Source organism: Hevea brasiliensis, chromosome 13 (genome assembly GCF_030052815.1).
Source record: "Hevea brasiliensis isolate MT/VB/25A 57/8 chromosome 13, ASM3005281v1, whole genome shotgun sequence".
NCBI lineage: Eukaryota > Viridiplantae > Streptophyta > Magnoliopsida > Malpighiales > Euphorbiaceae > Hevea > Hevea brasiliensis.
In genome coordinates, this window is record NC_079505.1 from 5,672,742 (window position 1) to 5,744,830 (window position 72,089).

General features: G+C 31.6%; 5 protein-coding genes across 5 annotated transcripts; 3 read left to right on the forward strand and 2 right to left on the reverse strand.

The window, feature by feature from the left end:
- Positions 1–5,679: 5,679 nt before the first annotated feature.
- LOC110646239 (60S ribosomal protein L44) lies at positions 5,680–7,337 on the forward strand. The gene is made up of 4 exons (XM_021799629.2): positions 5,680–5,830; positions 6,594–6,773; positions 6,935–7,009; positions 7,118–7,337. The coding sequence occupies exons 1-4, from the start codon at positions 5,828–5,830 to the stop codon at positions 7,175–7,177; spliced, it is 318 nt and encodes a 105-aa protein (XP_021655321.1). The 5' UTR covers positions 5,680–5,827; the 3' UTR covers positions 7,178–7,337.
- Positions 7,338–26,080: 18,743 nt separating this feature from the next.
- Positions 26,081–27,651, forward strand: LOC110646240 (60S ribosomal protein L44). The gene is made up of 4 exons (XM_021799630.2): positions 26,081–26,213; positions 26,913–27,092; positions 27,253–27,327; positions 27,441–27,651. The coding sequence occupies exons 1-4, from the start codon at positions 26,211–26,213 to the stop codon at positions 27,498–27,500; spliced, it is 318 nt and encodes a 105-aa protein (XP_021655322.2). The 5' UTR covers positions 26,081–26,210; the 3' UTR covers positions 27,501–27,651.
- A 1,708-nt stretch (positions 27,652–29,359) lies between these two features.
- On the reverse strand, positions 29,360–34,007 carry LOC110646241 (sulfate transporter 1.2-like). Its single transcript, XM_058132996.1, has 14 exons — positions 33,825–34,007; positions 33,361–33,691; positions 33,214–33,262; positions 32,743–32,950; positions 32,464–32,638; positions 32,317–32,382; positions 32,117–32,227; positions 31,907–32,023; positions 31,684–31,810; positions 31,137–31,423; positions 30,866–31,056; positions 30,675–30,760; positions 30,507–30,583; positions 29,360–29,629 (listed from the first exon to the last, which is right to left on the reverse strand). The coding sequence occupies exons 2-14, from the start codon at positions 33,664–33,666 to the stop codon at positions 29,480–29,482; spliced, it is 1,950 nt and encodes a 649-aa protein (XP_057988979.1). The 5' UTR covers positions 33,667–33,691; positions 33,825–34,007; the 3' UTR covers positions 29,360–29,479.
- A 24,929-nt stretch (positions 34,008–58,936) lies between these two features.
- LOC131172053 (protein SODIUM POTASSIUM ROOT DEFECTIVE 1-like) lies at positions 58,937–63,602 on the forward strand. The gene is made up of 3 exons (XM_058132997.1): positions 58,937–59,490; positions 62,122–62,197; positions 63,309–63,602. Exons 1-3 carry the CDS (start codon positions 59,095–59,097, stop codon positions 63,431–63,433), a joined length of 597 nt encoding a protein of 198 aa, XP_057988980.1. The 5' UTR covers positions 58,937–59,094; the 3' UTR covers positions 63,434–63,602.
- A 4,198-nt stretch (positions 63,603–67,800) lies between these two features.
- Positions 67,801–68,655, reverse strand: LOC131172023 (uncharacterized). Its single transcript, XM_058132968.1, has 2 exons — positions 68,485–68,655; positions 67,801–68,091 (listed from the first exon to the last, which is right to left on the reverse strand). Exons 1-2 carry the CDS (start codon positions 68,578–68,580, stop codon positions 67,801–67,803), a joined length of 387 nt encoding a protein of 128 aa, XP_057988951.1. The 5' UTR covers positions 68,581–68,655.
- Between the last annotated feature and the right edge of the window lie 3,434 nt (positions 68,656–72,089).

Consider the following 72,089-nt stretch of genomic DNA (forward strand, 5'->3'; position numbering starts at 1 on the left):
AAGAATGTTCCATTCATTTGGACAGATCATTATGAGGAGAGTTTCAGCTTAAGGAGTGTCTAACCACTGTGTTGACACTACCTATGAGTGGTGAAGGATACACGTGTCGTGACGCCTCGAGTTGGCCTAGGGTGTGTTTTGATGCATGGAAAAGTAGTGGCTTATGCTTCAAGGCAGAAGAGGCATGAGCACTACCCCACCCATGATTTGGAAATGGCGGTGTAGTCTTTGCACTAAAAACTGGAGACATTACTGTATGGTGAAGTGTAGATATACACGACCATAAGAGTTTGAAGTGCATCTTCCAACAGAGGGATTTAAACTTGAGACAGAGGAGATGGATGGAGCTTCTAAAGGACTATGATTGCACCATCGGTACACAGGAAGGCCAATGTAGTATGCTTTGAGCGTAAAATCTTATTTGAAAAGACCGTTGATTCGAAGTACATGAGTTGATGGATCAAGGTTTAATCCTAGATCTTTCGGATGAGGGGTATTATTGGCTCATTTTTCGGTGAGGCCGGACTTGCGATAGGGTCGAGTTTCCAGACCAACAATTGATGAAGATCATAGAAAGAGTGTGAAGGTGGTGAGTTTGGATTTGCCAATGATGGGATATGTGTGCCCGATGTGGATAATCTAATGAAATCATGCGAGAGGCACACTATACAATGTCCACCTGTGCTCCACCAAGATGTACCATGATGTGAAAGATAGCTATTGGTGGAATGGCATGAAGAGAGACATAGTGTCCAAGTGCTTGACTTGTCGAAGGTGAAGTTTGAACACCGAGATCGTCGGAAAGTTACAAGAGCTCCTATCCCGGAATGGAAGTGGGAAATGATTACCATGAATTTTGTGGTTGCCTCGTAGTATGATTCGATATGGGTAATTGTAGATCGCCTAACCAAATCACTCACTTTTTGCTGTGAAGACTACATATTCTATGGCACAAGACTCTACATTCGAGAAATAGTTAGATTGCATGGAGTTCTGCTTCCATAATATCTTATCGGTTTTGGAGAAAATTACAGAGGCACTTGGCACACGTTGAACTTTAGGCTTTCCACCCTCGAAAGGACAATCCAAACACTGGAAGACATGCTTCGCATGAGTGTTTTGGATTTTGGAGGTCAATGGGATGATCAACTAGCTTTGGTGGAGTTTGCCTACAACAACAGTTACCACTCCAGCATAGGGATGGCACCCTATGAGGCACTATATGGAAGAAAGTGTAGGTCTCCTCTGTGTTGGACGGAAATGGGAGAAGCGAAGGTGCATGATGTAGACCTAGTGCGATAGTTTCTTTAATTAGGAACTATTGAAAATAGCTTGGCGTAAGAGTTATGGATGTGGAGTTTGCAGTAGGCGACTATGTATTCCTGAAGGTTTCTCCGATGAAGGGAGTGATGAGATTTGGAAAGAAGGGCAAGTTAGCACCTCGGTATATTGGACCTTTTGAGGTTACTGATAGAGTAGGAGCAGTTGCCTACCGGTAGGAGCAGTTGCCTACCGGTTGGAGCTACCACCCAACCTTTCTCACGTTCATCCCGTATTTTACATCTCCATGCTCAGGAAATACATTCCAGATCCTTCTCATGTACTATAGCAGGATGTAATAGAGCTAAGAGAAAACTTGACATTTAAGGAGCAACCTGTAGCCATAGTGGACTACCAAGTGAGACAGCTAAGATCAAAACAGATCCCTATGGTTAAGGTTTTGTGGAGGAGCCACTGCTGGAAGAGTGCACTGGGAGTCGAACGGGACATGCGTAGCAAGTACCCTTATCTTTCAATGTGTAATCATGTACTTTATTACGTTGTGTAAAATTAATTTTGGAAGAATGTAACACCCCAAAATTTTAAATTTTATTATTTTATGAGTATTATTGATATTTTAATTTTATTTAAATTTTAAGAAATTATTTGAGATTTTTCGGATTTTAAAAATCGGGTTCGATTTTCCGAAATTATAAACTTTGATGATTTTTAAAAATTTATTTAAAGACCACGTGGCAAAACTAAAAATATATTTGGAGTCTACGAATTTTTCTGAGTTTTCTGAAATTTTTGAATTTTGGACCTCGTTTTGGTCAGGAGCGAGAAAATTCAAAATTTTGTATCCCAAATCGAATCAAACATCGGACCGGTCTTCTTCTTTTTCTTTCTTCTCCCCCGCGTCAGGCCTCCTCCCCTTCTCTCCTTTTTATCTCTCCTCCTCCTCCCTTGCGCGCCCCCCCTCCTCCCACCCCACACCGCCCCGCCCGCCCCCCCCCCCCCCCCCGCATGGCCCCGGCGCCGGGCGGAAAAATGCGCGCGAACTCTTTTCCTTCAGTCAAATCACCCCCAACCATCCCAATCACCGGGGGGATCTTATGTCTAAATCCATATACTCGTTGAGAGCTTTCCATAGACACCAAGAACACCGAAATCCATTGAGCGGTTTGTCCAATTTTTGCTTGGGAAGTTTTAGCCCATTTTGACTTTTGGGCTAGATTTCTCACAAACCGTGAACCCCACGAGAAAACCGAGAGTACCAGAGCGCTCCACTCATCGAGAGCTTCGCGGCGATATAAATTTTAAATTTTTTTTCGTGGGTCCCACTAATTTCTTTTCCGAGCATTAAATGAGCGTAGAAAATTCCGTAAAATTTTATACTAACCCCGTGTTGTGGGCTTCGTGTAGGTATCCTCAATTAAATTCGATTGTCAGTGAATTTAGGCCGCTCTCGGAAAAGTCTCCGAATTGGATCGAGGTTTTGGCTACCCCACCATTGTCGACATCCCGAGCTCTCAAGTCGGAATCGGCAAAGGTAAACCCGAACCTTGTTTTTTCGTAATTTTCTAGTGCTTAAATAGGATTAAAAATCCATAAAATATTCGTGGTAGCTCGTAAAATTATGATTCTTTTGCAATAGCCTAGTAATATTGCTAAGGAGCAAAGTTTTAGAATTTTTAGAGCTTGTTTTTTGCAAAAAAGATCAATTATAAGGACTAAATTGAAATTTTACATATTGCGATGGATGATTGATTTGATGGGCCCAGCAGGGGCTGTGTGATGTGATTGAGTTGCGGATATATGGATTGTGAATATAGAAGTGTGTTTTGAGCCATTTTTTAGGTTGGGTAGGTCCTAGGTATAGGGGGAGACTAACTTAGGACGTATTTGGTCTTTTCTTGATTTGTATTGAGTCATTTGTATTAAATAATTGTAATGTAATTGTCGGTGAGCCGACAACCTTCTTCCTCCGCCTGAGTAAAATATTAATTTTAATTGTAATTTCGATATTATTATATGTTCAAGCATGCCCATGCATCACTTATATGTATATATCTATGTAGTTAAACTTTAGGCACGATTTATGTTGCATTCATAACTGTTAAAGTGCCATGGATGTTGTTGTGATAATTTGGAGCCGTGTGTTAGCGTGCATGTGATGTGGTGTGGACTATGGATAGGACGACACGGCTTGAGATCTTCTGGGACCGTAGACATGGCTTGAGTTCTTCACGAGACCCCGATTTGGTTATTAAGTGGAAGTCAGTTCTTGCACATGTTGGATTTAAGAGAGTCAGATAGGGATCGGCCATATATTATGATTGATATTTGCGTAAGTGCTCCAAATTACTTTTTGTTATGATGTGAATTTATATGTTGCATTTCACTTTACAGATGCATTAGCTTTAGATAGTTATAGAGATTATGGTTAAAATTGATATTTTACTCTAACGCTCCTCTGTTCAATATTTTTCCATATTTTTGAGATTAACCTGCTTTTCTCCCTCGCAGGTCGTCTATTCATGTTTGTGTAATTCTATAAACTTTTAGAATTTCCGCATGTGTTAGAAGTATTTAATTGATTTGGGTCTGTAATATAAATTGTTATTTTGGACCTGTAAAATTATTATCACATGCATGTTTGATGGACTGGACGAGGGAGCTGAGCTCCCATTTATTTTTATGATGATATGAGTATGTGGAGGGTGAGCTGAGCTCCCCAATTGATTAATTATTGTGTTTACAGGTCGGGTGAGTCAAAAACTCCCCGTTGAAAGGTCCATTTTATGGCCGGACTCTATCCGGTTGATTTCTTGCAATTGGGCCCAAATGGGCCTTAGAGTTGGGTTAATGAATAGTTAGACTTACTACGGGCCTTGGAGGCTTTAGGCTGGCCCAAGTCCTAATGCCGGTCCGGCCCATGGGTTGGGTTGTGACACCAGCATTGGTATTGGTCTCTCCGATTTTAATAGGATCAAATTACCATTCATGGGCAAGAGCCATGAAAATAGCACTTTAAATCAGTTTTATATTATTATCTAAATATTCAAATATATTTAAAATTATATTAAAAAATAAAATTAATATAATATATATAATCGCAACAATATATTTTTAAATTATATAATTTAAAGTTTCGTAAGCATATTTATGATTATATATATATATATATATATATATATATATATATAAAATTTCAGTTCAATTTGGTTTGATTTTATTTTTTATTTTTTTATGAAAATAATCGAACCGAACTGATTAATTGAAATTATCAAAATTTATAAACTGAACTGAATCGATTAAATTTAAAATCGAATAAATTGAACCAAATTGACTCGGTTCGGTTTGATTTTAATATATTCAAAATTATATTAAAAAATAAAATTAATATAATATATATAATTGCAACATTACATTTTTAAATTATATAATTTAAATTTTCATCAGCATATTTATGATGTATACTTTTTAGTTATATATATTTCAATTTATTAAATTTTTAATAATAATAATAATAATAATAATAATAATAATAATAATAATAATAATAATATGAACGAGAGAATTTATGAATTAATCAAATTATTTTTATAATTTTTTAATTTACAATAATTAATAGTTAATATTCTAAAATCTTAAGCTTATTATAAAACTATATATCTTAACTCACAAGTAGTTTTATTAATAGTCAATAATATTATGTATTTCAAACGCTTAGTGGTAAAATTTAAATTTTTATAATCATAACTAAATTTTTTTTTTTACAGTTTTAGCTTGGTATAATTTTTTTTTTAACTTAGAGTCAAAATTGATTTAAATAAGTTAATGTATTGTATTTTTTACTTTTGTTTCTCTTTTAATCATTGAAATATCATGATTTTGACGATTGATCTATTTTAATTATTTTTATTATTAATTAAAAATAATAAATATGTAAGATCAATATAAAATTTATAAAAATTAAAAAATTAATTAAAATAGCAAAAAGTTTACAATTTCATTTTTTTTAACTATCAGGATTAATTTAATTTTTTTTTAAATTATAAATAATAAAAAAATTGAGAACAAAAAATATTATACGATGGATAATACCCTTCATTATTTATGTTATTTATATTTTTTTTACATATATATATTTTTATTTTTAATGTACTTTCCTTTTATCTATATCTTTTCATTTCATCATTTATCATTTATTATGCTATAATTTATTTATCTATAATTAACCTATATATCTATAATTTATTAGGAAGATAATATAATAATATAATAAAATTATTATTATTATTATTAAATGATAAATTATAATATAAATAGATATAAATTATAGATAAGATAAAATTTAATTTACAATACATTTTAGGAAAAAAACCGGCCCAAAAAAGAACAGACCCGGCCCCAGCTGAACTGAAGAGTGGAACCCTAATCCAGCCACCCAGGTACAGCACTATAAAATCTTAGCATTGGAGGCCTGAGGGACTTTAGACGCATCCTTCTCTTCTCGACTCAGGAATAAGCGCTCTCCTAGGGTTTTCTGAACACTGCCATAATGGTGCGTCAATCTCACTTTTCTCACTGCTTCAATCTCTGGTCTTCTAAGATTTTCTTTTTGGATGTTATGTTGTGTTGAAATTACATTTCAATTTTGTTATTGCTTCTATTTGTGTGCTTTTTTTTTTTTTGGCTTTTTCACGTTTTACTTCCAACCCATTAATGGATTCTTTGAATTGGGGTGAATTTTGATGTGTTTTTCATTTGGGTTTAATGGGTTGATGTTGATAAAGAAAGTTAGCTGTGAAATGGATTCTGGAATGCATGGTGAACAGAGTATGTGTTTTGGCCATTATGGGAAAGGAAAGGTTTGTGATGTGAGAAGCTACGGTATGAATGCAAGAGTTTAAAGTGGATATCTGGTAATTGCAATTGTGTGATACTGATTTGCATTAGATGAATGGGTCTGAAAAACCGTTCAACAAGTTCTTCTATTTCTTTTATTTTTGATGATGATAGTGAAGAAAATTGCAAATGATTGTTTGTGTTGGGAAAATGGTATGTATGTTCTTGAATTTTTTGGATCCATTTTGGTGTTTGCTGTGTGCTTAAGAATTATCTTATAACTGTTATTTGTGCTGAGTTAGTTAAACTGTGTAGAATGAATGCATGAATTTAGAAGTAAATATTTGATTGAACTGTTGTTAAGTTCATCCTCATATATGAGATCGAGCTTCAAGTAGCCACTCTCAAACAAGTTTTAAATCATGTGCTAAGCAATTAGATTTAGGTTAGTTTTCCTGATGATAACTTGTGTTTCGTAGGTGAATGTTCCCAAGACAAAGAAAACATACTGTAAGAGTAAGGAGTGCCGAAAGCACACTTTGCATAAGGTCACACAATACAAGAAAGGGAAGGACAGCCTTGCTGCACAAGGTAAAAGGCGATATGATCGCAAGCAATCAGGCTATGGAGGGCAGACAAAACCTGTTTTCCACAAGAAGGTATAGTTTTAACATCCAACATTTGCAACTTTTCCCTTGTTTGAACATGGTTGATTTATATATCAGAAAAGCCAAATAATAGCTTTAGGATCACTGTGATCACTATAAAGATGTTGGAAGGTATCAGGTTTGATCATTAGATAGTGTGTTTTTCTAAACAGGCCAAAACCACTAAAAAGATTGTTCTGAGGTTGCAATGTCAAGGTTGTAAGCATGTGTCTCAGCATCCAATTAAGGTTTGCCTCCTAGAAAAACTGTTTTTTCGTTCTTTTTTGGGGCCTTTGCCTTGGTCATTTATATCACCTCTTTAAGTAATATATGTCTATTGCTTATTATTTCTGCAGAGATGCAAGCATTTTGAGATTGGTGGAGATAAGAAGGGGAAGGGAACTTCTCTGTTCTAAATGCTATTTTATGGGTTTTTTTTTTTGGATGTGTTTCACTGTTGAGACCTTTAAACTAGGCAAATTATGTTGTGGGTTTCTTTTGTTGTCATTTCTAGACATCTACAACTGGTTTATGATGATTATTTTCAATTAATTACCAATTAACTTTTAGTTAGAATCAGTGAGCTATTTCAATTGAGTTATGAATGATTCAATTTTACTTGAATTGCACATATGGTTTGGTCATCTGAAGCTTAGACATATAGAGTCTTCAGTTAGACAAGTAGACAAGTAGAGCACATTGGGTTAGAGAATAGAAAGAAAAGAAGAGGTAGATCCAAATTGGCTTGAAAGAGAGTAGTACAATATGATCTAGAAGTATTATACATTTTCGAGGATGTAATTCAAAATCGTTTAGAGTGGAGAAAGAGAATCTATATAGCCGACTTCAAATTTTTTGGATAAAAATTTAGTTGATTTGAGTTGCACGCATGGTTTGCATTATAATTAATTTAATTGTTTACAATTATTAACTAAAATTCAATAAAAAATAATATAATTGAATATGTATATATGATATAGTATTAGGCTTTTTTAAAAAAGATAAATATATGACAATTCTACTTAAAAATTAATTGAGCATGTGAGTTGACTAATGGTAATAGGCATAGCATTTTTTTTTTTTTTGAATGTTAAAAAAATTATTTTAGAAACTGATTGAATCTAAGATACAAATAGAATGTTTTACCTTATGGAAAGGGTATGCATATGAAATAATATTAAATATTAATTAGTTATATGTGCGTTAAACTCGAAGCACTCATATAACAAAACTCAATGTGATTTCACCTTCTCCTTAAACAATTTTTTCCCCTTTTATTTCTTTTTCTAATTATTTTAATTTTTGAATTGTTTTTAAAATTATTTATTTTTTTACACAATATACTAGATCAATACATACATTTAGCATTTGTTTGGATAGTTTAAAGGGAAAGAAAGGAAAATAACATACGAATTTTTTTTTTAATTTTTTAATTTTAATTTTAATTTTTAATTTTTTTGTGTTTAAATAAAATAAAAATAAAATTATTTTCTTTTGTTTGAAAAGAAAAGAAGTAAAAAAAAAAGTTAAAATTATCATTTTACCTTCACTTTATAAATTGTATTTAATTTCTTACCTTATAAGAATAAAAATAAAAAATTAAAATAAATGATACATATATAATTACTCACATTTCAATGCAAAATTCTATACTTTTTATTATTTTCTTTCCAAATCATATAGAAAATAAATAGGAAAAAATAATACTTATTTACCTTCCTCCATCTATTTTCTCTTCTCTTTACAAATAAGGGTAAGTGGAAATTCTCTCTTATTTTTAACAATTTATTTTCCTTCCCTCCTCACTTTCCCTGTATCCAAACAGGTAAGGGCAAAGCCACAACCACTTGTGTGGATCTATTGACCCCACTCAATTTTTTTCTTTTTAAATATTACATATATATTGAAGACTCAACTCTTCAATTGAGCTTAGCTTTTGATGATAAATGATAAATAATTGAGCTCAATCACCATACTTTTCTACATGAATAGAGTGCACTCATTTTTTTTTTTTAAAATAGGGAAAATCGCCAGAGAACCCCAATTTTTGGCAATTTTTATAATTCTACCCTATCATCTCTCTCTTTTTTTTTTAATAATTTCATCACAACTTTTGGCAACCAATTCTATTATACTGTTATACTTAACAGCAATATAATGTCATCATATCTAATAAGTATTATAATATTTTATTAACCACTAACCATATCCCTAAGTTGCATTTAGAATCCCTAAATTGAAAAGAAAACTTATGATCCCTAACTCAAAATCGATTATACTCCTTTGACTCATTCTTCCATGAGCAAGAACAAGCAGAAGAAGAATGAGCCAAAAGAGTAAAATCAATTTTAGGTTAGGATTCTTAGTTTTTTTTTTTATTTTTTATTTTTTATTTTATTTTAGAGATTGTTAGGATAACTTAGGGATAAGGTTGGTGGTTAATCAGATATTATAATGCTTATTAGATATGATAATGTGGTGTTGCTGTTAAATTTAACAACTGATTTTGACGGTAAGGTAGAATTAAATTGGGTACCAAAGATTGGGTGAAATTGTTAAAAAAAAAATGGAGTAGAATTGTAAAAATGAGTAAAGGTTGGATTTTTTTGATAATTTGTCCTTTTAAATATTGATATATGTATCCATTTTTAATTGATAAGGATCACTCACATTATTTTAATTTAGGAATTTAATTCGTCCTACAAAAAAACTTGACGGCAATTAAAATAGATGAAAGAAATTTTTTTCAAATTAAAAGTTCTCACACAAAATTTACAATGCGATTATATTTAAAAAGAAATAATTTATTCATTCTTTACGATCTTTGAGTCAATTTTTTTATTCAAAAAAGTAAACTATAAATAAAAAAATAATTGAGAATAATTATAAATTTAATATTATTTTATGAAAATATTTTCTTTTCAATTCAATTACTTTATATATTAAAAATTTACATATATTATTATTATTATTATTATTATTATTATTATTATTATTATTTTTCACAATAAATAATTTATTTGATACATGATATTTTCTTTAAATTAAGTGAAGTAAAATCTTTTAACCCCCACTGACTCAACTTTCTGATTTTGCCAAAGGGGTTATTGTTTTACAAGGTCAATGTTTTTTTTTTCTTTTCTAATTTTTAAAATTATTTTTTTAAAATATTTTTTACTCTTTTAGTATGAGAATAACTCCGCCTAAGTAGTTTGCGTTTAGCCAGTCCCAAGCCTGAATAAAGGAGGAGGGTTGCGATAGGTGACAACCAGCGTAAAAATTTCGTCACACCTTATGATATGGATTCAAATGATATAAACGTTGGGGCATTCTCTACTTACGACGCTCTACATCGGAGCTCGGGTGTAGTGAGAAATATGCAAGGGTGTAGGGCGTTCACCGAAAGTGAAGCGCCATGCCGGCGCCCGGGTGTGGTGTTAAATGAGCAAGGGTTCCCACATCATGAATGGGTGTGGGTAAAGAAGTTAGCCCATAAGACAGATAGTAGAACAGATAGTGGAATAGAACACAAGATAGACATAGAGAACAATAGAAGATATCATAGAAGAAGATCAATTAGGAAAGAACAGGATAGGAGGAGAATCAGGGTTGGTACTTGAAATATTGTATCACTTACAGGAAAATTAATGGAGCTTGTGGATACCTTGGAAATGAGAAGGGTGAATATTGCTTGCATTCAGGAGACTAAATGGGTAGGAGAGAAAAGCAAGGAAGTGGGTAATTCATGGTACAAACTGTGATTTACCGAAAAGGAGAAAAATAAGAACGGAGTGGGCATAATCATAGACAGGACATTGAAAGATACTGTAATAGCTGTGAAAAGAGTAGGAGATAGAATTATACTAGTAAAGCTAGTACTAGAAGGAGAAATAATAAATGTAGTTAGTGCTTATGCTCCACAAATAGGACTAAATAGTGAGAGTAAACAAAGGTTTTGGGAAGATATGGATGATCTAATGCAAAGCATACCGAATGAAGAGAATGTTTTCATCGGTGGAGATTTGAATGGACATGTAGGAAGTGATAGGCAAGGTTATGAGAATGTTCATGGAGGTTTTGGTTTTGATAGCCGCAATAAGGAGGGAAAAAATATCCTGGATTTTGCTATGGCATACGACCTAATACTAGCAAATACCTACTTTATAAAAAGAGAGTCACATTTAGTGACTTTCAAAAGTGGGCAACATAGAAGCCAAATTGACTTCCTCTTAACCAGGAAGACAAATAAAGCTCAATGCAAGGATTGCAAGGTCATTCCGAGAGAGACTTTAACAAGTCAACATCGGTTAGTGGTCTTGGATGTCAAGTTTAGGAACAATTCAAGTAAGGTTAGAAGAAATAGTATAGCTCGAACAAAGTGGTGGGAGTTCAAAGGAGTAAAGCAAGTGAAGTTCAAAGGAGTAAAGCAAGTGAAGTTCAAAAATGAACTTCTCGAGTACGAAACATGGAAGCTAGATATGGAGGCCAATGGTATGTGGATACAGATGGTATCAAAGATTAGAGAAGTAGCTAAAAAAGTACTTGAAGAGTCTAGAGGACATGGACCACCCTTAAAAGAGAGATGATGGTGGAATGAGAAAGTACAAAAGGCTGTGAAGAGAAAGAGAGAATGATATGAAAAATTACCTAAGTGTGATAATAATGAAGCATATGAATAGTACAAGATAACAAAGAAAGAGGCAAAAAATGCAGTTAGTCAAGCAAGAGCATAGGCCTTTGAAAAGTTATATGAGAAACTTGGAACTAAAGAAGGGGAGAAAGATATTTATAGATTAGCAAGAAGGAGAGAAAAGAAATGTCAAGATCTCAATCAAGTTAGGTATATTAAGGATAAAGAAGGAAAAGTGTTGGTGAAAGATGAGGACATTAAAGAAAGATGGAGAAATTATTTTGATGATCTCTTTAATAATAGTCAAAATGGTAATAGTATGAATATATACTACAGAGCAATAAAAAAGAATGTAAATTATACTAGAAAGATTAGATCTTTAGAAGTAAAAGAAATACTTAAGAAAATGAAAGTGGGTAAAGCCTGTGGACCTGATGGAATACCAATTGAAGTGTGGAAGTATTTGGAAGATATGGGAGTGGCATGGTTAACTAAATTGTTTAATAAGATTCTAAACTCAAAGAAAATGCCTGATGAATGGAGGAGGAGTATTTTAGTACCTATTTTTAAAAATAAGAGAGACATACAGAGTTGCTCAAACTATAGAGGAATTAAACTCATGAGCCATATTATGAAGTTGTGGGAGAGAGTTGTGGAACATCGACTACGTTATGATACTTCTATTTCTCCCAATCAATTTGGCTTCATGCCTAGTCGTTCAACTATGGAAATGATCTTTCTCATTAGAAGCTTGATGGAGAAATATAGAGATGTGAAGAAAGATCTACACATGGTTTTTATCGATTTAGAAAAGGCTTATGATAGTGTTCCAAGTATGTCTTATGGAGAGTGTTAGAACAAAAGAGGGTATCTATTAGGTACATACAAGTGTTGAAAGATATGTATGAAGGAGCAACTACTATTGTGAGCATAGTGAGAGGGGACACAAGAGATTTTTCTATCTCAGTTAGATTACACCAAGGTTCAGCTGTAAGCCCTTACCTTTTTACATTAGTTTTAGATGAATTGACGAAACATATACAAGAGAGTATCCCTTGGTGCATGATGTTTGTAGATGATATAGTTTTGATAGATAAGAAGCGAGAAGGAGTCAATAAAAAGTTAGAGCTTTGGAGAAGTACTCTAGAGTCAAAGGGCTTTAAGCTAAGTAGAACAAAGACAGAATACATGCATTGCAAGTTCAGTGAAGGCCGAACTGGTGATAGGGAAGGAGTTAGTTTGGATGGAGTGGTACTGTTCCAAAGTAATCATTTTAAACATCTGGGCTCAGTCCTTCAAGTAGATGGGGGATGTGAGGAGGATGTTAGTCATAGGATTAAAGTCAGATGGTTGAAGTGGAGACGTGCCACAGGAGTTTTATATAATCGCAAGATTTTCAATAAGTTGAAAGAAAAATTTTACCATATAGCCATACGACCGGCCATATTATATGGTAATGAGTGTTGGACACTGAAAGAGTCGTATGTGTCTAAGATAAGAGTTGCGGAGATGAGAATATTAAGGTGGATGAGTGGCCATACTAGACTAGATAAAGTCCATAGTGAGAGTATTAGAAAAAAGGTAAGAGTATTAGAAAAAAGGTAAGAGTGGTGCCAATTGAGGATAAGTTGAGAGAAGGGAGATTGATGTAGTTTGGTCATGTGAAGCGTAAACAGACGGAGACTCCAATTAGACAAGTACAGCACATTAAGTTAGAGGATAGAAAGAAAAAAAGGAGTAGACCTAAACTGACTTAGAGGAGAGTAGTACAACATAACCTAGAAGCATTATACATTTCTGAGGATTTAACCCAAAATCATTTAGAGTGGAGAAAGAGAATCCATATAGCCGACCCCAAATTTTTGGAATAAAAGCTTAATTGAGTTGAGTTGAGTTGAGTTTAGTATGAGAATGTCATATCATTTCTCTGTCTCTTTTAATGTTTGCACAATGCATCTAAATACTCTTTTCTTTTAAATACTCTTTTCAAAATTTTTTAAAAATCTTTTAAACTTCATTTTAGTTTAATTTTTCAATCACATCATAATAACTTATATGATCATTTAATTTTTTTTCATTTATTTTTTCTTTCATATTTCGTTATTCATATGTACAATTTTTTTTTCTTTCTTACATTTTAAAATTATTTTTTAAAATTATTTATTCTTTTTACACAAGATGCTAAAATGATATTCATACGCTAAGGAATATATTTATTTTTTTTACACAAGATGCTAAAATGATATTCATACGCTAAGGAATATATATATATATATATATATATATATATATATATATATATATATTTCTTTTTTTTTTTTTACTTTTAAAATTTTTTTTACTTTTTTTCACAAGAATTCTAAACCATCTAATGCTCTATTCCTTTAATGACTCTAGCATGCACTCAAACACTTTTAAATTTTTTTATATTATTTACTCTTTTTACAATATATTAAAACGTATTTACATTCACAGTTTATAGGATTTTTTTCTAATTTTTGAAAATTATTTTTAGATTATTTATTTTTTTACAAGAATGCCAAATATGCAATGTTCCATTCCTTCATGACTTCATGTCCCCACCACACACCCAGACACCATTTACCTTTAAGTATTTTTTTTTAATTTTTTTAAATTTTTTTTATTTTAATTTGTTAATTTCTCATCCTCTTTAGTATGGCATATAATCATTTATTTAATTAATTATTTAATTTATTTAACTATTTATTAGATTTATATTAATTATTATTTTTTATTTAAAATAACTTTATATAACTTAATTTATATTGTAATATTATATATACACAAAATTTGCTTTTTTATGAATAGTAATTTTGAAAATATTTATTAAATGTATTTATAAAATATAATTATTTGTAATTTAAATTTAATATTTTATGAAAATTAAGTTATTTTTATATGAGAGCTAATCAAAACTATGTAGAAATTCATAATCCTAAATCTAAAACTCATTAGGGTTCTAAATGAGTTAAGTTACTCACAAACTATTTGAGACTCAATTTAGTAAAAACTCAGTTTGACTTGACTCATTTAAAATTCAACTCTAACTCAAAAAAATTTTAACGAACTAATTTTGAACTCTTTAAAACTCGAGTCAGCTCGGCACGTTTACACTAGGGCTGTGCACAGTTCTTAGGGAAACCGAACCGAATCGAACCGAAGAATCGTATCGAATCGAATTTATTTTGATACTTTTGTTCGGTTCTGGTTCTTTACTAATAACTGAACCGAAACAATACCAAAACCGAACAGAAATTGTACAGAACCGAAACCAAACCGAGAACTGAATTTATATGTATGCCTTTCTATGTTTTTTTTTTAAATGTGTTATATATTTTCAACATAATTATATATACTTATGTATGTATATATAATTATGAACTAAATATAACTTAATAATACATTTCATTTTTCTATATTTTTTTAATAATTTTAGTTATAAATACATTAAATTACCTTATCATTCTTAATTATAAATATACTACTATCTTATATTAATATATATATATATATATATATATATATATATACATATATATTTGTATCTTATAATTAAATATTATATGATTAATAAATAGTTAAAATATGTATTATATGATATACTTATATATTATATAATATATTTAATCCTAAGTTATATATGCACCTTATAATTAAAGATTATATAATTTAGGTATAGTTAAAAGATATATTATTCTTGGAATCAAGCATGTTAAACCTCTTTAGTACCTTTTCCAAGTATACACTTTGGGATAAACTAATTATTTTTTTCTCTCTATCTCTATAAATGCAGATTCCAAGAATATAGGTTGCCTCCCCTAAGTCTTTCATGGAGAATGTATTTGACAACCATACATTGACAGTTGTCAATATACCTATGTCATCACCTATCAACAAAATGTCATCCACATATAAGACAAGGAAAGTGATAGCACTATCACTAACCTTCTTATATACACATGGTTCATTCACATTTTTGATAAAATCAAATAACTTAATGGCTTCATCAAAACGAATGTTCCAACTCCTCGAAGCTTGTTTTAACCCATAAATGGATCGCTTTAGCTTGCATACCTTGGAACTATCTTGGGATTCAAAACCCCTAGGTTGTTCCATGAAAATGTTTTCTTCAATGTATCCATTGAGAAAAGTTGTTTTGACATGCATCTGCCAAATCTCATAATCATAGTATGCAGCTATTGCTAATAGAATCCTAATTGATTTAAGCATGGTAACAGGCAAGAAAGTCTCCTCATAGTCGATTCCTTGCCTTTGGAGAAACCCTTTCGCCACTAGCCTTACTTTATAGGTCTCTATCTTTCCATCAGAACCAATTTTCTTCTTGAAAACCCATTTATTCCCTACAGGTACAATACCTTTAGGTGGGTCAACAAGGTTCCAAACTTGGTTCTTATACATGGAATCAATTTTGGATTTCATAGCTTTAATCCATTTGAAGAATCTATATCTGATATAGGTTCTTCATAGGTAAGAGGATCATTTCCATGATCTACTTCTTTATGAGTAAACAACTCTTATTCATCTTCATGAAGAAAACCATATTTCACTGGTGGGTGAGATATCCTGGTTGATCTGCGAAGAATTACTGTAGATGTTTTATCAATAGGTGTAGGTTGACTAGATGGATCTATATCCATTTGATCTGTTGGTTGATCAGAATTCTCCAATTCTAACTTTATTTGTAACGATCCGATCCTTCTTTAACTTCACCGTGACATTATTTGCCTTCCTTTGCCACTTTCTTGAATAAACTGTTGTTCAAGAAATATGGCATCTCTGCTTACCACAACCTTTTGTGATGTAAGCAAATAAAAATAATATCCAAAACTTTCTTTTTGGATATCCAACAAATTGACCTTTTTCTGATCTGGTTTTCAATTTATCAGTGTTCAGCTTTTTAATGTAAGCTGGACAACCCCAAATCTTAACATGCTTAAGAATCAATTTTCTTCCATGCCATATCTCGTAGGGTGTGGAAGAAACTGATTTTGATGGAATCCTATTCAGAATATACAAAATTGATTCTAATGTAAATCCCCAAAAGGAGATTGGCATATCAGTATAGCTTATCATACTGCGTACCATATCTAATAGGGTACGATTTTCCCTTTCAGATACACCATTCATTTGTGGCGTTCCTGGAGGAGTCAGTTGGGAGACAATGCCATGCTCTTTCAAGTATTCATCAAATTCAGTACTTAAGTATTCACCTTCACGATCTAATTGAAGAGTCTTAATACTTTTTCCTGTTTGATTTTCTACTTCACAATTAAATTCTTTGAACTTTTCAAAGTATTCATGTTTGTATTTCATCAAATACAAATACCTAGACTTTGATTTATCATCAATAAAGGTAATAAAGTAATAAAAACCGCCTCTAGCCATTTTCTTAAATGGACCACATACATCACTATGTATCAATTTCAAAATATTTTCAGCTCTTAGCCCTTGTCCAACAAAAGGTGATCTAGTTATTTTGCCTTGAAGGCGGGATTTACAAGTTGGAGTAGGTTCAGAACCTAATGAGGATAAAATCCCCATTTTCTCCAGCTTTGCAATCTTATCTTCTGCAACATGTCCTAATCTTAAGTGCCAAATATATTTTGAACTTGAGTTGATTTCATCATGGCATTACATTCATTTAGATTGCTATACTCTGGGCAGTTCCTCTTCCAGTGCCCATCCTTCTGACAGTGGAAACACTTTCCCTTGCCTTTGTCAGCTTCGGTCTTGCCCTTCTGTTTGGCTATCTTCTTGGAAGGTCCAGGAATTTGAGGTTTTTTATTCTTATTGCCCATCTTCTTTTTGGACTTTCCAACATAAGAAGAAGATGCAAGCAAAGCCACCTATTTTCCTTTATTGCTCGGCATATTCTTTTGAGCAATAACCAGCATGTTAAGTAACCCAGTGAAAGTACACTCTTGCTTTGTCATGTGAAAATTTGTCACAAAATTCCCAAATGACTCAGGCAGGGACTGAAGAATCAAATCCATATGCAGTTAGAAATCCATGTGAAAATCAAGATGTTCCAGCTGCTCAAAAAGTCAAATCATCTTGTGGACATGATCTCTATATTCTGTCTCTCTGACGTCCTCATGCGAAATAGCTGTCTAGATATCTCATACATAGCATTCCTGCTGTGCTCACCATACAACTCTTATAGGTGAAGGAAGATCTCACTTACATTCTGCATATTCTCATGCTGCTTCTGTAACTCATTACTCATAGAATCAAGCATGTAACATTTGGCTCTCATATCATGCTCCTTCCACTTGTCCAAAGTGTCATGTTCCTCTTGAGTGGCCTCTGGAGGTAAGGGACCAGGAACCTTTGAGTCTAGAACATATCCAATACGTTCTAGGTTCAGGACAAGTTTTAAATTTCTTAGCCAATCAGAAAGATTAGGTCCCATCAACCTATTGTGATCAAGTATGCTTGCAAGGATATTAGATGGTGGTGGTTGTTGTGTGCTCATTATTATCAGAAAATTAATTGCAGAAAATAACTAGATTAATTAGTAAATGTATTAAGTAATTAACCAAAATGATTATGGTCTTTTAATCAAATTGGTCCTTCCACTAACTTGGAGGATCCTACACTTCCAAAGTAGGAAACGGAAATCCTAGTTAGATGGATTTCTAGTGGGTGATTGAATTCTTATAGTCTTATTAATCATCTTCAGGCACATCTATTATTGGAATTACAATAAACTATAAGTGAGCAACTCCTTGCCCATCACATTTCATGTGAGGTTCAATCATTTATTTAACCCCTAAAGCTTAAAATCTCAGGCACATCCATTATTGATTTATCTTACATTAATTAAGTTAATCCCATTGAGCTAGTAAACATGCAAATAATTTTAATGTCCTCAGGCACATCCATTATTGGCCATCAACTATTTACATATTTACAACATCTCATGCTTAACAATTATTCTTAAGAAAATCTCTTAAATTAAATGTATCATATGCAAGTATTTAAAATTTCTTAAAATAATTGCCTCAATGAAGGGCCTATGATATAATTACTTTAATTATATTATTTTCAACTTAATCATTTGTTTGGAAGATTTAGTGGTCGGCTTAATTACTATTATGGTCTCACTTTGCACATTATCCAATTTTCATGCATATATCATATACTTACATACATTCCTATACATCTCATGCATACATGGATAAACAAATAATATGCTATGATCATGGACTTTCTAAGGGATTCAATTCTGAGCCACCAAGAATTGAATTAGGGCATTCCTAGGTGTATTTCATTCATTCATTTTACAAGAGTTGCTGAAGGAGTACATAATCAATACTTGATCTTGATTTCCTCCCACTGGTCCCACTAATGCTCTTGACCTCCTTGATTTTCTTGCAATCCAATTAAATTGTAATCCTTAGCATACCAAGGCAAATTTATAAGAATATGGACTTTAAAGTCCTCAAATAAATGAAATTATAACACAAATTATTACAACACTTATAATACATGCCACTAAAATAAAATTAATTATTTTACAACCAAAAAAAAAATAAAAGAAATAAATCCAATTACATTGGTTTTTTATTATCTATGATCATCCATCATGCATATTAAAATTTAACAATTAAATAAAATATACATACTAAAAATTAAATTGAATATCACATATTCAACCAAAAAAATTCAAATTTGAATCTTATTCAAACAAATTAAATTTAGAAACCTTTTTCCATATTCAACTCTATGAAAACAATTTTCATAAATTAATTGTGTGATTAAAATTCCTAATTAAACAATTTAATTAGGTATGGGTTTAATTATGGGCCTAAAAACAAAGCCCATACACCAAATACACTCTTAGGGTGTGAATCATATTCAAGCCGCCACCCATGAGCATCATAACATTGATGCCACCACCTTTGGAATACCCAACCAGCTTTGAATCAATCAACATTTGATCCAATCATACAATTAAACCTCATATTCAATCCTAATGGCAAATATAGTGGCTCTGATACCAATTGAAGGAGCGAAAGCATGGTAATTGGTTCATTGGAGCATTTCTAGGGTTTCATGCATCATGCCACATCTATTATGTGCCTAATTAATTTCAATGCTCAATTGCATATTAAAACAGTTTTAATATGTATTAGGATCTTCATTTGCCATTTAAGATTGTGAATTAACAAATTAATTCAATTAAGTCCTAGTTTGAAAGAGGAATTTGGGCACTAACTTCTTTGATGCACTATAGATGCAATTGACACCTTTAGGAAGCTCCTAGGACCCCAAGTGTTATCCCTTTAGCTTGTCCACACCAAGATCACCAATGTCAGCCCCCAATTTTGCTTCTCAATCCTTGCTAACCAATTATAATTTGGGGTTTTACTTTTAGAGAGGTTATATGTTTGTATCCACCTTTCTAAAGAGTTATCTCTAAAGACACCAGAAGAAAGAGATAAAATGGCCAGGATTCCATATGTTTTGACTATTGGAAGTTTAATGTATGCAATGTTGTGTACTAGGTCGGATATCACATATGCTATTAGTGTGATTAGCAGGTTTTAATCCAATCAAGGTTTGGAACACTGGATAGCTGTCAAGACTATCCTTAAGTACTTGAGAAGAACTAAGGATTTATTCTTGATTTATGGAGGTGGTGACTTGCAATTGGATGGTTATACTGATTTTGATTTTCAATCAGATATCGATGATAGAAAGTCTACCTTTGGGTTTGTGTTTATTTATAATGGAGGTGCAGTTAGTTGGAAGAATTTCAAGCAGTACGATCACTGATTCCACTACAAGGTAGAGCATATTCTTTGCATCGAATCTTTGCAAAAGAGGCTGTTTGGATAAAGAAGTTCGTGATAGAACTTGCAGTGGTTCCTTTCATTGAGTCAGCAGTTCCTCTCTGTTGTGATAACAATGGAGTGATCATACAGGCTAAGGAACCCCAGTCTCACCAAAAATCCAAACACATAGAAAGGCGTTACCACATTATCAGAGAGATAGTTGGCGAGGCGATATAGCCATGCAGAAAATAGCATCAATTGAAAATCTAGCTGATCTATTCACAAAGCCTATATCACAAACTCAGTTGGACTGACATCTTAAGAAGATGGGTTTAAGATATTGTAATGAATAACTCTAGTGCTAGTGGGAGATTGTTAGTAGTATGCCCTAGAGCATATCATTTAGTATGTATCTTGTACATATTTTATTAATAAAAGATAATTTTACTTTTCCGTTTACATAATGTATTTATGTGTAATAGAAAAGGTCCATTGATATATTGTTAGAAATTCTATTCTTAAGTTGTTAAGAATATGAGTGACAGTATTTCTAGCACAAAGTATCATAAATTGGTTCACAATCGAGAATATTTCACACAGGACATGACTTATCAAGAAAGATTGTAATCATGTTTGTTCCCAAGGTATTTATATGAGATATATAAGATGGAGTGGTGAGTCTCATGCCACATAACAAATACGATAGGCACTTATACATGATAAGTAGGCCGAACCAGTGATGCATATGACAAGCACATGGACTTTACTCTTATCAATGCATTGTCATATATCATATCAGTGCATATAATCTTTAAACTTGAGATAACACAATTATTTTGTATATAGTGTTAGTAGTATGCCCTAGAGCATATCATTTAGTATGTATCTTGTACATGTTTTTTTTAATAAAAGGCATTTTCACTTTTTTATTTACATAATATATTTATGTGTAATAGAAAAGGTCCATTGATATTTTGTTAGAAATTCTATTCTTAAGTTGTTAAGAATATGAGTGACAGTATTTCTAGTAAAAAGTATCATAAATAGGTTCACAATCGAGGATACTTCACAATAAGGATATGACCTATCCAGAAAGATTGTAATTATGTTTGTTCCCAAGTTATTTATATGAGATATAAATAAGATGAAATGGTGAGTCTCATGCCATATAACAAACATGATAGGCACTTATACATGATAAGTGGGCTGAACCAGTGACATTTATGACAAGCACATGGAGTTTACTCTTGTCAATGTATTGTCATAAATCATATCAGTGCATATAATCTTTAGACCTGAGATAGCACAGTTATCTTATATATAGGTGGTTTGAGTTTGATACTGCTTTCATACTTGTACTGTGTATGGGCATATGGGCATGTGTTGGCTCCTACTAGTTATATATGGAGGTAGGTGTTGATCAAGATGGAATCTGTTACTCTAAGTAAATAAGGATAAAATCCTATGTTCATTTAATTATTCTTGATGTTTCAAGTTCCTGGCTAGGACAGATAGATTTAATCAGAAAAGAGTTTCTGATGAGAAAATCTTTTTAATCAAGAACTGGTATTAAAAGAGAACATAATATTCATAGCAATGGGGTTTGACATAAACTATGACTTCAGCTCGAATTGGGATTTTGTAACAGAGAGATTCTAGTGCATGGTAACATATGATTATAGGTTCATTTAATGTAAACCTTATTACTGATTGGGTGGCTATGGCATGCTATGCTAGGTGTTAACCATAGTCTATGAGCTGCATAAAATGATTTAAAGAAATCATTTATGGTAAGAAAGAGTTCTAATGATATTAAGAGTTGATATCATGTCTCATTGCCAATTAGTGATGAGCCTAGTAAATCACACACATACACAAGTAATCACCAAATTAAATATAATATAATATAATTAATTAAAGAGTTTAATTGATTAATTAAATAGGTTTGGTTTGCAATTAGATTACAAAGTCCCTAGCATGGCTTGAAACCAAATCTAGGTTATTGGATGTATATTATAAGTTAAATTTATATTTAAAGTGTTTAAATATGAATTTAATTAATGAGAAATTAATTAATAGAGATTAATTAATTAATTTATATTTGATATAAATTGATTAGAAGAAGAGAATTAATTATTTTGGGTTGAGAACTCAAAATTAAGACACAGGGGTATTTTGATCATTTCACAGGGTGACATGTGGTACCATGAGATGGTGACACATGGCACTACACATAAGCTTGCCATATATCTTTTAATCATGTAAGATGATCAAAGTCAAGATTAAATATAGGTTTGACACTTGGCACATTGTGATTGGGTCAATTAAACCTAGAGCCAATCAGAATGTGATATGTGGCAAGGGTTTTAAGTGGTGACCTAGCTATATAAGTGTAAGGATGAAAGAACAAAAATACAAGTTGCTGTATTCTCTTGGTGCCGCCACCCTTGGAGTATTCTTCTTCTCTTCTTCTTCATCTCTCATCAATTCAAAGAGATTTGCCAACAATCTCTTGAATTAAAAATACTAGAAATTATTTCTAGTGTCCTGTTTACATCTGTAATCTCTCAAAAGGCAAAACCTAATTTTCTAATTGATTGGAAAAGCTTTAGAAGCTGTTCAAGGGGCTGCCAATGGTGATCTTGGTGTGGACAAGCTAGAGGGATAACATCTGGTGTTCTAGGCGCATCCCAAAGGTGCCAAACACACTGCAGTGCATCAAAAAGGTTAGTGCACTTGTTTTTTTATCTAATCTAGGGTTCTAATGAATTAATCTATTAATTCTAAAATCTTAAATAGAAAATGTAGATCCAAAAATATATTAAAAGAGTTTTAATATGCTGTTTATCATTGAAATCAAATAGATAAAAATGAATCTTGCATTATGCATGTGACCCTAGATGAAAAATTTTTGAATTCAATGATCTAAACTTATGTTTTTCATGCTTCCGCTCCTTCATATAGGTGGTTTGAGTTTGATACACTTTCATACTTGTACTGTGTATGGGTATATGAACATGTGTTGGCTTCTACTAGTTGTATATGGAGATAGGTGTTGATCAAGATAGAATCTGTCACTCTAAGTAAATAGGGATAAAATCTTATGTTCATTTAATTGTTCTTGATGTTTCAAGTTCCTGGCCAGGACAGACAGATTTAGTCAGAAAAGAGTTTCTGACAAGAAAATCTAATTAATCAAGAACTGAAATTAAAAGAGAACATAATGTTCATAGCAAATGGGGTTTGACATTAACTATGACTCCAGCTCGAATTGGGATTTTGTAATGAAGAGATTCTAGTACATGGTAATATATGATTAAAGGTTCATTTAAGGTATTCTTTATTACTGATTAGGTGGCCATGAAACGCTATGCTAGGTGTCAACCATGGTCTATGAGATGCCTAAAATGATTTAGAGAAATCATTTATGGTAAGAAAGAGTTTTGATGATATTAAGAGTTAATATCATGTCTCATTGCCAATTAGTGATGAGCCTATTGAGTCACACATATACACAAGTTAATCACTAAGTAAAATGTAATTTAATTGATTAATTAAATAGTTTAATTGATTAATTAAATAGGTTTGGTTTGCAATAAGATTGCAAAGTCCCTGGCGTGGCTTGAAAACAAATCTAGGTTATTGGATGTATAGTATAAGTTAAATTTATATTTAAAGTGTTTAAATTAATTTAATTGTGAGAAATTTATTAATGGAGATTAATTAATTAATTTATATTTGATATAAATTGATTATAAGAGGAGAAATAATTATTTTGGATTGAGAACTCAAAATTAAAACATAAGGGTAATTTGATCATTTCACATGGTGACATGTGGCACCATGAGATGGTGATACATGGCATCACGTAAGTTTGCCATTTGTCTTCCTATCATGCAAGGTGATCAAAGTCAAGATTAAGTCTAGCTTTGACACTTGGCTTAATGTGATTAGTCAATTAAAAATAAGATGCAATGTGATGGTGACATATTGCAAAGGGTTTAAGTGATTATTTGATTTAATTATAAAAGGTAAAGAAAGAAAAATTAAAAGAATAATTCTCTCTATTATTCTAAAGGTGGCAGCACCTCTCTCCCTTTCCCTCCTCTTGCTTTTCTTCATCAATTCAAAGAGAATCACTCCATTCCCTTTGAATTAAAATTGCTAAGAATTGTTTCTAGTGTCTTATACACACATATAACTTCTCTAAAAGTAAAACTCCAAATTATAATTGGTTAACAAGGTTTGAGAAGTAAAATTGGGGGCTGCCCATTAGTGATCTTAGTGTGGACAAGCTAGAGGGACAACACTTAGGGTCCTAGGTGCTTCCTAAAGGTGCCAATTGCATCCATAGTGCATCAAAGAGGTTAATGCTCAAACTCCTCTTTCGAACTAGGGTTTAATTGAATTAATTTGTTAATTCACAATCTTAAATGACAAATGAAGATCCTAATACATAGTAAAAGTGTTTTAATATGCAATTGAGCATTGACATTAATTAGGCACATAATAGATGTGACATGATGCATGAAACCCTAGAAGAAAATATTTAAAATTCAATGCTCCAATGAACCAATTACCATGCTTCCGCTCCTTCAATTATATGATATATTTTGTATTAATAATTCAATTCAAAACTTAAATGTTAATTCAAACTTAAATGTTAATTCAAGTATGACTTTTTAATAAAATAATTACATAAAATTATTTAAGAATCGAGAATCGAACTAGAATCATACAAAACCAAACTGGAATTGAAGAATCGAGAACTATACCGAACTGAAACCGAAACAATGAAGAATCAAACTGGAACTGTACTGAAATTTTGAAATTCCGATTCGGTTTCGGTTCCTAAGTAAATCCCAAACTGAACTAAAATCGAACATCCCTAGTTTTATATTTGTAAGAATAATAGTACAAAGTATAGAATCACTGCACGATTGGAATAGTGGAGTTATTAATCCAAACCAACTTGTTTGGGTGTGATGTGGTTTGGTAGGAAGCTTGAGTCATTCCACTATGGATGTCAATACCACATTCCACCATCTATGATAAGTTTCTTGGTTTCCATTATGAACCAAAGTTTCAAATATTAAAGTATTGCGTGCCAATCCTCTTCTTCCACTTTGAGGGTTGCTAAGATGTGTCTCACAATAAAGAAGAGAGTAGAATCAACACCTTCATCTATTAGATCATCTCCTCCATATCTCCGCAATCATTTGAATGTGGTGATTCATGATTCTTTTATTCTACTCCAAATGCAAATTCTGCTATTGTGGAACCACAAATGCATGAAACGCCTATGCCTTTAGCATTAGTATCATTAGATGAAGAAGTTTTTGGCTTGGTGAAATAGTTAAATGACTGCATGACATCTGCATTAGTGTTATAAATTGCCTTAAAATCTCTTTTTGCAGCTATCTCCTTGTTTTCAACCCCAGCTTTTTTAGTGACACATTGGTTGAATATTCCTCCACATCAACAGTCACTTAGAATGCAAGTTCTACATTGTACATGGGTTGTCTAAATTCTTTCCTTATATCAGTCCTTAAAGACTGAAGTAAAGAGAAAATTGAAGAATGGCATACCATTATAGCAGTGTTCTGAAAACCCTAGAAGTTAGAATCCATTAGCACTCCAATGTAAGCTTTTGCAGTGCAGTACCTGGGTGGGTGGGTTAGGGTTTGGGCCGGGTTTGTTCTTCTCTGGACTCTCTTTTTTTTTTTTTTTTTTTTTAATTTTGTAAGAATATTTAAAGAATTATAATTGAATACAATACACATTGGCGAAAAAAACCGGCCCATAAAGAACTGACTCGGTCCCAGCTGAAGTCCCATGAGAATGGAGTAAAAGACAGAACTTGCTAGAGAGTGGAACTCTAGCCCAATCACCCGGCACCGGACAACAAAAGCTTAGCATCAGACTGTTAAGGGTATTCTAAGCCGTTCTCTTCCCATCTCAGGAACAGCAGTTCTCTGTTTTGAGAAAACAGCCATAATGGTTTGCCAATCTTTCACTTTTCTCTCTAGTATTGAATCTCTTCTGTGCTTTTTCATTTCTTATTTTTGCTTTTTGCGTTTGCAACCCATTAATGGATTCTTTGAATTGGAGTGAATATTTGGTGTGTTTTTCATTTGGGTTAATGGGTTGATGTTCTTAGACAATAATAATAATAATAATAATAATAATAATAATAATAATAATAATAATAATGGTGGGTTGATGTTGATAAAGAAAGTTAGCTGTGAAATGGATTATTGAATTCAGAGTGAACATGGTATGTGTGTTTGCCATTATGGGAAAGGAAAGGTTAGTGCTGTGAGAAGCTTATGAGTGGAAGATTTTAAATTGATAGCTGGATATCTGGTGATTGCAATTGTGTGATACCGAGTTGCATTAAATGAGTGATTCTGGAAAACCTATCAAAAAGTTCTTCTGTTTCTTTTATTTTTAATGATGATAGTGAAGAAAATTGCGAATGATTTGTTTGTGTTAGGAAAATGGTATGCTTGTTCTTGAATTTTTTTGGATGCATTTTGGTGTTTGCTGTGTGCTTAAGAATTATGTTATGCCAAATTGAAATTTCTTGTTATCCTGGACCCCATTCAGATATAAGTTCTGGCAGGAAAAATGCTTTAAATCATGTGCTAAGCAATTCATTTAGCTTAGTTTTTCTGATGATAACTTTGTGCTTTGTAGGTGAATGTTCCCAAGACAAAGAAAAAATACTGTAAGAGCAAGGGGTGCCGAAAGCACACTTGGCATAAGGTCACACAATACAAGAAAGGCAAGGATAGCCTTGCTGCACAAGGTAAAAGGCGTTATGATCGCAAGCAGTCAGGGTATGGAGGGCAGACAAAACCTGTTTTCCACAAGAAGGTATGGTTTAGCTTCCAACATTTGCAACTTTTCCCTTGTTTGAACATGGTTGATTTTTATGTCAGAAAAGCCAAATAATAGCTATAGGATCACTGTGATCATTATAAAGATGTTGGAAGGTATCAAGTTTGATCAGTAAATAGTGTGTTTTTCTAAACAGGCCAAAACCACTAAGAAGATTGTTCTGAGGTTGCAATGTCAAGGTTGTAAGCACGTGTCTCAGCATCCGATTAAGGTTTGCCTCCTAGAATTTGTTTTATTTTTTTTATTTTTTGCCTTTGCCTTTGCCTTGGTTATTCATATCACTCATGTGGTTAATATATGTCTATTGCTTAATTATTTCTGCAGAGATGCAAGCATTTTGAGATTGGTGGAGATAAGAAGGGGAAGGGGACTTCTCTGTTCTAAATGCTATTTGTGGATATGTTTTGGTTGTGTTTCACTGTTAAGACCTTTGAACTAGGCAAATCAAGAATTTTTGGTCACTTTTTTTTGTGGGTTTCTTTTGTTGTCATTTCTAGACATCTACTATTGGTTTATGATAGTTATTTACAATTAATTGCCAATTAACTTTTAGGTAGAATCAGTGAGCTATTTTAATTGAGTTATGAATGATTCAATTTTACTTGAATTGCACAAATGATTTGCAATATTACATGTTTATGTATTTCTTGTGACTTAAAACATGCTTGAAGTAAGCTTTTGTATCCTGCAACAGCTTAGGTATACATCTTTCTAGTTGCTAGCCCAGTTGTTCACACCTAGTTGTTCACATAAAGCCCAACAAGAAGCCTTCATCTGCAGCCCTTTCTGGATCTAAACCTTCTTCGGCCTGCGGCTCTAAGCCTTACTCCCCTATTCTTATGGTAGAAGAAAGCAAATTTGATGGCCGGAAGGAACACGAATGACATCACTAGTGAGGGAGAGCATATCGGCGGTGAAGTATTGCAGAATGGCGTGCTTTGCGGTGGTGACGATGGGCGAATAATGGTTGCACTGGATATGTTGATGCATGAATTCCGCAGGCGGTGGATTTAAAGAGTCATGGAAAGGAAGGAGTTGCATGATTTGGGTTGCTGGCTAAACCAAGCCAATCTTATGGAGGATGGAACATCAGAAAGAAACGTAGCTTCTATTCTCGTCAGTGAACAATGCAGTGGCATCAAGTAGTAGTAACAATAGCCCAAAGCTCGACGTCTTATGATGTACGGTGGCAATTCACATAGTCATTCATATGTTTTTCCATTTCTTCATTTAATAGGTCGTCCGTGTGGGTAGTGATGGCAATAAGTAGAGTACTTACAAAATATCAAAACTCGAATCCGTCCTAAACCCATTTAAAATTTATTTTCAATTACTCGAACTTGTTATAAACCCGATTATTATTATTATTAAAAAAAAATTCGAACCCGTTTAATTTTATATATTTTAATTAATATTTTACATAAAAATTATTTTAATTAATAATTTATATTGTAAAAATTTAATAATTTCATAAAATATTTAAATGGATACTCACAAAAATTTGACCCTCCCTATCCACGTAGTACTTTATATTTTTACAAATTTATCCTTAGATATTATAATTATATATAAATAAGCCCTTATAGTCAACATAACAATATTTGATCAACATTTCAACAAATACATGGCAATATTTCAAGTAATTTCAAAAAAAAAAAAACCCAAAAACATAAATCAAAAGCAATATATGTGTTAAAGATAGGGAGAGGTAGAAAGACAACATAGGATGAATTTGTAATTAATAAACATATGAGGATTAATCTGTAAATAATTATAATATTTAAAGATATATAATATGTCAAAATATATAGATGATTTTATAATTAATTAAAGTTTATAAGGATTTAAAGTAATTAATTTATATTTTTAATTACTATAATTTAAATTTTTTAATTTAATTGAACTCATATTTGCCAAATTAAGGGACTGTTTTGAGTTAGATGGAAGGAAAGCTCAGGGATGAAACCATTGACTTTTAAAAACCGAGGAATATATGATTTAATTTTGACATACCTTAAGGATTAAAAAGTAATTTATTGTAAAATAAAATATTTATTTTGATTGTATTTTGGTCATTTCTCAATTAATTAAAGGAAAATTGATGGAAATTTAGATGAAAGGGCTTGAGTATTAAATAAATCAAAACTCAAAGGCAAAACTGTTTGAGTTTTAAAAAAAAAAATTGAGAAAAAAAAATTAAAAAAAAGAGAACTAAATGTAGGGAGTGCCATACAGAAATAAAGAGAAATCATGAAAACTAACACTAATTGAGCATTATTTATTATAGTCACACTTCCCTTTCAATCTAATTCTAGTACTAATTGCTATCTGCCATTGTGTTACAGAAAGCAGTTTCCAATGTTTCAGGGTTCAACAAGTTCCTTCATCTTTGGAGCACATGTGTGAACTGCTTCTGCTACTGTCAGGAAAATGTTGTCCTCTCCAATCAACTCTGCATACCTAGAAGCGTGGAGCTTGTCCACCAACATCGGCCCTGGATTCGCTAGAACAAGCTGTTGGGAAAAACAGTTGATAGTTTGGTTAACGCACTACAGTTTGGTGCAATAGAGACACTTTCAACTGCGGATTTTTCTTGCCTAAACATTTAAGATATAAGGTATATAGTAAGATCTGCCATTAAATATAAGTCTTAATGTTGACTAAAATTGTATTTTATAGTATTTTAATTATCACTTTAATAGTATTTTATTCTACTAAAATTGTAGGTTTACCCCTTGTTATATATATATATATATATATATATATATATATATATATATATATATATATATATTGTCCCATTAACAAATATTTTTAGATCTGTCACCGATTCATATATTTTAAGATAAATTTTGACAATTGTTCCTGAACTTATCTAGTTGTAACATTACAATCTCTCAATTTAAAAATGTAATATAAAATCCCACCAACTTTCAAATTTTGCACAATAAAATTCCTCTAACCTCCAATTATCAATTTTTCAGTTAGACGCTGACCTGGACAATTCCAGCATTGAGCTTAATAAGTATTTCTCTTTTCTCTCTCAAGTCATGTGTAAATTGAATCATTTCTCTCTATAGACAGAATAATTTTTCATGCGTAAAGAGAATAATTTTACACTTTGCATAGGAGAGCAGAGAGAACTGTTGACTAAGTGACATGCGGTAGTTATTCATATTTCTAACTAAAAAATCAGTAATTGAAAGTCAGAGGGATTTTACTGTGTAAAATTTGACAGTTTAGAGAGTTTTATGTTATATTTTAAAGTTAAAGGACTGTAGTGTTACAACTATATAAGTTCAGGGACAGTTGTTGAAATTTATCATATATTTTAAGAAAAGCAAAAATGAACTTGAACAAGATTCATATATTTTCATTGGCATGCATTACCTGAACATTTCTCTTCTGAAGGCTACTATATAACTCTTTCAAGGCATGAATCCCACTAGTGTCAATATCCGTTACAGCTGCAACACCATATGGTAACAAAAATAAGTTAGAGTTTGATCAGTGTACAAGACTTCTGGCATTTTTATGAGCTGATTATGAACTGCTTACGAGACATTTCGACGATTAAAAACTGGATTCTGGGTAGGTCATTTTCTTTCAGGTGTTCTTCCTCATCAGTTAGCCATCTCAAAATCCTGCAAAAAAAAAAAAGAAGAAAAAGACCACATCGATATCCATTTGAGCTTGACTGCTATTTTCTTGTTCATGTGCATAGTTCAGGGCTTGAAAAGAAAAGTTACCTCTCCTTTATATAATTGGAGTTGGAAAAGTAAATTGCTGAATCAACTCTAACAATTAAAATCCCCTGAACCTTTGAAGCCTCAGGATACTGTTGAATGTTCCTGTAAACAGTAGTCCTGGGTAGTTTTCCAAGTATTGCAGTCCTTGGCCTTGTCACTTGTAATAGGATTTTAGCAAATGAAAGTGATACCTGTTCAGGCAAAATTTAGTGACAACAACAGAAGCAAACCAAGACAGGAGATTCTGAAAGTTATGAACTATATATCTTACTGCGATTAAGAGGCCTATCTCAACAGAAGAAAATACAACACCAAAGAATGCTCCCATACAGGCAACAAAATCAAATTTGTCAATCCTCCATATCAGAATTACTGCTTCAATGTCAATTAGGCCTATCACAGCGGATATGACAATAGAGGAAAGTATAGCGTTCGGGGTGTATTTAAACAGTGGAGTAATGAGCTCCAAAGTTAATAATACAACCAAGGACATCACTATATTTGGGACAGCAGTGTTGCAGCCTGCCATGAAGTTCACTGCTGATCGAGAAAACGATCCTGAACGAAGTTCAGCAATACATCAAGTAAGTATATGATATGAATTAGGTTAAGCTAAACAACCAACTTCCACATAAGCCTACGACAAGTAATCCAAAGGATTGGTGCTGGCTCATATTAGAAATACAAGCACAATCACAAAATATAGGTGTGACATTAGAAAGTTGAAAGATTGTAAAGAGGTCTCAAGATCTATAAGTAGGCTACATGGGAAAAGAGTTTAAGAAGAACTTATTTTAACATGGAGAATGCTATCAAACCTGTAGCCACATAGCAGGATGTCATTGAACCAACAACATTCATGGTTCCTAAAGCTACCATTTCTTTGTTTCCATCAATATGGTAGTCCTTCATGGAAGCAAATGTCCTTCCAATGGCGATTGCTTCCTGAAGATCCGAAAATTTGGAATTATACACTCAATTGCTTAGGTTAAAAATACTTGTTAAAGAATGTGAAGAATAGGATTCTGAAATATATCTCACCGTCAGGGCAATCATGCCGGCGACAACACCAATCCTGAAGCCTTTGCCAAGATACTCTCCAGAGAAAAAAATTTCATTCAATGATAGTGAATTTACCCCCCTTTTTATCTCATGTACCTTGGAATTACATCATGAAAAGAATTTACAATTTCATTTTGCATTATACACTAGACGAGTAAAGAAAAATCTCGATCAAGAAATAGGACCTACTGTTTTAACTCCATGCTTATCAGCATGAGTAACATACACTAGAAGAGTGGACAGAATCACAGAGACCAAAGGAGCAATTGCAGCTATCCAGAACAATTTCTTCTTTTTTCCCTGTCCCAATATTGCATAAGCAGCACCAAGTCAAGAATTTTTCCACATCTGATTAGAATATATAAAATAGATAGGAATAGAGTTCTTACGATGTGCCTGGCCAGCAAAAGGAAGGCCAAGAATGATACTCCAATGACAATAGTCTGCCAGTTCCACTGGAAAAAATAGATCATGTACAAAGATTGAATCATATAAACCAAATTAAATAAAAAAATATCTTAGTATTAATCACTTACACCATGATGAACTGTGCTCCAGACAGAGCGCATTACGGAGACTATATCAGTCTTCTTTGTGAAATAAGCTATGCCAAGCAATCCTTTAAGTTGTTGAAGGGCAATAGTAATGGCAGCTCCAGCCATAAACCCAACGATAGCAGCATGAGATAGGAAATCAATCAAAAAACCCAATCTGAAAACCATATTCAAACAAGAACAATACAGGGAATTAGTTCAAAGGGGCTAGCATATATAGCACTATTATCATATTCAGTGATTAACAGCAGCAAGCACAACCTGAAAAGTCCTAGAGTAAGTTGAGTGATTCCGGCAAAGAATGTAGCTGTGAACGCTAGGCGTAGATAGTTAATAGGGTCCTTAGAAGGATCAATCTCATCCTGCAAAAGAGTTCCAAGAAAAAGGGACACCACTGCCACTGGTCCTATAGCAATATCTCTTGAACTACCCATGAAGGCATAAACAAGAGGTGGAACAAAGCTACTATCTGCAAATGTACAAACGAACACAAACTATAAGATTTCACGGTTTTGAGTCCTGAAAACAGCATTTCTGCAGCAATGAGTTTTGGCTTAGTGATAATGAAGTTGTCTCTATACTGTGAGATCGCAGGTTCAAAACCTGTCGAAATCTAATCAACAAAAACCAAAAATAACAACAGCCTTTCTGCAAAAAAGCAGGAGGAAGGCTAAATTTTTGAAGGGATTTCAGGGAAGATCAAACAATTTGTAACAAGAAGAGTTTGCTTACATAATCCATATTGAGGCTTAAGGTTTGTAAGCTGTGCATATCCAATATCCTGAAGTACAAGTTCTGAAACATAATTAAATCTGGAAACAAACAATGAAGATCACATGCTATAGCCTATACATTAAGATGAATTAAGATTATTATTACCTGTGGAATACAAAGGCTTGCAATGGTAAGTCCTGCAACCAAGTCCCCTTTAAATTTACTGAAGCTATAATCCCTTCCCCATTCAAAAATGGGGAAAAGAGTTTGAATTCCAAGTATAAACTTTCTTGATCTTGGTTGATCCTTAAATTGGCGCAAGGGGTCATCCGAAAACAGAGTTTCTTTAACAGTTGCAGTAATTTCCTTGAAAAGAGTTTGCTTTGGAGGCAATCCAACCTTGTGAACATAAGGCAAAGACTCTGTGTTGTTGTTGATATCCATTTCTTTTCCTCCAAGGCAATCAACCATAGTCCCAAGTTCCAGTTCCTCTTGCCTAGCATTATATAATAAAGAAAATTATATCCGTAAGGATCATAGTATGAATACAATCAAAATTACACTCAAGAGAGCAAACTGACAATAGAATCAAAGACAAAGCGAATCTACTGACTGAAAGAGAGAAGTACCCAGCTCAGCAGCTGATGCTTTCTAGACAGAATATGTTAAGAATAGAGTATCATCATTGCAAAAGGAGTAAGGGAGCTCCATATACATATATACACTTGTTTTCCAAAGAAGACAAGCCCAAAATTCTTTAGCTGAATTTAACCTTTGTTTGAATCGAGGGAAATGAAGTGATGCAGTGTTTAAACAAGCTTTCCAGCAGTGGAAACACATTTCTACTTATTTTGGTTAGATTTATTTATTTATTTGGAAATATGTTAGTGTGGAATTTTAGGTAAAGATAGGATGAATGAGAGACATATAAGTGGAAAGTGTGAAGGATTTATACTCATTGCCATGAGTGTATTCTTTCACAAAACAAAGAATTCTCCCCCAAGTGTTAACAAGTGGTACCTGAGCCGATGCCGATTGTCGCAAGGTATTTTGCGGTCGCCTGGACGAACGCTCACCGAAGTGGGAAAGAGTGAGGAGTCGCCACTTTAATTTTGAGGGAAATTAAAGAAAATCATTTGTGAAAATGAATCAAAAGAAACTACTTCGAAAACAAAGATTCTAGGTTCGGGGTCCATATACAAGCGGGGAAGGTGTTAGGCACCCCGCCTCGTCCCTCAATGAAGGTAACAGATTTAATATTATGCTCATTTGTAAATTAAAAGGTAATTAGGGGGATTGGGATAGTGATAATGTTAATCCTTTGTGCAAAATAAAGGAATATTTGATATTTCACTTATTTTGGATTGTCCCAAGAACACAAATTCATGAGATGACCCTTTAGCGATCAGGTGTCGAGTAAAATTATTTAATGTACTGGAACTGCTTTGTTTTAATTTGGATTTTGTTAAGAGAACTCGGATAAGAAGTTTTCCACTGATCTCTAGGTATGTTTTTAGAGTTTTAAGCGGAAGATTTCGGATAAGAACTCTCCTCCGATCTCCCTGTTTAATTTAGGCGAGAATTAGGTAAGAACTCTCCCCCGATCTCTTGGAGTGTTCGACTTAAAGTTTGATGAAGGATCTCGGATAAGAACTCTCCTCCGATCTCCGCATTTTATTTGAATGAAGATCAAGTAAGAACTCTCGCCCGACCTCTTAAAATATATGGTTTAAGGTTTTTAATGAAGGATCTCGGATAAGAACTCTCCTCCGATCTCCGCATTTTTATTTGAATGAGAGTCGAGTGAGAACTCTCCCCCGACCTCTTAAAATATATGGTTTAAGGTTTTTAACGAAGGGTCTCGGATAAGAACTCTCCTCCGATCTTCGTTTTTTTTATTTGAATGAGGATCGGGTAAGAACTCTCCCCCGACCTCTTAAAGTATTCGGCTTAAAATCGAGCCTCTCACCGATCTCGTATGTGACTAGCTTGTCCGAACCTTTTGGCTGGCTACATCCGCGCTCTCTAAGTTACTGATCTGAGGTCCAACCTTATTTCATCTCCCGCTTTATTATTCTACTTCCTGGACTTGCTTAATAACCCGACCTCATGACTTTTCTGATTCCCTATTCATTATTTGATTATTTTACTTATTTCAAAAGACATTGTTACATTAGGATATCGCTGCCAACACTTTGCTAAATTACCTAGAAGTTACTTGTAACTGGAACACTATTATTTTGAAAAAAAACTAAAACTAAGAACAAACAAATAACGTGAACTGGAGAATAGAAAAAAAAGTAAACTCAAAATAGTAGTTATCGGCCTGAAGGATCCACATGGAGATTTTAACATAACTGAACTTAACGAGAAATTTAAAAATAAAAGTAGAGAACGTGAAACGAGATCATTTGGAAAGGTGACAGTCTGGGCACTTACCTGTGCGAAGTCAAGGCTATCAGACCGACTCAGGAGATCACGAATATTGTTGCGTTGAAGGCAGGCGATATAGGGACGAATGCTCACTTTGAGATTACAAGAGCCGAGTTGAGATAAAGTAGAGCTTTGAAATAACAAGTACCAAGTTAGAATGCAGTTGAGCCGAAGTGACAGTGGCCGGGTTGGAATGAGATTAAGCTTGGAGAATAAAATGTTGATATTAGGATGATGAAGACGAAACTGAACTGAGAAATGGTATAGCAGAGTAATGAACAAACTGAAAATGAAGAGTTTCAGGGTCCAACACTCCTTCAATGGAGATACTTAAGAAAACTGGTTTCTGAAGTTTCTCTATTTCGAAAGCTTAAAATAGCAAAGTAGCAAGACTGAATCAAATTTCAGAGCTTCTCCACTATAATTACCACCTTTTTTCTTCGTCCGTCCCCTTCAACAGTATTGCATGCAGGTATTTATAGGGAACGGGTGCTCCTAATGAAGGTTCAGGATCTCTTTTGGGGAGATGGAAGGTTTGGATTTAAAAGGACATGATTTGATGCCTGAGAATTGAAGAGAATCAGAATGGACGACTGAGATCCCATTCAGAATATTTGTCCTTTCTCTTTTCCAATCCAATGGCTCAAGATCTTCTTGTCAAGGCAGATCCGAAGGCTGGGAATAAAAGGCGCCGGTCCGGTCGTCTTCTTTTTGATCCAAGGGCTCCGGGTTTGTCCTTACAAGTAAGATCAACGGTGGAGATCGAGATGTACAGGACTGCCATGACATGTCCTGGCGCCTGTCAGTAATGTGGGCGATTCTGCAAATGAGGCGTGCGGTGGAGATTTGATCTCGCCTGCAACGCTTTAACTACCTCGGCTCTGATTATGACGATAATTATTGGAAGTCTTTTGTTCTTTTTGCTCTCCGATCTCCCATTCCTTCCGATCTCTCTATTATGACTCCTTTTTCGATCTCTCATATCGGGCCTCTCTCCCGATCTCTTGTTATTAGTATGCCCTAGAGCATATCATTTAGTATGTATCTTGTACATATTTTTATTAATAAAAGGCATTTCCACTTTTCCGTTTACATAATATATTTATGTGTAATAGAAAAGGTCCATTGATATTATGTTAGAAATATTATTCTTAAGTTGTTAAGAATATGAGTGACAATATTTCTAGCACGAAGTATCATAAATAGGTTCACAATCGAGGATACTTCATAATAAGGACATGACTTATGCAGAAAGATTGTATTCATGTTTGTTCCCAAGTTATTTATATGAGATATAAATAAGATGGAATGGTGAGTCTCATGCCATATAACAAACATGATAGGCACTTATACATGATAAGTAGGCCGAACCAGTGACAATTATGACAAGCACATGGAGTTTACTTTTGTCAATGTTTTGTCATAAATCATATCAGTGCATATAATCTTTAGACCTGAGATAGCACAGTTATCTTGTATATAGGTAGTTTGAGTTTGATACTGCTTTCATACTTGTATTGTGTATGGGTATATGGGCATGTGTTGGCTCCTACTAGTTATATATGGAGGTAGGTGTTGATCAAGATGGAATCTGTTCCTCTAAGTAAATAGAGATAAAATCCTATGTTCATTTAATTGTTCTTGATGTTTCAAGTTCCTGGCCAGGACAGATAGATTTATTCAGAAAAGAGTTTCTGATGAGAAAATCTTTTTAATCAAGAACTGGAATTAAAAGAGAACATAATATTCATAGCAAATGGAATTTGACATAAACCATGACTCCAGCTTGAGTTGAGATTTTGTAACAGAGAGATTCTAGTGCATGGTAACATATGATTATAGGTTCATTTAAGGTAAACCTTATTACTAATTGGGTGACCATGGCATGCTATGCTAGGTTAACCATGGTCTATGAGGTTCATAAAATGATTTAGAGAAATCATTTATGGTAAGAAAGAGTTCTGATGATATTAAGAGTTGATATCATGTCTCATTGCCAATTAGTGATGAGCCTAGTAAGTCACACACATACACAAGTTATCACCTATTTAAATATGATTTAATTAATTAATTAAAGAGTTTAATTGATTAATTAAATAGGTTTGGTTTGCAATTAAATTGCAAAGTCCCTAGCATGACTTGAAACCAAATCTAGATTATTGGATGTGTAGTATAAATTAAATTTATATTTAAAGTGTTTAAATATGAATTTAATTAATGAGAAATTAATTAATAGAGATTAATTAATTAATTTATATTTGATATAAATTAATTAGAAGAAGAAAATAATTATTTTGGGTTGAGAACTCAAAATTAATGCACAGGGGCATTTTGGTCATTTCACAGTGTGACACGTGGCACCATGAGATGGTGACACATGGGATTACACATAAGCTTGCCAAATGTTTTTTAATCATGTAAGATGATTAAAATCAAGATTAAATATAGGTTTGACACTTGGCACAATGTGATTGGGTCACTTAAACCTAGAGCTAATCAAAGGGTGACATGTGGCAAGGGTTTAATGTGTTAACCTAGCTATATAAGTGTTGTTATGAGAAAAATAAAACACAACCAGCAGCCACACTCCTTTGTCACGCCACTTTGAGGGTTTTCATCTCTTCTTCTTCATCTCTTATCAATTCAAATAGATTAGCCATCAATCTCTTGAATTAAGAACACTAGAAATTGTTTCTAGTGTCCTGTTTACATCTTTAATCTCTTAAAAGGCAAAACTTGATTTTCTAATTAATAGAAAAAGCTTTAGAAGCTATTCAAGGGCTGCCATAGGTGTTCTTGGTGTGGACAAGCTAGAGGGACAACATTTGGTGTCCTGAAGACCAATCTCAAAGGCGCAAACACGCTGCAGTGCATCAAGAGGTTAGTGTAATCATTCTTGATTTAATCTAGGGTTCTAAAATTAATCTGATTAATTTTAAAATCTTAAATGGCAAATACAGATCCAAAAACATATTAAAAGAGTTTTAATATGTTGTTTATCATTGAAATCAAATAGATAAAAATAAATCTTGCATGATGCATGTGACCCTAGGTGAAAATTTTTGAATTCAATGGTATAAACTTGTGTTTTTCACGCTTCCGTTCCTTCAATTGGTATCAGAGCCACTATATTTGCCATTTAGATTGATGATTATATGATTTAATTGTGTGTTTGATCATGAGATCAAAAGTTTATTGCTGGTTGCAAAGTCAAAGTGGCGGCACAAATGATGAACACCATGGTGCGCATGGTTGATGCATCACAATGGTGTGCAAAGGTAAATGGATGGTGAATGTGCAATTGTTGTATGATTTAAGATCCATTTTATGTCTAATTAAATTGTTTAATTAGAATTTTTATCACACAATTAAATTATGATTCAAATCAGAATTTTAAAAATTGTTTGAATGTGATTCAAATCTGAATTTTAAAAGTTGTTTGAATGTAATTCAAATCTGAATTTTTAAAGTTGTTTGAATCATATTTAAATCTGATTTTTTAAAATTGATTGAATAAAATTCAGATCTGATTTTTTAAAAAATATTTGAATGTGATTCAAATCTGATTTTTTAAAAAAATGTTTGAATGTGATTCAAATCTGAATTTTTAAAGTTATTTGAATGAGATTCAAATATGAATTTTTAAATTTATTTGAATCGTATTCAAATCTGGATTTTTAAGTTGAATATGAGATATTCAATTTAATTTAAGTATGTATGTTTTATTTAATTGTTAAATAGTGATATGCATGATGGATGATCATGGACTATAAAAGACCAATGTGATTGGATTTATTTCTTTTATGTTTCTTTGGTATTGTAAATTAATTAATTTATTTTAATTTATTTTGGGCATGTATTATTAAGTTTGTAATAATTTCAGGGTTGTAATTTCATTTATTTAAGTTCTTGTAAATTCGCCTTGGTATGCCAAGGATTACCATGTAATATTGGATTGTAAGAAGTTCAAGGAGGTCAAGAGCATTGGTGGGACCAGTGGGAGGAATTCAAGATCAAGTGTTGATTATGTACTCCTTCAGCAACTCTTGTAAAATGAATGAATGAATGAAATGCACCTAGGAATGCCCTGATTCAATTCTTGGTGGCTCAGAATTGAATCCCTTAGAAAGTCCATGATCATACCATATTTACTTCTTATCCATGAATGCATGAGATGTATGGGAATGTATGCAATTATATAATATATGCATGCTAAATGGATAATGTGCAAAGTGAGACCTTAATAGTAAATAGAATGACCATAAAATCTTCCAAACAAATGATTAAGTTGGAAATGCTATAATTAAAGTAATTATAACATAGGCCCTCCATTGGGGCAATTATTTTAAGAAATTTTAAATAGTTGCATGAGATGCAATTTATTTAAGAGATTTTCTTAAGAATAATTGTTAAGCATGAGATGTTGTAAATATGTAAATGGTTTAGTGGCCAATATTGGATGTACCTGAGGACATTAAAATTATTTGCATAATTACTGGCTCAATGGGATCAACTTAACTAATACAAGATAAGTCAATAATGGATGTACCTGAGATTTTAAGCATTAGGGGCTAGGTAAAGGATTGAACCTCACATGAGATGTGATGGGCAAGGAGTTGCTCACTTATAGTTTATTGTAATTCCAATAATGGATGTACCTGAGGATGATCAATAGAATTATAATAATTCAATCACCCACTAGAAATCCATCCAACTAGGATTTCCGTTTTCTACTTTGGAAGTGTAGGATTCGCTAAGTTAGTGGGAGGACCAATTTGATTAAAAGACCATAATCATATTTGGTTAATTACATGATACATTTACTAATTAATCTGGTTATTTCTGCAATTAATTTTCTGATAATAATGAGCACAGAACAACCACCACCATCCAATATCCTTGCAAGCATACTTGATCGCAATAGGTTGACAGGACCTAATCTGTCTGATTGGCTAAGAAATTTGAAACTTGTCTTGAACCTTGAACATATAGGATATGTTATAGATTCAAATGTTCCTGGTCCCTTACCTCCAGAGGCCACACAAGAGGAACATGAAACTTTGGACAAGTGGAAGGAGCATGATATGAGAGCTAAGTGTTACATGCTTGCTTCCATGAGTAATGAGTTACAGAAGCAACATGAGAACATGCAGAGTGCGAGTGAGATCCTCCTTCACCTACAAGAGTTGTATGGTGAGCACAGCAGGAATGCTAGGTATGAGATATCTAGACAGCTATTCCGTATGAGGATGTCTGAGGGACAGAATGTTGGGGATCATGTCCACAAGATGATTCGGCTGATTGAGCAGTTGGAACATCTTGACTTCAACATGGATTTCCAACTACAGACGGATTTGATCCTTCAGTCCCTTCCTGAGTCTTTTGGGAATTTTGTGACAAATTTCCATATGACTAAACATGAATGCACCTTAGCCGATTTACTCAACATCTGGTTATTGCCCAAAAGAATATGCCTAGCAATAAAGGAAAAGAGGTAGCTTTGGTTGCATCTTCTTCTACTGGAAAGTCCAACAAGAAGAAGGGCAATAAGAAAAAGAAACCTCAGATTCCTGGTCCTTCCAAGAAAATAGCTAAACAGAAAAGGAAGACTAAAGCTGATAAAGGCAAAGGAAAGTGTCTCCACTGCCAACAGGAAAGTGTTTCCATTACCAACAGGAAAGTGTTTCCATTGCCAGTAAGAAAGTGTTTCCACTGGCCAGAGTATAGCAATCTAAATGAATGCAATGCCATGGTGAAAACCAACTCAAGTTCAAAATATATTTGGCACTTAAGGTTATGTCATGTTGCAGAAGATAGGATTGCAAAACTGGAGAAAATGGGGATTTTATCCTCATTGGGCTCTGAGCCTACTCCAACTTGTGAATCTTGCCTTCAGGGCAAAATAACTAGATCACCCTTTGTTGGACAAGGGCTAAGAGTTGAAAATATTTTGGAGCTAATACATAGTGATGTATGTGGTCCATTTAAAGAAATGGCTAGAGGGGGCTTTCATTATTTTATTACCTTTACTGATGATAAATCAAGTTTTGGGTATTTGTATTTGATGAAATACAAACACGAATCCTTTGAAAAGTTCAAAGAATTTAAATCTGAAGTAGAAAATCAAACAGAAAGAATATTAAAGCTCTTCGATCAGATCATGGAGGTGAATATTTGAGTACTAAATTTGATGAATACTTGAGAGAGCATGGCATTGTTTCTCAGCTGACTCCTCCAGAACGCCACACTAAATGGTGTATCCGAAGGAGAAATCGTACTCTATTGGATATGGTGCGTAGTATGATGAGCTATACCGATATGCCAATCTCCTTTTGAGGATTTGCATTAGAATCGCTTTGTATATTCGAATAGGATTCCATCAAAATCGCTTTCTTCCACACCTTATGAGATATGGCATGGAAGAAAACCAAGTCTTAAGCATGTTAAGATTTGGGGTTGTCCACTTATATAAAAACCGAACACGATAAATTGGAGACCGGATCGTAAAAGGTCGATTTGTTGGATATCCAAAAGATAGTTTTGGATATTATTTTTATTTGCCTACTTCACAAAAGGTTGTGATAAGTAGAGATGCCATATTTCTTGAACAACAGTTTGTTCAAGAAGGAGGCAAAGGAAAGCAAATAGAGTTAGAATTGGAGAATTCTGATCAACCAATAGATCAGATGGATATAGATCGATCTAGTCAACCTATACCCGTTAATGAAACATCTACAGCTGTTCCTCGTAGAACAACCAGGGTATCTCACCCACCAGTGAGATATGGTTTTCTTCATGAAGAAGAACAAGAGTTGTCTACTCATGAAGAAGTAGATCATGGGGATGATCCACTTACCTATGAAGAAGCTATATCAGATATAGACTCTTCAAAATGGATTGAAGCTATGAAATCCGAGATTGATTCCATGTATAAGAATCAAGTTTGGGATCTTGTTGACCCACCTGAAGGTATTGTACCTATAGGGAACAAATGCGTTTTCAAGAAGAAAATTGGTTCTGATGGAAAGGTAGAGACCTATAAGGCAAGGTTAGTAGCGAAAGGGTTTCGCCAAAGGCAAGGAATCGACTATGAGGAGACTTTCTCGCCTGTTGCCATGCTTAAATCAATTAGGATTTTATTAGCAATAACTGCATACTATGATTATGAGATTTGGCAGATGGATGTCAAAACAGCTTTTCTCAATGGATACATTGAAGAAAACATTTTCATGGAACAACCTAAGGGATTTGAATCCCAAGATGGTTCCAAGGTATGCAAGCTAAAGTGATCCATTTATGGGTTGAAACAAGCTTCGAGGAGTTGGAACATCCATTTTGATGAAGCCATTAAATCCTTTGGTTTTATCAAAAATGAGGATGAGCCATGTGTATATAAGAAGGTTAGTGACAGTGCTATCACTTTCCTTGTCTTATATGTGGATGACATACTGTTGATGGGTAATGACACAGGTATGTTGACGACTATAAAGGTATGGTTGTCAAATACATTCTCCAAGAAAGACTTAGGGGAGGCAACCTATATTCTTGGGATTCGCATCTATAGAGATAGAGCGAAAAGAATAATTGGTTTATCCCAAAGTCTATACTTGGAAAAGGTGTTAAAGAGGTTTAACATGCTTGATTCCAAGAGAGGATTGTTACCAGGTAGACATGGTATCCATCTTTCTAAAGAGATGTCTCCAAAGACACCTGAAGAAAGAGATAAGATGGCCAAGATTCCATATGCTTTGGCTATTGGAAGTTTAATGTATGCAATGTTGTGTACTAGGCTGGATATCGCATATGCTGTTAGTTTGACTAGCAGGTATCAATCCAATCCAGGTTTGAAACATGGATAGTCACAAGAATATCCTTAAGTACTTGAGAAGAACTAAGGATTTATTCTTGATTTATGGAGGTGGAAGACTTGCAATTGGATGGTTATACTGATTCTGATTTCCAATCAGATATCGATGGTAGAAAGTTTACCTCTGGATATGTGTTCATTTGTAATGGAGGTGCAGTCAGTTGGAAGAGTTCCAAACAGAGCACGACTGCAGATTCCACTACAGAGGCTGAGTATATTGCTGCATTAGATCTTTGCAAAGGAAGTCGCTTTGGATAAAAAGTTCGTGATGTAACTTACAAGAGTTCCTTCCATTGAGTCAGCTCCATTATCTTGTGACAACAATGGAGCATCATCTGAGCTAAGGAACTAAGGTCTCACCCAAAATCCAAACACATAGAAAAGCACTATCACATTATCAGAGATATAGTTGGGCAAGGCGATATAGTCATGCAGAAAAATAACATCAGCTGAAAAATTCAGCTGATCCATTCACTAAGCCTTTGTCACAGACTCAGTTCGACCGACATCTTGAGAAGATAGGTCTAAGATATTGTAATGAATGGCTCTAGTGCTAGTGGGAGATTGTTAGTAGTATGCCCTAGAGCATATCATTTAGTATGTATCTTGTACATATTTTTATTAATAAAAGGCATTTCCACTTTTCCGTTTACATAATATATTTATGTGTAATAGAAAAGGTCCATTGATATTTTGTTAGAAATATTATTCTTAAGTTGTTAAGAATATGAGTGACAATATTTCTAGCACGAAGTATCATAAATAGGTTCACAATCGAGGATACTTCATAATAAGGACATGACTTATCCATAAAGATTGTATTCATGTTTGTTCCCAAGTTATTTATATGAGATATAAATAAGATGGAATGGTGAGTCTCATGCCATATAACAAACATGATAGGCACTTATACATGATAAGTAGGCCGAACCAGTGACACTTATGACAAGCACATAGAGTTTACTCTTGTCAATGTTTTGTCATAAATCATATCAGTGCATATAATCTTTAGACCTGAGATAGCACAATTATCTTGTATATAGGTAGTTTGAGTTTGATACTGCTTTCATACTTGTACTGTGTATGGGTATATGGGCATGTGTTGGCTCCTACTAGTTATATATGGAGGTAGGTGTTGATCAAGATGGAATTTGTTCCTCTAAGTAAATAGAGATAAAATCCTATGTTCATTTAATTGTTCTTGATGTTTCAAGTTCTGGCGTAACAGATAGATTTATTCGTAAAAGAGTTTCGATGAGAAAATCTTTTAATCAAGAACTGGAATTAAAAGAGAACATAATATTCATAGCAAATGGAATTTGACATAAACCATGACTCAGCTTGAGTTGGGATTTTGTATGAGAGATTCTAGTGCATGGTAACATATGATTATAGGTTCATTTAAGGTAAACCTTATTACTAATTGGGTGGCCATGGCATGCTATGCTAGGTGTTAACCATGGTCTATGAGGTTCATAAAATGATTTAGAGAAATCATTTATGGTAAGAAAGAGTTCTGATGATATTAAGAGTTGATATCATGTCTCATTGCCAATTAGTGATGAGCCTAGTAACTCACACACATACACAAGTTATCACCTATTTAAATATGATTTAATTAATTAATTAAAGAGTTTAATTGATTAATTAAATAGGTTTGGTTTGCAATTAAATTGCAAAGTCCCTAGCATGACTTGAAACCAAATCTAGATTATTGGATGTGTAGTATAAATTAAATTTATATTTAAAGTGTTTAAATATGAATTTAATTAATGAGAAATTAATTAATAGAGATTAATTAATTAATTTATATTTGATATAAATTAATTAGAAGAAGAAAATAATTATTTTGGGTTGAGAACTCAAAATTAATGCACAGGGGCATTTTGGTCATTTCACAGTGTGACACGTGGCACCATGAGATGGTGACACATGGGATTACACATAAGCTTGCCAAATGTTTTTTAATCATGTAAGATGATTAAAATCAAGATTAAATATAGGTTTGACACTTGGCACAATGTGATTGGGTCACTTAAACCTAGAGCTAATCAAAGGGTGACATGTGGCAAGGGTTTAATGTGTTAACCTAGCTATATAAGTGTTGTTATGAGAAAAATAAAACACAACCAGCAGCCACACTCCTTTGTCACGCCACTTTGAGGGTTTTCATCTCTTCTTCTTCATCTCTTATCAATTCAAATAGATTAGCCATCAATCTCTTGAATTAAGAACACTAGAAATTGTTTCTAGTGTCCTGTTTACATCTTTAATCTCTTAAAAGGCAGAACTTGATTTTCTAATTAATAGAAAAAGCTTTAGAAGCTATTCAAGGGTTGCCATAGGTGTTCTTGGTGTGGACAAGCTAGAGGGACAACATTTGGTGTCCTGAAGACCAATCTCAAAGGCGCAAACACGCTGCAGTGCATCAAGAGGTTAGTGTAATCGTTCTTGATTTAATCTAGGGTTCTAAAATTAATCTGATTAATTTTAAAATCTTAAATGGCAAATACAGATCCAAAAACATATTAAAAGAGTTTTAATATGTTGTTTATCATTGAAATCAAATAGATAAAAATAAATCTTGCATGATGCATGTGACCCTAGGTGAAAATTTTTGAATTCAATGGTATAAACTTGTGTTTTTCACGCTTCCGTTCCTTCATCTCTCCCATTCTAAAACCTCTCCTTCTATCTGATCTGCCTCAGTCAAAGCATTTAATCCTTCGGTTACCAATGCATCCGCTTCAATTTCCGCTAGTAATAAATGCTCAAATCCCCTATATATATGCCTCAGCGGGGAATTTCTCCCACATTCTATTTCTCCTCCTTCCATTTCGCTCTTATTCTGTTCCAGTTTCTCCAGTAACATTCTGGCCATGGTGACCGCTTTTGATCTTTTTTCGACTATTCTCTTAGCTCCCCCGACTGAAAATTTATGACCCCGGTGATCAGAAAATTATGATAACCACATCTGATGATAGTGAGAGAACCGGACTAATTTACCGATCAAGATCGATAATATCGGTCGTGCCGACCTTGAATGGGTCTACCGATATAATCGGTGAATCGATTTCTAGCGAGAAGACTGCTAATTTCCCTCTTAACATCGGTGATCGCCTTTTGAAGTTTATTTGGCTCCTCACCACATCGGGCGTTCCGACTGCAGCTCGGTTCTGGTCGATGACATCGACGATGACTCCTCTCATTATCATGAGAGTCATAGTCACTCCATCTGAGCTGTACATCTATCCGATGCCTATGGCTGGCTTTCTGATCAAACACATCTTTTGATTCAGCCACGAGACTAGGCTTTGACATAGGTCCTTGCTAGGTAGGATGTACTGCCGATCTCTAGAGATCGCCCATATGATGTAATCTGACCTTTAAAGGTTCTTAATGATGTAATCCGATCTCTTGAGATTGCCCAAATGATATAATCTGACCTTTTAAAAATGAAATGAAATTTTATTTTGACAGTTATCATTTTATTATTGCATTGGTTATTTTTCGATCTCTAATGTGCATATCCAATCTGATTTCTAACTAAATCGCCCTTAGCCGATCTGTAATTCTGAACATCCGCCTTAATTCGACGATCTTGGCCAGCAGATCTTCTCTTATTTTATTTATGGAGTTTCTGGAATATTCTTGTGACGTGTCAGAAAAGCGGGCGAATTTCGCTAACCGATGCGTCGCTTGGGACACTGTGAGCGTTGAATGCTCAGACGGGTATAAATAGGGGAAGGGTCAGTTAGTTGCTCCTTTATGTTATTTTCAACACTTCGCGAGTGGTTCCAAAATTCTCTCGTTTCTTCAAGTTCTTCCGGCACCGATCACTCTCCGGTAAGGACTTTAATCCTTCTCTTACTTAAGCATTTTTATTTCTTTGAAAATGAGCGGCGCCGAGGGTCAGAGAGCGGTGAGCCCCCCTTCCGTTCATGTCTCGTGGTCATCGGATGAAGTTGAAGTGGTCGGACCAGGTGGGCGATCTGAGCCTCCAACGACTTCTGCTTTAGTTCGTGGTCGAGCAGCTCAATCAAGGCAAACATCTTCCTCGGGTAGAGAAAATCTCCTAGTGGACGAGTTGCCGTCGGTCCTCTAGGAGACCGATCTGCAATCCATTAGTCAAGAATACAACCTTCGAACAGACTCCTTCGAGCTTATCAGATGCCATGGCGATCTCAGAGCCGATCACTTTTTCGAGGAAAATGATGCGATCATGGTATACGAAGAGCAATTAAAAGCCGGGCTTCGGTTTCCCCTTGATGACTTCTTCAAGGATGTCCTGAAATTTCATCACGTAAGTGTAGCCCAAGTGCATCCGAACTCGTGGCGGATCCTGGTGGCTTTCAGAGGCTTATGCTGGGCCAAGAGGCTCGATCCTACAGCGAAGGTGTTTGCCGAGCTGCATAGGCTTACTCGACGAAAGGACGACGAGTACTGGTTCTTTCAAGCAAAACCGCACTGCAGGCTTTTTACCGATCTCCCCTCCTCACTGAAGAATTGGAAAAATCGCTTCTTCATGTTGAGGAGCAAGATTCCGAACGGTTTCGAGGGTTTCCCCCGTAGCTGGCAATATCTGGTCCCGCCACTTCCGAAGCATGTCGCCTTGAGTAGGGATGAGGGTGCCATGGTAATGGAGCTGAAGGATCAGGCGGCCACTCAGAAGTTCTCCTGCTTAGAGGCAGTGATGGCCGAACTGCACCATTGGATGATGCGGCTGGTTACTGGCAAAGAATACGAGCTTCAGCTCTCTGACCTCGGCCTTGGTACTTTCTATATCTCTGATCTCTGGGCCTTAGCGAACTCACTGACTTTTCTTTGTGCAGGTATGGCGGGCAGCGAGGCTTCCAAAGAGAGCCGAAAGCGTAAGAGGGAGGTCTCCAGGAAAGTGCGGGAAATGAAATGCGCCAAGCCTCGCAGACGCCGAGGCATGATTCAGGAGAGGTGCCGGGAGGCTCGTCCCGACCCTCGGGACAGCCGGTCCCTGAAATAGAAATAGCTCAGTCTCCTCCTCGACAAGAAGAGCCACCGCCTCCACCTGCTCCTTCGAGTGCGGAAGGTGGTCCTTCCCAACCCACTGTGAGGACCTTGTCTCGTGGTGCCCAGGTCCTCATTCATACTTTGGAGAAGAATCGCTCTGTTCGGGAGAACCCGGGTTTGGCTAAGGTTCTGGGGGCTTCCATCTGCCTCCAGGAGGATCGGCATAGGCTGACCCCGGGCAGCATCGACGATCTCCTGGCCCAGACGATGAGCTTGAGCGTGGAGAGCTTGGTAAACCAGCATATAATCAGGGAAAAGGCTCATCTTCTGAGGCAGGAGATCCTGAAGGCAGTCCAGGATGCAGCTTCCGCCCGAGCTCAACTTTCATCCGCCCAGGACTATATAGCTGAAATCGAGGGTCGGATGAAATCCTATGAGGATAAATTGGCCGAGCAGGCTCATGAACTCGGAGAAGCTCGGGCGCTCCGAACTGCTGATGTCGCTCGCCTCACTGAAGAACTTAGAGCGAAAGAAGAAGAGGCAGTGACGAGGGAGGCCGGTGCTTACGTGAACGCCCACAGCGACCTTTTGGCCGAGCTCAGGAGGCGTTATCCTGAGGAAGACTTCTCTTGGATGGTGGACCTGGCTCCTCAAGACGAGGAGGAGAGCGAGGAGGAGCCCGAGGGAGATAGAGAGGGTGAGCGAAATGTAGAACAGGCTGGGGGTGATCCTCCAGCCGAATGACTTGTATTTTATTTTGATATGAAATGAAATCTCTCTTGTTCAATTTCTTGTTGAGCTCAGAAAGTATCCAAATTGCATGAATGCTTGATTGTTTGAACATGTTATCAAACTTAAAAGCGATTATTAATCTAAGTATGAGAGGTTGGAAGAACATTGTAGCCATGAGATCGGCTTGAGCCGAGACCAAACACTGGACGAAACTTAAAATTATTAAAATTGGAAACTTGATTTGAACACTTAAGATCGGAAGCACCATTAAGCCGGACTGAAACCTTAACTTTATTAAACGATTATCCACAATATTTATAAAAGAGAGATCGGAAATAAAACTGGATAGCACGGAGACCTGATGTTGGTTTGATTTCCTTTGACGAGAGATCGAAAATGTGATTGACTGGCGAGGAGACTTGATATTGGTTTGAGAGATCGAAACTGAGGTTGAACGACATTGAGACTTCGCATTAGTTTGATCTCTTTGAAGAGAGATCGGTAATGAATTGAATGACATGGAGACTTGGTGTTGGTTCGACCTCCTTTAACGAGAGGTCGAGAATGAGATTGGATGGCATGAAGACTTGATATTGGTTTGATCTTTTTGACGAGAGGTCGGAAATAAATCGACTAGATGGGGGATCAGTTTATTTTCTAATCGAGTCATCTGCAACCGAAAAATGTCGGGCGATGCTTGATTCCAAAGTTCATTGACTTCGAGGGATTCGCCAAAATATGGTGTCGACACCGATGAAGTAGGAAGGCACTCTTCTAGATAACAATAGATCAATGAAGAGAAGACTCTCTACACGTGATTGCTTTAATCCGTAAGTGTTTTGGACTATCAGGATCTCAAACAATAATCTTATTTTAATTAAAATTGATTATTTTACTATTTTATCTAAATTTCTTATTGTACTTATGTTTATTTAATAGTAGTTATTTTATTCCTAATTAGTTTAGTACTTTTAATATTCTCATTATATATAAGTTTTTTCAGAATTATTCAATGGAGATTTATCCTTCATAAAACTGTCTTTTACTTTATTCATTTTATCCTTAAAATCTTATTTTTATTAAAGTCAAGGGGATTTTATGTGTGAATCCTTTTTTGCGCTACATACTTCGTCATGAAGATAAGAGAAGAGAAAAGAAAAAAAAAATGTGATTTCTTAAATTTTCTTTATTCGGATAGAAATAGATGAAAGAAAATTATATTTCTCATTTTCCCTTCAGTAATCCATAATATTTCTCTATCCAATTTAAAGTAAATAGAGGGAAATGAAGAGAATTAAATACTAGTTATAATAAAAATTACTTATATACCCTTAACATATACAATAACAAAATCACAAACTTATTGCAATTAAGTAAATCTAATAGAAGAAAAAAAATTCTATTTCTCCTCTATTTTAGTAAGGTATCCAAACAATAAAAAAGAAATTTAATTTTTCTTTTTTTCTTTCTCTTCATTCTACTTTTTAATTTCTCATCATTTACTCTACACAATTAAGACCCTGTTCAGCAATAACTTTTAAGGTAGTATTTAGTGTTTTGACCATACCTCTCTTATTTATACTGTTCGGCGGCATAGTATTTATGCTAATGTTTAAAAATTAAAGGAATAGTTAATGAAAAGTTACCCCTCTTAACTTTTAGAGGTTGAAGGAGTATTTTAATTAGAGCTAATAAGATTATATCATTATTTTTATATTAATAGCTAATCTAATAGCTATTTTTTACCGAACACTTCTGCTTTAATAGTTATATAAATAGCTAATCACTAATAGCTAATATCTAACAGCTAACAGTTAGTAGGTAGTAAAATAGCTAATAGTTATTAGAGTAACTAATATTGCTAAACAAAGCCTAAAGATCTAAACAAAGGGTAAAACATAACTTTAGCAACAATATCAGAACAAGGCAGGCTGGAAGGGTACACCATTACTATAATTTTAATTTCTAATTGAGATTAGAATGAATGTGCTTATATTTTAAATAGAATTTCACATTTATTCTCAAAAAATTTTTAAGATATATATTTTTTATTAATCTAACTAAAAAAAATAATAAATTCACACCTTCAACTGAAAAACATCAGCCCTAAACGTTGAATCCTCATTGACTCTCCCAAAATCTAAATATTTTAGTGATAGGAATGGACGCTTGTTAAAACCATGACAATTTTAATAAAGTCTTTGTTTCTATATAAACCACACATGCACACTATCCACAATCGATGTGGGATCCTGAAGAACCAGTCCCTATGCACGCTTGACTCACTTGCGGACTTCAACCAAAACCACATCGAAATAGATAAATAAATAAAACTGTATGAGCATCTGAATGCAAAAAGCAGTAGAGAGAAAAGGACATTTGTTTTGTATCTGGACATTTGTATCTGGACATTAATACATCCCACTAATGGATGATCTTAAACAAATGTTGCTTTAGATAATGTTGTGACAAATGTTGGGTAGAACTGAGTTTGGACATTTGAAATTGAGCCACTTCCACAGTACCACTTAATCAAAGCTTATTTTAATACTAAAATTCTGTGTTAGATATGATTGTGGAGGTCACATAATTTGAAGAACAAGTGAAAATGGGGTTTCTGTTCTCAGTCAACAGCCAATTCTTGGTTTGGTCTTGGTGTGTGAATCATGCTAATGAGAATAAAATATCAATCTGGTTTAACTCAATTTGAACACCTGTGATAAATTATGGGCAACATCATGAGTACCTCAACACCCAAACTCTTACCTAAAAGTTTCACTTAAGTTGGAAATTTAGAACCATTTATTAACCACCACACATAGTGATTGTTCATGCCACCATACCTAACAAGCTATCCTAATCTAAAGAACAACTGGAAATTGTTAAATTCTTGCAATTAATAGTCAATCAGAACATTGAAAATGTCAACTTTATAATAATATTTTATTAAAGAGTTAAAATATCAACTTTGTAATAATGTTTTATTAAAGAGTTAAAATGTGATAGAAAAATTCATCAAGAAAAGTTAAATTTATGTTTTAAAAATTTAAGTGTTTGTAGAGAAATAAATTAATTATTGCTTCAAAAATAATATTTTATAATTATTATAATAAATAGAAACTAAGAAGAAAACTAGATATTATGACTTTAATATCTTATCCCACAAAAAAAATGGATATAATTTTTTATTATGAAAATTTTTGTACATTTTTTAAACAAAATTATTATTATTATTATTATTATTATTATTATTATTATTATTATTATTATTATTATTATTATTATTGCAAAAGTTATTTAACTATTTCTATTTCTTACACGCACAAGAAATACCTATATATAATTTGACAAAAAAAAAATTATAAAACTATGATTTTATAAATTAATAGGCTAAAGTGAATGATTAGGGACAATTTTTTAATAATTAGGTGCAATTTATATCAGCTTTAATTATAAAGCTATTCATAAATAACAGCCTAACTTTTTTTATTATTTGACAAAAATAATTTTTACCTATACATCAAATAAAAAAAAAAATATATATATATATATATATATATATATATATATATTTATCTTTTTTATTGGTTATTATTTACGTGTTAAATATTTAAGTTAATTTTCATATACTTTAATTAATTATTTTTTGAAATAAGTTAAGAATACATCTTCCATACATAATTTATTTATTTTAAAAATAAATAAATAATATGATGTAATAAATTAATAATATATTATATATTTATTTTAACTATTTTTACTCGTTATAAAATTTATGATTTAATTTTTTTTGTATAATTTTCTATTTTTTTAATATATTATACAATATTATCATAAATACTATGTTCAATTATTTAAATTAAAATATTAATTTTAATGCCATTTTAATTAATTATATAAATAAACATATTTATCAATTTAAAAATTATTTTTTATTTGATTATATTTTTATGAAAGTTATGTGTTATATTATTAACATATAATATTAACTTAATTATAAACTTAAATATAATATAATAATAAGTTCTCAAAATATAAATAGAAGAAATATTTATGTAATAATAATAAATACAAATTAGCTCATTGAATTTAATGCGCTTAAACTCTTTTTTTTTTTTTTTTAAGTTTGATTTGCATATCTTATTTTAATTTTTCATAATTTAAAACAATCTTAACTTGCACAGTGAAATTGCATATCTAATATGTGAAAAAAAAATTATTTATAAAATTAGAAAATAGAATAATTTTTGAAATGAATTTTTATTAGTTTAGTGTATTATTATTATAGAATTTTCATTTTATTATATTGATATCTTCAAATTTTATATTACCATATTGTTTAACACAAAAAATTTTAAAACCTATTTAATATATTAATTATTTAACATATTTAATAATTATTTTTATTTTTAATTATAGATTATATTATATATGTTATCAACATATTATTGATTAAAATATAAATATAAATTTAATCATGCATGCTTTAATTAAAATTGAATATATATATATATATATATATATATATATATATATATATATATATATATATATATATATATATATATATATGTTGGTTTAAGTTTCTAATTTTAAATTAAAAATTCTAACAAAATTTTTGTATAATAATTTTTTAAAAATAAAATTTGAAAAAGAAAAATAAATTTAGATTATTAATATTTATAAAAATATTTTTATTATTTTAAAAAGTAATAATACTGATTATAATTATAAAATTATTATATTAAGAATTATAATATGTTTTTAGTATAAGTAGAATTATTATTACAATAATATTAAAATTTTAATTTATATTAATTATTATGACATTAAAAAATAAAATTATTATGTATTTTGTGATAAATATTTCGTCGTTAAAAGTTATTAGCAATAATATAATATATCGTAAAATTAGCATTATAAAGAACTTCGTGACAAATTTTTTGTCACTAAAAGATTAGCGAGGACAATGTTTATAAAGCATTAATTGCTAAAATTATTAGCGACATATCTTTGTGCTGCTAAATAGTATTAGTGAGGAATTTATATGATTAGCTACATATTATGGTCTTTAATATGCATTATTGGCAATGAATTATTTATCTGTCATTATAAATATATTTTTTTTATATTTTTATAAATAATAGATAAATTAATAATATTTTTTTATTTTTTATTTATTAATTTTTTATTTTAATTAATTATTTTTTATAAAATTTTATGTTTAATTGAAGTTAAGTAGGAGTAAGATTAAGAATTTTAAATTTATATGAATTCTAAAATTAAGAATTTTATATTTATATAAACTTTAAAATTAATTTAAATAACAAAAATATAACTATTTCTTAAAAAATTTTATATTTAATTTAGGTTAAATATAAGTAGAATTAAGAAATTTAAATTTAAATGAAATCTAAAATTAAAAATTTTAAATTTATATAAATTTTAAATTAATTTAAATAATAAAAATATAATTGTAATTAATTTTAAGAATAAAGGGCAATTTAGACAAAGTTAATATTCCCTCTCTCCCCTCTATATATTTATATATAATATAGATAATAAAATAAATAATATAATATAATAAATTAATAATTATATATTTATTTTAATAATTAAATGAATTATATGATATAATAAATTAATAATAATATATTTATTATAATAGTAAAATAAATATATTTTATATATTCTTATTAATTATTTTATAAATAACAGTATCAATTAAGTATAATTTTATTAAACATTAAATAGAAATTAGCTAATATCAATTATAAGTTACCAACTAACTATAACAACTACCAATTATTAATTATTAATTACATCCAACAGTTAAACTAAATAAGAAAAAATATATTAAGCACTTTATTTAATATCTACTGATTGTGTTTTCCTCTCACTCTGTTTTTTTAGTGAAAATCTGAAATTTTTAAAAATAATATAGCACATATTATTATTTAAGAAAATGATTTAAATAATTAGAATATTGTATCTATATATTCATATTAAAAATAAAAAAATTAATTAAATGAACCCTTTCAATTAATGAAAGAGCATGCACAAAAAATTATATTATTCTTTTTAAATAATAAAATTCTTTTAAATTTATTATTTATGTTTAATTTATAGAATTGTAATCTTATTTTCCCTGAAATTATTTGTAATTTTTCTGATATTATCAATGAATTTATATTTTTATAAAAAAATAAAATTCTTTTAAATAATGCTCAGTAAATATAAAGATGATGAACTATATGCTAATATTGATACTTAAATTTAATATAATTTTTAATTTAAAAATATTCTAAAGTATCGTATTAAACTCATAGTACACTCTTTTATTTTAAAATTAGTTTATGCAATTATTATATATATAACAGATGAATTCTAATTATTAATTTTAATAGGATTTACTCGAGACCATTATAATAAATAATTATAATATAATTATTATAATATTGTAAAATTTCTCCTTTATATAGTATATACTATTGGAGTGGCCTATATCTTGCTATTGAGGTTGTCTACTAATAGTAAATAAATAAATAAATAAGAAAATGACATATCATCAATGGATTTATATTGTAAAATTTCTCTTTTATATAGTATATACCAATCATATGAAGGTTCACCAATCACTATATAATAAGTTTGACTTCTAAAAAAAAATAAAATAAAAAACTTTATTTATTTTCAACTTTTAGTAATAGTTTGATCACTCTAAGATTAGATTGTTCTAAAACTATAAATAAAATATAATTTATTGTATCCTTTGCATTTTCTTCATCTTTCTTCATCCTCATTTTTATTTAAAGATAGAAGATATAGGGATTTGTAGTTTTTTTTTTAAATAATAATAATAATAATAATAATAATAATTATTATTATTATTATTATTATTATTATTATTATTATTATTATTATTATTATTTATGGGAATTTGCAATTTGATTCTAAGTTTTGCCCTATATTATACTTTAGTTCCTAAATTTTAAAAAATTAAATATTTAGTCTCTGAATTTTACACTATTTTATACATTAATCTATGAGTTTTTGAAAATTAATTTTTAGTACCTGAATTTTACACTATGTCGTACTTTAATCTTTGTAATTTTAATATATAGAACAATTTAGTTATTTTGTTAATGGAGAAAATTATTATACACATTAAAATTATAGGGACTAAATTGTTTTACATATTAAAATTTAAGGATTAAATAATTCGTTTTTTAAAATTTAGGGACCAAAGTGTAATGTAGTGTAAAATTTGAGGACTAAATAATTAATTTTTCAAAACTTAAAGACTAAAGTGTAATATAAAACAAAACCTAGGGACCAATTTGTGAATTTCTCAAAAGTTCAAAATTGTGTTTTATTATTACAACTTGTCACCTTTAGTGAATAGTAAAAGTTTACTAAAATTGAAAAGCATATATGTAACTTTATTTTCATTGAAATTTAATTAATAAGACTTGTATTACTAAAAATTTAGTTAAAATATAATAAATAGGTTTACTTCTGTAAATTAGTTTTATTTTAATAATATTAAAATTGTCTTTAAAATTATAAAATTTCGAATTCCTGATGAACACGTTTCACCTCTTAATGGATTGAGATACCTATGCAATATGAAAAAATATATATTTTAAATTGACATTTCATATAAATTTTACGATATAAAATCATGGCTTTCATTAAATAAAAAAATTTCGAAACTAACAAGTAGTTAGATCAATAGCAAAAGACTTTATCTATAAAATTAAGAATTTAATTTTTTGAATCACCTTTATAAAAAGAATTTTACTTAAATATTACTCCCGTCGGAACATAACAATACTACGTAGTGTAATAAATAAATAAAAGAGTTTAGATGTTGTTGTGGTCCATGGATAAAGAAGCATGGAAGGCCATTTATTATAAGGTCAAGTGCTCAGACCTTCACATGGTAGGCCTAGCTGTGTAGTTACCTTCTACTCATGGACTTTATCATTTGGAGGGCAATGGAATTGGGCTTTCAATTATTTCTATATATTTATTTTATATATGGTCATTTATTTTAGTTTAACATCTTGAACAAATTATCTTTCAATTATGTTATGTATTTTTAATTTTATTAATATAGTTAATTAATTATTAATTTTATTTTAATTAGGATGCATGTCTACATTAATAAAGTGTTCATATTTAGGGAAATTTGATATTCATTTTGCTTTTAGATTTTTTTAATATTTAAAAATAGAAAAACATGTAATTAAAATAAAAAAAATCATAAAAGTGATTTTTCTAATTTCATCTATTTATTTTTTTAAAAATATCATTGATCTTTTATCTTAAATTAATTAATAAAAATGAATTTAGTGCATTCAAAAAAAATGCAAAGGATAAATACAAAATATAAAGAAATTAATTAGAAATTGTGAGACATTTATAATAAAAAAAGTCATGATTTGGGACCAAGTAATAGGAAATGTCAATTCAAAAATTAAAAACCTCAGTGCTGTGGCTATGAGCATGTGATAATGAGAGAAGATGACAGGAAAAAAGAAAAACAAGAATTGACAAGAGAATAAAGTCTGTGTCTCTCAGAAATAAGCTGTTAGCAGCTCTGCAGACTCATTTATTATACTACTTCTGCCACTTTAACTGAAATTTCCCCATTTTTTTTCAGTAAAATGGACATATATTGGCTGATTACACAGTCAGGCAAGAAATATTGTCTTTCACATTTACACATATTTAAAAGTATTTTCACTGTACTTATATAAGAACCAAAGCTTAAAGTACTTCTATGAATGGGTTAATTAGACATAAATATGCCATCACATGAAGATGCCAATAATGAGATTCAAACTTGAGATTTCTAATGCTAAATGGATCTCTTTTATCATATGAATCAATTTCTCAATAGCGAATATAATCTTTCTTTTTTTTTCTCATTAGAGATATGATTAATTTTAAAATAGATAAATGAGGAGAGATTTGAACTCAATACTTATCAAGAGTCCCACATTGAAAGATTACAAGAAATTCAAAGTGCTTGTAAGGGTCGCGGGCAAGTTATCTATTTGATTACTTTTAATTTTTTCATAATGGTTGGTCCTAACTTAAGTAAGCTTATCTCATTCATTAGAGACTCTCGCCTCAGCCCACTCACTCCCCTTTTCTCATTCAATTTAAATATTTAATATTGTATTAGAGTATGTCTAGCCTAATTCAATTCAAGTGTCAAGATTCTTGGTGGTGTTGATGTTGCATCAAAGTTCAAGGTTTAAGGGGGAGGATTCAAGGTTTAATTGTTAACTAAAATGGTTGCCACTTAAGGGTGAGTGTCTCAATGGTTGATCCGAGCCTGAGTAAGTCCATCTCACTTGTTACGAACTCTTACCTTAGCCCACTCACTCGCCTCTGCCATTTCAATTCAAATTTGTGATAATATCTCAATTCATGGAAGAAGATCAATACCATCTTTAGTTGGCAAAAGCTTTTAATTGTTAATGTTTGATTGCTGACTGCAACAGTTGCAAAGTAAATAGGCTTTAAAGTTGCTTAAAATTTTAACATTAATGGAGCCAAAATCAAATATTTTATTAGTTGAAAATATCAAAAGGGCACTGTAGGACAAAGCAGTCAGTTTCTCAACATTAAGCAAAGAAAAAGACAGGAAGTTGAAAGCATTCAAAACATAGGCACACAGGGACAGAGAGAAAGAGGGAGTACAGAAGCAAAGGGTTAGCTCAGTCATAAATATAGCATGCAAATGCTACCCCTTTATTTACGCTCCTACCTACAGAGATCTCCATCCTCCCCCTCCCATTTTTAATCATCACTTCTACCCTTACCTTCTCTCTTAGGCAACTATCAAACACCTTGTGTTTTTCGCCATGACCACCAAGAAATCAGGCAGGAAGATGAGGGGCTTCATGTGCCAATCTACGGCAGCAACTGCAGTGTGCGCATTGAATGATCCTCGCTCGGTGATCGTGCCAAGAAGGCCTGAGAGAACCCTCCAGCAGCTTCTTGATAATCCATCATCATCATCCTCATCATCATCAAGATTATTATTGAAGAAAAGTACTAATAATGGTGTTGAGTACTCTAGACTTGTAGAGTCTCCAGTGAGTTTTCTTCCACCTGCAGCTGCTAACAGATCATCATCACTTCTTGTTTCTTCCATCAAGAAAAAAGAGATCAATAATCATAATAACAGCCAAGAAAACAGACCAAAACCTATGCTGCAGAATCCAACTTCAATGGCTTCATCTGACCAAGTTTTCCAGGTTTGATGCTTAATTTACTCACCTTCTTTTCTTTTCAAACCAATATATATTTTCACTGTTCATTGTTAAACTTCAAGGATTACCCTGGTTCACAAGTCGTAAATCTCTTAATTTTGGTGTGAATAATCTGATTTTAATTGAGTAAAAAATGGTTTTGTTCCCATTTCTTCATGATCATGGAGGATAATCTTCATTAGGTAAAATGACATAAACTTTGACACTAACAAATTAATGGGGTATGCGAAAGGGTGCATGGTGGGATCAATGCATAGATTTTTTATTAACAAAAAAAAATATACACTAGAAAATTATAGTTTAATATAGCACAACCTAGCTTGAGAGATCTATCTATAGTAAATTAAGAATTTTAATTTTTGGTTATTATTTGAAGGGAAATTTTTGTCTAAATTTCATATATTCAAATATGTGAGATTTATGTATTTAATAGGTGAGTCCACTGTATATTTTATATATTGAATTAATAGTAAATCAGACTTATGTAAGAATTTTTTTTTTAATTTATGATAAAAGAGAGAAATTTAATATGGTATGTGATAAAAAATTTTTTAATATTATTTTTATATTAAAAAAATTAATAACAAGACATAATTATCTTTTATTTATTTATCTTAGCATGCAATAACAATTGATGCACATTTTTGGTAAATATTTTGGTGAAAACTAAAAGAATTCATCTAATTTTGTAGCACTTGTGAAGATGCATGAAAAGGGAATATTTGAGGAGCATGCCTACTTGACACATCACATGATAGCATGAGGAAAGGACATTTGGTGTTGGACAATATTGTCCAAAATTAACCATAAAGAAATAATAGATATGTTAGGACAATAAGGTAAGACAAAAATGAATGTGGGATGATGTCTCCTTAGAAATTAGGGAAATATAGGAATGTTTTGGACACATTATTCCAATCACCATGTATTGACAATTATACCCACAAATGGGAATCAACCCATAATTTATTCACTTTAATATATTTATAAACAAATTTTTAATTTATAAATATAGTTAATAAAATCATTTAAAATAATAATTTTATAAAATATTTTAATTCAATATTTATATAAAATTTTCTTCATATTTATATAACTAAACTAAATTTATAACTCTAATTAATTTATAAAAATATATTCATTAAATTTAAATTTCCTCATTCAAATATAAGATCATAAAACTTTATATAATTGGGTGTAGTGGTAAGATTCATTATACCTTCGATTCTTGGAGAGGTATTATTGAGAGGCCAGCCATGAACCCCAAAAAGATTAGTTCTTTTTTTTTATAAATTATAAAAAGGATATAGAGAAATTTTCTAATAAATTAAAAAAATAAATAAATAAAAACTTCTATAAAGATTTATTTTTTTTAAATTAAGTGAAATTATTAAATAAGAAAAAAATATGAAACATTTTTTGTGTGGAGGCAAATATATACTTCTAAATGTGGGGGATAAATTTAAATTATTATTGTTATGTGCAAACCTTTTTTCTTTTTAAGATCCTAATAATTAAGCTTTGTTTTCAACATTGATATTTAATAAAGATTTTTCCAAAAGTCATTGCTATTATAATTATCAAAATTTTCAAATTTAGTTTGGTCATTAAATGAATAAAAACGAAAAAAAGAAATTTAAAATTTAAGTGATATTAAATTAGAATTTAATTGATATATTATTAAATATAATAATAATAATAATAATAATAATAATAAAAATATATTACTATGATCGGCAGTTTAATATATTTTATAAATGTAAATTTTATTTGTAAATTTTTTTAAAAAATAATTTTAAATAATACATTTTATAATAAAAATTATTATAATAAAATTTTATAATAATAAATTTATTTATATCAATGAAATAAACTTCAATATATAAAATTTTATTTCACAATAGAGAAATTTTATATACTTTTTATGATATAAAAAATAATGAAATAGAAAAATAATTTAATAATTTAAATTAATACACTAATAAAATAAATTATTAACACCAATTAGTGAAATGGAAAAACATTCATCTTTCTATACAACTATCACATATTAATAGTTATTATTTTATATTAATATAATCTAATTTGAGTTAATAAAAGAAATAATTTTGATATTTTGTGCATAGTAATTTATTAATTTTAATTCAATTTGTGTGTATATATTCAAGAAAAAAAAAATGCAAACTCATGTATAGTTCAAATGATAACTATATTCAAAATTCACTGTGTGACTTAAGTTTAAGTCTATATACCACTAGATACATTAATCTTTTTTTTTTAATAAAATGACTTGATTGTTTATTGGTTTGCTAATTATCTAACCATGTAGAGAAAATGGATTGGGATTAACACCACTCCAAAAACTAACTCAAGGGGAGGAGATTTGTTCAAGTCTTATATATAGCACAAACATCTTATCTCAAACTAATGTGGAACAATGAGTCAATTTATACATATTTACATAAAGTTTTATAAGTATATATATATATATATATGTGTGTGTGTGTGTGTGTGTTTACTGAATCAAAGTTAATGGGTATTTGAAGTGATCTCAATCACAAAATAATATATATTGCTTTTGTTTTATTTTATTTTGCATTGTCTCTTTGTGTTTAGGTGGTTGTGATGCGAGTTTCTCTTCATTGCCAAGGTTGTGCTGGTAAAGTAAAGAAACATCTATCTAAAATGGAAGGTGAATATGAATTCATTATCTATCTTTTTATCTATACATTTATCATTTTATATGCTTGAGTTTCTCCATTAAGAATTAGGTGAAATGGAGTTCAACTAACTTCATTTGGCAAGACCCAAAATTTAATGCTGCCCATGGAAAACACAAGTAGTTGGTACCCACAAAATTGAATGTTATCATGTTTGTAGTTATAATACATTAAAAAAATATTTATTTTGTTCTCTTACACAAATTTTTTGAATAAAAGATAGTGAGAATTTATTTGGGAGAATGTAATTAATCAAGAATTTAATGAAATCATAATTACATTATATGTTTTGTTATTTTATATATATATATATATATATATATATATATATATATATATATATATAATGAAATGACAATTATATCATACAATTAATTATACTGTTGATTAATATAATCATTATTACATATAATAATATATGTAATTATGACTATTTATTTTAATTTATTTTTTAATTGTTATTATTACCACTTAATTATTATTTTGATTACGGTCAACATCACCAATGTTACTAGCACCATTACTAATCTATTATCACCATCACCACTACCATCACCACCATCACTATCAATCAACGGCCACCACTTAGCCACTACCACCCCACCATAACTACTATCACTCATCATCACCGCTATCTAGTTATTGTCGTTATCTAACTCTATCATCCAATAATCAGTTACAGTTATCGTAGTATTACTATTATTTTATTTTCATAAATAAATTAAATATTAAAATAAAAATTATCATTATATTATATCAATTGCATTTTTATTTTACAATTAAATAAAAAAAATAAAATAATAATTATATTATTTCATATCATTTGTTTCAATATATGATTGATGATGTTATATTGTCTTTTGTGTCCTATAAAGTCTAGGTTAGGTTAAGTAAATATATATCCAATAATTTATTAATGAATATAAATATGTTTAACATGTTCCTCACACAAAATTCATATAGCATGAATAACAAAATAAATGAATTTCTTATGGTCCCATATACATGATGAAATTATTTCTTTATGTTTGGCTAAAAGTAATTAATTAATTAACATTAAATTTGTGTTTTATGAATGTGTAGGAGTAACATCATTCAGCATAGATCTTGAGACAAAGAGGGTGACTGTGATGGGTCATGTATCACCTGTGGGTGTTCTTGAGAGCATTTCAAAGGTGAAACCAGCTGAGTTTTGGCCTTGCTCTTGAAATATTAATTAGTGATCATTAAGCTCATCTTCTAGCTACCAATTTATTAATTATTGCCTTTGCTTTAATTAATTTGGTTGAAAAACTGTATCATGTGGATATTTTTGTTTCTTAATTGCTTTTTTTTTTTAAATGAAGAGAAATATCAGAATAATTTTTTATTTTTTAAGTACCATGAAGATATATTGATCTTGAATACCTTGTGCTATATATCCTCTTTATATATGTGTGTTTTATGTGGGAGATTTGATATTCTTGATTTTTATTAATTTATTTTTCTGTTAAAAAAAATAACTTGGTTATTAATTAATGATAGAATCCTACATAACAAAATCTATACTATCAAGGGAGGAACATTGGCTTTGCCAAAAGTACCATTCACTCTTCAAATCAATTATAATTATATTTTTATTATTTAAATTAATTTTAATATTTGCATAAATTTAAAATTCTTAATTATAGATTTCAAATAAATTTAAAATTTTTAGTCCCACTTATACTTAACTTCAATTAAATATAAAATTTTATAAAAAAAATTAACTAAAATAAAAAATTAATAAGTAAAAAATTAAAAAGACAATTAATATATAATTTATATCTATATTAATCTATAATCTATCAATCTATAATTAATCTATATCTATATCTATAATGTATATTATATATAACTATGGAAAGGAGTAAATATTAGATTTGCCAAAAAAATGCCCTTTATTCATCAAATTAATTATAATTATATTTTTATTATTTAAATTAATTTAGTGTTTGTATAAATTTAAAATTCTTAGTCGTTCATATATTTAACTTTAATTAAATATAAAATTTTATAAAAAGTAATTAATTAAAATAAAAAAATTAATAAGTGAAAAATAAAAAAATATAATTAATTTATAATCTATAATATAATTATAATAATAATATAATAAAAATATATTATTTTCAGATACATGACTTTGCTGTTAGATTAAATTTAAATAATTTACTTCTTATATTTTAAGGAGTTAATTAAAAATTTTAATATATACCTTAACTTTTAAAATTTATTATACACCAAAAAACCGTTTAAATTTTAATCTTAATCTTGTAAAAACTTTTCAATTTAATGATATGAATAATTTTAACAAATTTTAATAAAATAAATCATAAATGAAAATATATAATTAAATACAAAATTAATAAAATTGAAAATTAAAAAAATTAAATTAAAATAATTAAAATTTTATTAAAATTAGTTATAATTTAAAATGAATTTCATCCAATTAAAATTTTCTTTAAAGTTATTAATGTTAACATATTTTAATAAGCATAATTTAGCCTTTGGAAATGATGAATGTTTAAGGGCTTAATATTTTAATTATATAAAATATATACGCACTTTTCAAAAAAAAAAAAATAATGTAGGTCAATAATATAAAATTCATTAATATTGAAATTTAATTTGATGAAGCGAATATGCTATATGAATTATTATTTTTAATAATATTTTTTTTATTTAAAAAAAGTTATCATTAAATTAAGCTGAACAAGTTTTGATTATAATCGAAAATAAAATCCAATTAATTTAATTTAATTTTATTTAAATAATTCGATTTAATAGTTATTTAAAAAAAATTATTTGTTACTTTTAGGTGGTATAGAGATATAGGTGAAGAAGAAATATAAGATTGAAAGGAAAGAAAAATTAAAAGAAAATACAAATACTTATATATAAAATAAGTATTGCTGTCATAAATTTATAACAATAATTTTTATATATTTAATAGTACTTTAATATTTTCTTTTGAATATAATTTTAGTATTTAATTTTTTAAATTAAATGATTTTATTTTTGAAAAATCAATGTACATGTAAAAAATCAAAATATTATAATGAGAAAAAAAGAAAGAAACTAAAATAAATATTTTAATGAATTGATAATTAAATTTAATCTCAAATTCTTTTTATATAAACAAGTAATTTAAATTACTTCACAATTTCATATAATTTAATGAATTAAAAATAAAAAAGAAAATCATAAACCTAAAATACTCCCTCGAAAGTTCCCAACATCCATGTTTAGCTAGCCATTAAATCAATCTCATTATTCATAGCTCCATTGCTAGCCCCAGCCTTCGATCGATCATGGCCCGATTTAAAATCAAAATCAGTGGTTTTTGTGTGTAGAAGTTGAGATCTAAACCGAACTGTTTAGAGTTAATTTTCTTCTATTCTAATTCTGGTAGTTTCGATTTGAGCTAGGGGCTGTTTCAATTTCAATTTGATTCAATTATAATTTTAATTCGGTTTTGTTATATTTTTAAACTAATTGAAATTATTAATTTAATAAAAAATAAAATTTTATTTTTTTGCATTGAATTTGTTATGTATTTTTTGTTACTAGTTTTTTTAACTTGAAATATTCAAAAAAATATATAAATATTCACTTTATCAATAACCGAGCCGAATCTGGTGTGTCTGTCCATTGCTTTTACTTTTAGTGAAATCAAATACATGCCACCATTCACCATTCATTGGCTTTTTTAGTTTTTTTTCCCCTTTAGATTTAGACGAAATTCCTAATATTGGTTAGGGGTGTGCAATCGCTCGATTCGATTTTGAATCAAAACAAATCGAAAAAATTGAAAACTAAAATTTAAGAAAAATGAGAATCAAACCAAACCAATTATAGAGGAATAACTGAATCAAATCGAACTACCAATTTTGATTTGATTTGATTCGGTTCATCGGTTATTGAACTAAAGAAACAAAGTACAACCCATCACAACAAACCCATAATCATAGCAAAAATAAAAAAGAAATTCCTTATTCATAGATTCACAAAAGGAATCCCATAATCAAAATGAACAATCCCATCGCAACAAAAGGAATCCCACAATCACATATTCATAGCAAATGGTCAAGAAATCCCATAATCATAGATTCATAGCAAAAGGAAAATAAAACCCACAATCACATATTCGCAAAAGGAATCCCCTACACTACAAGAAAAAAGGAGATTTGAAACCGAATATTCGGTTTCAAATCAGTGAAAATCGGTTTCTAAATACATTTAGAAACCGATTTAAAACCGAAATATTCAGTTTTAAATCCACATGTTTCTAAATAAATTTGAAACGGAAAGTGGCATCCGTTTCAAATTCTGAAGCTGTTTTCAAACCACTATTCCGTTTCAAAGTTAGAAACCACATATATTCGGTTTCAAAATCCGTTTCAATTTAAAAACGGATATTTTGGTTTCAATTTTTTCGAAACAGAAATTCCGTTTCAAATCGGTTTCTAAATTCTAAAACCATATTGGATTAGAAATGGAAAAATTCGTTTCCAATCCGTTTCAAATAACTAGTAGAAAATTTTTATTTTTTTTTTAAATATATTTTTTCCTGTATTGAAGCATATAATATAATATTAATTTTAAATGCTCAATATCAGAATATTTACAATATCAGGCTGTCAAATATCAAATATCAGTCAATATTATATATAAATATGACAGTGAAGGGTTATGACAATAATGTACTGTATGGAAAAATAAAATATCATAATAACAAAAAAAAACAAGCTACTTGTCATTAACAAGATCATCACTCATCACCACTATTAGCCTCTCTACCATCATCCTGATGAGTCGCATCTGGAGTTGGGGCTGTAAACTGCGTACCCTGCATCATTTGTGCCATCATGTTTTGCATCATTTGTTGCATGCGCTCCTCCAGTGTCTGCTCACGTTGTCTATATCTCTCCTCTAGCATCAACTCGCGTTGTCGGTCTCTCTCCTCCATTGCAACCAAACTATCCTTGAGCGTTGCAACAGTCTGATGCAATTGTTGAATCTCTTCCTCCATTGCCTCCGACTGAGCGCAATAGGATGCAGTAGAAGATGATCCATGTGATGAGCTAGGGTAAAAATTGATGCTTGAGATCCAATGCCATAAACCTGTTCTTCTTCTCTCCCCAACTTGATAATATAGTGCGACCTCATCTACAATAGGAGGGTCACTACACCCCTCTTGTGGTTGAGATGACTGCTCCTTAAGCGCCAAAAATGCATCCTGCATAAGTTAATACACATATTTTAAATTTATTTTTCTTGGCAATTGAATAAACAAACTCACTTATTCATTTTTTTTGTATAATTGAAAGACATAAAATACTTGTTCACTTACCTTAATTGATTGCGCTCGTGAATCAACCATATCGGAGGTGCCTTTCCTAGTGTGGGTCTTATGGAAAAGTTCATAAGGAAAAGGTCTTCGGCCAAGCTTGGCTTCCTGAAAAGATATAATGATTTTAGTGATGTTTATAATAATGTTCGATTATTTGCTACTAATATGTAGACAGACAATAACAAAACCAAGAATATGAAATCATTACCATTCTATCTGCGTGAGTAGCATGTGAAACCGAACCCCTGTGTGTCTAGAGATGCCTGCCCCAACTCCCCCTATCTCACTACAGCGGTTAGCAGTGAACTGATGGCTCTTGGCTTTAAACTCTGGGCTACTCCATGCCTCCTTCCATTTTTGCATTGTACTATTAGGCACGATGACCTTGGATTTTCCTTTCTTGACATTGCATATTAGCGCCTTGTAGCGCTCTGCAGCCTTACGCCTCCAAGCTTCCTTTACCAGTGGAGTCACCTCTTGCCAATCAAAGTATTTCTGTTATAAAACAAATAAAAATTAAGACAGTTGTATTAGTATGATAATATTTTAGAAAAAATTTGACAGCATTTCCCCTTAATTTTGGACAATCCAGCCTAGTTATTAGGTATTAATTGCACCTGTTAAAAACACTTCATATATTCTCAACAACAAATAACATCCACCCCAACTACAACAACTCACAACAATATATATTTTCAACATCCTCAACACACAAGCTGTACATAGAACATTTAAGCATTAATATACTTCAATTGTGTTCTTTTACATTAATTCACAAATTCTCATCACTTAAATAATATTTGTTTGTAACATTCTTTTTTGAGGTTTCATAAACTATGCAAATTAGTTATCTGATAGATAATTATATTTAAATAATTATTTTATTACCTGAAATTCATCCCAGTAAAACTCTTTTGTTTCAGGCGTGATAGTTTTCCAACAGTGCCCCTCTGGGTCCATCCTCTCCTTGAAGATATTCTTCATCTTCTTAGCACATTCCTCAGATGGATGTAACCTGTACAAAAGAAAGACAGCAAATATATTGATTTTATGTAAATGTAGAAACATGGTACTTTAATTGCCAATGATATGTAATGCCAAATCATAGATAAAGTTAATTAATTTTTAATACTTACGTGCCTTAATGAGCTTTATTCGTTTCTTTCTTCCAAATGTAGTGGGTGATAGGCCATCCATTGATGATATTGGTGCTGCCCCAACTGAATGACCTTCATGACCAGAGGTTGATCCAATTGCAGGCTCAGAAGATGGGGTAATAGGTGGTGGCGGTGGCGGTGGAGGTGGAGGTGTAGCTCGATGCTGTGTTGAAGCAGTAGACCCCTCCGGATCTGGTGTCGACCTCCCAGTGGATCGTGAAGGAACCTGAGGCTGACCCTGTGTAGATTGGTCTAGTTGATCATTGGGCTCATCCCCGCATGTAATCGCCTTGACTGTGAATGACCCAACAAACCTCCCCTGCGACCGTTGCCTCGCATCCTGCATAAATAATTGTATTAACAAGTTAGCTTCATTCAACTTATGATACATACTACAGATGAAATTTTCCAATAGTTAGAATTTATACTTCAAGTTTAGAAATATAAATTCATTAAGAGAAATACCTAATTCTAATTAGTATCACTATCATATACATCATCGCATTCCTCATCGCTTTCTGAGTCCAACTCAAGCTCTTCTTCATCTTCAACATCCTCTTCATTAATTTCAACTAGTACACCATTTTGATCATTCAAATATTGTTGTTGATCATCATCATCATCAATTTGAATCAAAGGGACTTCCATTTCATCTTCTTGAAATGGTTCTTCCCGTGCAAGGGGGGTTGTCACATTCACTTGCTCAGGAAGATCAATAACAGATCTCGCTTTGATTTTGAGCACGGCCCACCAATCATCCTTGTCACGCTTTAAGCTTGGATATATGGAATAATTCACCTGAGCAGCTTGGATAGCAAGAACAAATGGTTCATACCTATTGAAGGATCTTTTATGATTAATATCCACAAGTTTATATTTTGGATGAATCTTTGTTCCCACATTTGGTGTTGGATCAAACCAATCACATTTAAACAATACAGTCCTTTTGATTAGTAATCCAGGGTACTCCAATCGTAGCACTTCAATTAATTGTCCATAGTAGTCACTTTCATAAGTACTTTAATTAGTCCCCTTGATACATACCCCACTGTTCATCGTTGCCCTATGCGAACCATGACTTTTAGTGTGAAATTTATAACCATTAACTACATAACTATTGTAGGACAGAAAAAGAAAACCAGAAATTCATGTAAGATGGGAAAAATCTAAACCAACCCAGAAAAAGAAAAGGAAAGAGAAGGGCAACAAACACACTTTATAGCAATAGAATCATAATCCTATTATAGACCAAGATCAACTTTAAAAATTGTTTCTAATATCACTAAGAAAAGATTGTTTCTATAATATCCAAAACAAGATCAACTTTAAAAATTTTTTAAATGTAGATTTATCAAGGGAAATTTATAGAAAAATAAATCTACTTAATAACGCTGAAAACTACAGCCAGCGGCCTAATAAAGTCCTACTAGAACTTAGTCAATTTGTCTTGACAAAAAGACTACTAGATATGTCACCATCCTCAATTTTTTTTTTTCTAATATCACTAAGAAAAGATTGTTTCTATAATATCCAAAACAAGATCAACTTTAAAAATTTTTTAAATGTAGATTTATCAAGGGAAATTTATAGAAAAATAAAACATTTCAAGTTGAAGAAGAGATAAAAAAACTATGTTAGCCTCTCTTTCTTTATTCTTCGACTAATACCCATGAATTGGAAATGGAAAATGTATCAATTACAGTAAACAGGAGAAGAAGAAGAAGAAGAAGAAGGAAAGATACAAAATTTACCCTATAAAGGCTGTTTAAGCACTTGGAGCACCCACCAAGACCGAGAAATTGATCCACATTAGTGCTGCTACTCAAGCAATTCCTCTCTAACCTCTTGACCCTCTTATCCCCAACAAGCTTCCCCTGTTGGTTGGTAGAAAATGCCTCAGGACAGCTCAGTGGGTGCAATCTAATCCCACAATAACAATAAACCACGTCACAAGTCTCATTTGGTTTAACCAATTCTATTCCTTTATCTTTCAAGGAATTTGTCAATATATAGAGACCCTACTTCTATAGGCATAGAACTGAAAATGTATTTTAAATAGGATCCATAAATAAATACAAGAGTTTTGCTTCTTGCATGACACAGGATGTGTAACAATGTGCATACAAACAATTACCTAGAGTTCATGAAAAATTTCTCTAAACCAGATTTATGTGAAGCAAACTTTCATATTGAAGTAATAGAACAAACCTGACTGTTTTCCTCAGTCAATCCATCTATTCATCTACCCCTATTCTCTATCAATTCAAATAAGACCTATCAACAGAAAAAAGGTTCATCAAATAACAAGTACTGAAGGGGAACTATCCTAATCATTTCTCAGAAGGGAGAAAGGAACAAAATGCAAGCAATTAACGCCGAAAGAAGGAATAAAAAAAAAAATAAATAAACAAAAAAAGAGAGTGAGAGATTGGGAAATAGAAAATTACAGAGCTTGACTTGAAAATAGAGGTAAAAATGCCAAGAAGAATCCGTATAGTAAAGTCTCTGGTCGACTCTCCAGGAGGAAATCGAGACGAAAGAAACCCTAAGCATCAAAGACGACCAACTAGCGTGAAAGACCCAGAAGCAAAGAAACAAAATGACTATCAAATTAAATAGCAAACCTTAAGAGCAGATCCCACTCGTGCTTCAATCCACCAAATTGAGGAGATTTGTTCTAGAGAGCAAAGAAAGCTATTTGGGTATTTGGGAGAACAAAGATTTTTTTCTTTAAACTACGGAGTCCGAAGTGCGAACTACGAAAGCTGAATACCCAAGCTCTAAACTACAAAAACATCTCTCTCTGTAAGCAGTACCTTTGGGCTTTCAGAGCTCAAGTTCCGATTCCATCAAGTACAATCCTCACGGTCGTGGCAATTTCAGGCTCTTACGCTAATGAAAGTCCCTAATCCCTTCCCAAGTTCTCAATCGATGAAATTTTCGAGCGGGAGAAGGGCTATCTTTACCCATTGTTGATTATTCTCCGAGAACCCTCACCCGCATTTTTTAGCAGTTTCTCTCTCGATAGTTCTATCGCTTATTCCTTTCTTGTTTAGTGTTTTGTCATTGAATTTGTGTTTTTTCTGCTTATTGGCTCTGTTGTTTTAAAAAAATAATGTTTTAATTGCTTATGATTATTGCTCTTGCGTGCTATTTAATTTAATTATATATTTAGCTTTAATGTTTTTTTTTTTTTTGGGGGGGTGGTTTAATTTTGTATACTTTTGTCTTCTGTGTAATTCTGCTGTGCTCTGTTTGTTTTGAGATTTTTTTTTTCTTGGGAGTAGCATTTGCTGTAACTTCAACTGAGTAAACATACCAACTTAAGAAAGAAAA

Bases quoted from the DNA above. Each gene is read 5' to 3' on its own strand.
- LOC110646239 (XM_021799629.2), top strand. The intron at 6,774-6,934 runs GTATAGTTTTAA...TTTTCTAAACAG, and splicing joins AACCTGTTTTCCACAAGAAG to GCCAAAACCACTAAAAAGAT. The intron at 7,010-7,117 runs GTTTGCCTCCTA...TTATTTCTGCAG, and splicing joins TGTCTCAGCATCCAATTAAG to AGATGCAAGCATTTTGAGAT.
- LOC110646240 (XM_021799630.2), top strand. The intron at 27,093-27,252 runs GTATGGTTTAGC...TTTTCTAAACAG, and splicing joins AACCTGTTTTCCACAAGAAG to GCCAAAACCACTAAGAAGAT. The intron at 27,328-27,440 runs GTTTGCCTCCTA...TTATTTCTGCAG, and splicing joins TGTCTCAGCATCCGATTAAG to AGATGCAAGCATTTTGAGAT.
- LOC110646241 (XM_058132996.1), bottom strand. From the start codon at position 33,666: ATGGTTGATTGCCTTGGAGGAAAAGAAATGGATATCAACAACAACACA. The intron at 32,228-32,316 runs GTAAGAACTCTA...ATATTGGGACAG, and splicing joins TTTTGCTGGCCAGGCACATC to GGAAAAAAGAAGAAATTGTT. The intron at 32,024-32,116 runs GTAGGTCCTATT...TGTAATTCCAAG, and splicing joins ATAAGCATGGAGTTAAAACA to GTACATGAGATAAAAAGGGG.
- LOC131172053 (XM_058132997.1), top strand. From the start codon at position 59,095: ATGACCACCAAGAAATCAGGCAGGAAGATGAGGGGCTTCATGTGCCAA. The intron at 59,491-62,121 runs GTTTGATGCTTA...CTTTGTGTTTAG, and splicing joins CATCTGACCAAGTTTTCCAG to GTGGTTGTGATGCGAGTTTC. The intron at 62,198-63,308 runs GTGAATATGAAT...ATGAATGTGTAG, and splicing joins ACATCTATCTAAAATGGAAG to GAGTAACATCATTCAGCATA.
- LOC131172023 (XM_058132968.1), bottom strand. From the start codon at position 68,580: ATGAAGAATATCTTCAAGGAGAGGATGGACCCAGAGGGGCACTGTTGG. The intron at 68,092-68,484 runs GTAATAAAATAA...GTTTTATAACAG, and splicing joins TTTACTGGGATGAATTTCAG to AAATACTTTGATTGGCAAGA.